The sequence below is a fragment of the Antechinus flavipes genome, chromosome X (assembly GCF_016432865.1).
Source record: "Antechinus flavipes isolate AdamAnt ecotype Samford, QLD, Australia chromosome X, AdamAnt_v2, whole genome shotgun sequence".
Taxonomy (NCBI): domain Eukaryota; kingdom Metazoa; phylum Chordata; class Mammalia; order Dasyuromorphia; family Dasyuridae; genus Antechinus; species Antechinus flavipes.
In genome coordinates this window covers 75,411,834-75,464,120 of record NC_067404.1, presented here as the reverse complement: position 1 = coordinate 75,464,120, position 52,287 = coordinate 75,411,834, and the positions used below count along the sequence as shown (strand labels likewise).

Sequence of the window (52,287 nt, the reverse complement as noted above, 5' to 3'; positions counted from 1 at the left end):
TTTTGTACCGCGAACTCCCGGTCTCTCTGCCTCCCCAGACCCAAGCTGTCTTCCCTGGCTCCCGCTCCCCTCTGTGTGTTACCTATAGGTTAGAATGGCAGCTCCTTGGACGCAGGAGTTTTACTCCTGATGCTTGATACATAGAAAGGCCTGCACAGATGTGCGGGGAGGGTTAATCCATTTATTCGGGGATCCCTTGGACAGAAACGGAGTGGGACGTGCTTGAGAAGAAGGGACACACAGCTGGCTGAGAGCAGCCGCTCGCAGTGAGAAAGGAGCACGGTTGGAAACCCGGTCCTCGCAGCTGGGGCTGGGTTCCGGGCCAGGGGCCCCACTTCCTACACTTTTTCCTCCCAGGTAAGGCGAGGTGCTCCATCTCCAGGACGACCTCTGAGGGTCCTTCCAGTTTAAAGTGTTTGGGGCCACATGGGTCTAGATCCCACGGCTGGGGAGGAGCGGGCTGGGCCGGATGCCGGCATAGCCCCGGGAGGACTTGGGCGCGCGGCGGGGATGCTCCAAAGCCGGCTGGCTGCGGAGGAGAGCGCGATCCGCCCCGCCCCCTCAAGCCTCTGCCTCCTGCTCTGATTGGCCGCTTGGCGGCTCGGGCCCCACCCGCCCCGGGCTGCCGGACACGGACCGGGCGGCGAGTTTGGGAGCCAGTTCTGCCCGGATGTGCCACCTTCCCGCGTGCCCCAGGCCCGGAGCCGAGGGCAGAGATCCCAGGCCACTCGTGGACAGGCCGGTGGCCGGACGCTGGGCCGACGGCCCGCTGCGAAGAGGCCGCCGGCGTGCCCGCCAGCCTCCCCACCTCCCCCGGGACTCCTCCCTCTCCCCCGCCTCCCCGCCGCCTGGGGGCCTTCCCCCCCCCCTCTTCCCCCCGGCTGGGGCTGCGGTGGTGGCTGCAGTGGCTGCTGCGGCGGCGGCTGCGGCAAGTCCGGGGAGCCACGTGGGCCAGTGAGATCCGACAGCTGGATTAGGGGGAGGTGGGGGCGGAGAGCGAGGCTGCTGCGGCAGGTGGCGGGCCTGCCCGGGGTGGGGGGTGGGGGAGGGTGTCAGGGAAGGGAGGGGAAGAGAATGGATGGAGAGGGGAGGAAAAAAAGGGGGATTGAGAGGGAGGGAAGAGAAGGCCGGGAAAAAGAAAGAAAGAAAGGAAGCACTCCTTTGTTATGTGCCGGGTACTGTGCTAAGCCCTGGGGGACTGGGTGGGAGATACATAGAAGGTCCAGAAACAAGATCGAAAGCCCCTGGCCCCCGCCCTCTGGAAGGCTCCAGGCCATATGTGCGTGCTTTTGGTTTGAGGGACATCAGACAAAAACGGGACCCTCGTCCTTCCCTACTATTGGAAAAACAAAAGCCTTTAGCCTCAATGAGTTGTCCTGTCATATTTATGGAGGACAGAGACTCAGTTATTAGCATATGTAAAATCTTAACTTGTCTATAAGATCTGTGGGTTGTTTCTTCTTATTTTTTTTTAAGTTAAACAACTACTTATTCAAGTCCCAGGAGATCAAGCCTAATATACGGAGAGAGTTCCAAATTCCCGAGCCCCAGCCCCTCCCCTAGCCCTTTGAGAAGGCTAGCGATTTAGCTATTATACACACGAAGTCATGCGAGATATTCGATATTAGCCATGTTGCAAAAAAGCAAGAAAAATAAAATGAAAAAATAAACTTCAATGTGCATTCAGACTTTTTTTAAAAAATAAATTTTGTTTCAATAGCAAAAACCTACCATTTCTCTTTCCCCTCTCTAACTGGAAATGAAAGAAAAACAAAACCCTTATTACAGATATGTCATAGTCAAACAGAATGAATTTCCTCAATGACCAAGTGCAAGAGAACAAAATATAAGTGGGGGACAGATTGCTGTCTCATGCCATACTCTGAATTTCCCTTTTATGGGAAAATAGTCCTCTGACCGTGCGCTTGGCCATCCCGTTGATTAGAATTCCCAAATCTGTTACCGTGTACTGTGTTCTCCTGGTTCTTCCCATTTTACTCAGCATCACTTCACATAAATCTTTCCAGGTTTTTCTGAAATCTCCCTACTCATCATTAGCATTCCATGGCATTCACATACCTCAAGTCGTTCAGCCATTCTCCAATCAATGGACATCTCTATTTCCCAGTTCTTTGCCACCAATAAACATTTTTTTACTCGTGAGTCGTTTTCCCTTTGTTATGCTCTCAGGGATAAAGACCTGGTAGTGGTATTGCTGGATCAAAGGGTATTTGCAAAGCATGCCTTATCTCATTTTATCCTCACCATCCCCCCTTGAGGTAAGTGCTATCATTATTCTTCCTTTCCTGGCAAGAGCTTAAGTGACTGGCCTAGGGGTCAAACAGCTAGTAAGGGTCTGAGGTAGAACTTTAACTCCCATCTTCGGGACTCCGAGACTTTTACCCAGGCTCCCAAGCTCAGGGTTACCCCAACCTCCTCACTCTCCATCCAGCCGAATTATCCTGGCTGTCGTCAAGGTCATTGTGATGGTAATTTCAACCTTCTCAACCTTTCTCCTACTCAACCACCGGCTCCCTGCTTCCTGGGCCATCACCCTGGGGCAGACCTTTTATCTTAGCTCCTCACACCCAAACTGCCCAAGGAGCTTGGAGGTGGGCTCCTCACAACCAAACTGCTATCCGATTCTCCTCGTCCTCCCCTCTGCTCCCAAAGTGAAGTTCCTAAAGCTTAGCTAGTCTGAGCTCAACTCGGTCATTTCTAGTAGCTCCCTATTACCTTGGAATGAAATAGAAAAGCCTTTCAGACCTGCTCCCTTCCTAGCTTTCTAGTCTTCCTACCCCTAATTCTCTCCCACTGACTTGATGATTCTGTTGCATTGGCCACCTTGCTGTACATTGAATGTGATCCTCCAGCTCCCATAAGATGCACTTCACCTTTTCCCTGGCCGATCCCAATGAGGGTCTGGACCGCTCACACTCCTCACCTTTGTCTCCTGGCTCTTGGGGCTTCTTAGAAGCCCCAGCTAAACTTCTACCTTTTGCAAGAAAGCTTTCCCAGTTTTCCTTCCTACCTGCGCCTTCCCTGTGATATTCCCTCACTTTAGCCTGTGGCTATCTGACAGTGCCTTGTTACTCGGGTGTTGCCTCCCCCATTAGAACGTGAGCTCCTTCCAGGGAGGGACTGCTTTTGCCTTTCTTTGTATCCTTGGCACTTAGCACAGTGCCTGGCTCCTAGCAAGCACTTTTTAAAAAATGCTTCTGCTGACCCCACTGGGGACAGAAGTCTTCGTGGTTGAATACTCTGACTTCTGGACTTGAGGACAATCCCCGCTCTGCCACCAGACTCTTCCTCTATCCCTAAGATCACGTTGGATGCTTGCGTTCAGGAAATAGACCTTCTTAGCTACGGAAACTTCTTGTTTTTGCCAATAACTTATACTTTGCATGGGAATCCCTAGCACCCACACGTTATCTATTAACTTTGATCTTCCCAACAACCCTACGAGATAGCCACTATTGGTATCATGATCTCCATTTTATAGTTGTGGAAAGTGAGGCTCAGAGAGATGAAGGCTTTGGCCCGGAAACACCGAGCCAGAAAGTGCCAGAGGCAGGACTCAATCAGTCAATCAAACATTTCTTAACCTTTCTATTCTGTGCCAGGCACTCCAGGTGTGACTGCTATGAGGATGGCTATCCCGTGAGCACAGAGCTGGGAAGCCAAGCTTCCTGATTTCTAGTGCAGAAACCTGTCCCCTCTGGCTCCTTGCCAGCCACACAGGCTCAGTTCTCAGTGGGTCTTGTTCTTCAGGATCTGCTTTCTTCACTGCCTCATTTCATGCAAGTCTTCCCATAATATCTTGAATTTTTTTTCTATTCACAGTTCTCAAAGTTCCAGTACCTCCTGGAGAGTATTTATGATGAGGATTAGGAACTTTTTTTTGGCAGTCTGGTGAAAGCAATAGACCCTTTTTCAGAATATTTTTTAAATTGATATTCGAAAATGTTAAATCTCAATCAGAGGCGAGTGAAAATAAAGACGTATTTTTCTCCATCCAAGCTCCCAGATGTTCTGAAATCAATCCACAGACCCATGAGACTCCAGGTCTTAAAGGACTCCTGATTTTAGAGAGGACAGGGATGCAAATTTCTCAGGATTAGCAGACATACATAAATTGCAATCTGCATTGATGATGAGAGGACCCACGATGTGTGTGCCACACAGCAATCCATTACGGCCACATGATACCCTTTGCTTAGGCCTTTTGTTCATTTTTAATGCCCTCTTTTTGTTTTTAAAGGCAATCGGGGTTAAATGACTTGCTTAGAGTCACACAGTAAGTGTTTGAAGCTAATTTGAACTCAGGTCCTCCTGACTTTAGGATCTGTCCACTGCTCACCTCGCTGCCTCTGTTTCCCATTTTGTGCTGTTAGAAATGTTTCTGTTATGACTGTTTTAATCCATTTAGTTCTTTTCCTTCCAAAAGACAAATATTCATAAGAGTTTAAAACCAGTTGTTCACTTATAAACTCCCCACATTGTTTGTTTCCCAGGTCACCACAACCAAGAAGTCTGTCCTCAAATGTAATTAGGCAGCCTGGGTCTTGGAACACAATTACAGCCTGTTCTCAGAATAAAAAAAAATCTTGTATTAAAAACAAAAAACAAAAAAAAATCCTTTAGTGTTTTGCTGATGATGCCACAGGCAGGAAATATTGAGGTACAAGTTGACAAGTACTTTTCCACCCCAAATTTCAGAATCCGAGAAAGAATGAATGTTACATAGGAATCTTTCATTAAGCTATGACGCTTTCTAAATAGATTAGATAAATAATTAGAGTGCTTAAATTTCAGAATAAAAGAGGCAGCCAATGAGCAAGATGTGAGTCATATCATCAGGTACTGATTATGATCTATTTATATTTATTTAAAAACAGCAATTACAGAATTTGAGTTTGATAGTGCTTCCTTTTCACATAGCCGGTGGACCACCTGGACAACAATTATACAACTAATATACGATTCAGCCATACTTTGAGGTATACAGTGATGCCGACCAAATTGAAGTTGAGACAAATTAACAAACATTCTGTGCAGTCCCATACTTTTACTTCAGAGGGAGCTATAGAAAGCTCTTGGTTATGTAAGCACAACACAAGTACACCCACCTGTCGTTTGCATTGGATTTTCAGAGATATCTTTCTGATTTAAGGAGGTATTGGGATAGGATGCAAGCTAGAGGGCCAGGGATGGCCGGAGAACATTAAAGAATCATATATGTCAGCTGAGAGCTTACAACAGGACAGGGACATCCCAGATAGCCCTACAGGTGAATGCTTATACCCAACTTCTGATAGAGAAGTGATGGATACCTGGTGTAGATTGAGAGTGTTTTTTAAAAACTGGACATGGCCAGTAAAAGGATTTGCTTTGTTTGACTAAACTTGTTTATAGTGAGTTTTTTTTTTTTTTAAATTTTGGGCGGGATGTGATGTGGTGGGGGAGAAAGTGGGAGGGAGAGAATGGAGATCTGAAAATAATATCAAATTTAATTTAGAAAAAAAGGAAATGCTCACATAGTGGGGACAAGATGATAAGAAGAAATCATGGAAGACAGTTATAATCCTGTCCCAAAAGAGATGAGTCCCTTTTTTGTGGCTACCCCTTCTATCCCTGTTCTTTGAGGCAACTAGTTACTATAGTGCATAGAGTACATGGCACAGAGTCAGGAAGACCGGAGTTCAAATTCATCCTAGTAAGTAAGTCCAAATTCATCCTAGCTAGTAAGCTGTGTGACCATAGTCAAGTCATATAACCTCTGTTTGCCTCAGTTCCCTCAATTGTAAAATGGGGATTATGACAACTATCTCCCACAGTTGTTGTATCAAATGAGACAATATTTGTAATGTGCCTGACACATGGTAGGTGCTCTATAAAAATGCTTATTCCCTTTCTTTTTGCATTAATTTAAAAAATTCTTTTAATGTCTTTGTTATTTTATAGCTGACAAACATCATCACATGTGATCATTTCCATATATGTGGAAGGAAATAGAAAGAAGAAAACACAAATCTCTTGTAATTTAAATGCATTTTTATTGATACTCTTTCAGTTTTATATCACCTTTATTCCCAAGGAAGAAAGGGTGGAGGGCAGTTACTGACATCTGAATATCACTCTCACCTGAACTGGCTGAAAAAGAAAGAATACACTCACAGAGTTGGGGACATACTAGTATGTCCCCAACTTGACTCTTCCTCAGACTAAACCCCTCTGTTTCCTTTATGGTCCCTACCCAATGGCAGGGACTAAAGGCCCTTCTCCATCCTGATTGCTCTCCTGGGGCCACTCTCCATGGGGCCAGCTTGTCCATGTCCTTCTTAAACTCTGGCTCCGGTATTGAACACAGTACACCTATATGGATAAAGCTTTGCGCAAAGAGTCAGGAAGACCTCAGTTCAGAGTTCAGATCTGGCCTCAGACACTTAATAGCTGTTGATCTTGGGCAAGTCACCTTGTCCTGTTTGCCTCAGGTTCCTCATCTGTCAAATGAGCCGGACAACAAATGGTAAACCACTCTAGTATCTTTTCCAAGAAAACCCCAAATGGAGTCACAAAGAGTCAGACACGATTGAAAAGCGACTGAACAATAGCAGCACTCCCTGTGTGGTCTGAACAGGACAGATAATAGCATCAAGGGATGTTCACATTAAGCAAATCCATTGGAAAGCTATGAGGAAATATGCCCAAAGAGTTCTAAAACCGTGTGTAAGCTTTGAGCTGGTAATACCACTTTAGGTCTGTTTCCTAAAGTTATCAGGAAAAAGGAAAAATAACGTATATGTTCTAAAATGATTTATAGCAGCTCTTTTATGGGGGCGAAGAACTAGAAGTGGAAGGGATACCGGGCAATTGGGGAGTGGCTAAACTCGTTGTGGTATATGATTGTGCTGAACTGCTATTGTGCTGTAAGAAATGAGCAGGTTGATTTTAGAATAAGACTTGCATGAAATAATGTAGAGTAAAACCAAAAGAGCCAAGAGAACATCGTATACTAAGAACAGTCTTGTCCAAAGAGCAATTGTGAATGACTAAGCTATTCTGATCATTCATATCTACTACAAAGGATTTGGGAAAGAAGATGTTATCTACTTCCAGAGAAAGAACTGATCTATAGAAAGATGTATTGTCTGGTCCCACATAAATGCCTGTCTCAGACAGAGGCCTTCTTCAATATGGGGTTGGAAGGGCTGGAGGGAGGGAGATACCTTGCAATTCAGAATGCACCAAATAGTTTTTTAATCCACTGTTCAGGTCAAAGGCATTAAGCTGCCGGATTCCTTCGTACCACTGGAATCTTCTGTCCCAAGCTCTCCCTGGGTTCTGCGTTTCATGCCTGGCTATCTGTCTGTGCCCATTGAAAGAAGGGATTGAAGCTGCTGGGCAAAATTTCTGAAAACATTATTATAGAATAAAACGACTGCAATAAATCCTTGTCTTTCCTTGGGTTTGCAGGCTTGCTGTGCTTACATCAGAAAGAACCCAGAAAAATCCCATTAGGTGGCGCAGGTGAGAAGAGGTAGGGGCAGCCGTGGGTGACAGGCCATTGCAGAGTGTATCAACTGGGTGAGGGGATCTGGAAGAGCATCCCTTTCATTTGAAGGGGGTGTCATCATCTCATGCTAGGGGGTAGGTTTTATTTTTAAAAGATGGGCTGTCCAGCTGTTCAGCTGTTCAGCGGCTGGTAGCTAAAGGTCAGGGATGGATCTCTAGCTGCATCTGGCTCAAATGGCATCTAGCAGGGGAATTCAGAAGGAATGGGGAAATAGGGGAGGAGGGGCCTATTAGTATCAGCAGAGGCTTCATGTCTGAGGAGTCCGTGGGCCTGAAAGCTATTCTAGCAGGTGTTGGGATGGAAGAAAGTGTTGGAAGAAGCCAATCTAATCAATGGTTCTTGGGGAGCTTGAGCTTTCTGACCTTTCTCTCCTTGTCAATCTTATTGAACCTTCAGCCTCTTTCCCCAGTCTCTATTCCACCCCCATAATGATTTGACACTTAGGTATCTGCAATGAATATCCTGACATGAATATTTCTTGTGTGTGAGAGATTATCACTTCAATTTTCTTTTTGTTAATTTCTTTTTTTCTCAATTACATATAAAAACAAATTTTCACATTTGTTTTTTGGAGTTTGAATTCCAAATTCTCTTCCTCCTCTCCCAACTCCTCGAGATGGCAAGCAATTTGCTATCAACGATCCATGCGTCAACAGGACATGGACGTAGCTTTCCCCAAGGCTACCTCTCCTTACTATTGTTTAGTTTCATCTCCCTGGCCTTAGCCCAGTCTTTCCAAATGACATCTGCTGACATGGAAATAATTCCCTGCCCTTCTACCAGATAAATACCTAGCAAAGTAGCTAGTCTTTCTAGCGGGCTGGAATCCTAAAACTGACTTTTTAAATTCAGAAAAAGTATGTGGGGGGAGGCCAGTCTGTTATCTGCTAGGTGAAATGCCCTGCGAGGTGTAGACCATCCATGTTGTGCTATGTAACCGTCCATCAGAAGCAACCAGCCATACTCTTTCAAAGCTTAAAAAGAAGAAAAAAAAATCAAAAGTCAGCGCTGAATTCCTCAGTGTTTTATTTATGGTATTCTTTTTAGAAAATCTTCTGAAAGCTGAAAAAATTAATTCCTTTTTTAACCTTCCCTTTCTGATCATTTAATCAAAGTTGTTTTAAAGAAAAAAAGCAAGGAAAGAGAAAAGGAGCTGCTGAGCCTCTTCCCTATGGAAATTCAGTTTTTACCTGGACATCTAGCAGCTGAGCATGTGTTCTTGCCAACCAGGACACAGGATTGAATGACAGGTTCGGGTCAACCTGAAATGAATCCTACAATTCAGACATAGCTTGCTTGTTCTCAATTACAGGCTATAACTATTCTATCACTAAAGGAGCAATTGGGAAGCTCAGAAAATAATCCAATTATTAGAGATGGGTTTTGTAAAAACATCTCAGGGACTAGAGAATTAGGTAGAAGCGGTCATTATAACTTTGGATCTTTGCCAAAATTTTGAGGACTTTCTCTCCCGCATGGTTTTGTTGTCCACGTATAGATCTGGACACAATTACATATTTATGATAGTAACATAAACTTACATCTGTGTGGGCCATTAGAATTTTCTTCCCTCATCAGATCTTAACAAAATCCCCCTGAGATAGGGAAGATAATGCCATGGCCATTTAACAGATGAGGAAACTGAGGTGCTCCTGGTCACAAGCTAGAAAGTGACAGCAGCTTGGTCCTAAGACTTCAGTACCATGTTCTTTTCACTCTTCCTCATCTCCCACTGATCTTTGGTACCTTCCTTCCCCATATAGCCAATGTCTAATTTCTCTACTGGTCTATTAGCAAATAAAGGCATTCTCATTACCAGAAATACTTGCATTTTAACTGAGCTGCTGGAAGCTCCCAAGTCTTTATGAGCCAAAGAAATGGATCTCTCTTAGAAGCAGCATGTTTTGTTGGGTTTGGATTCCAAACTTGCCTCTACTAATTATGTAATCTTGAACAAGTTACATTGCCTCTCTAAGTCCATTTTCTCCTTTGTCCGATGGGTTAACACTCCTACTCGCTAACCTATAGGGATTGTTACATGATGTAGATGAGGTTTGGTCGCCAACATTATTCCATTCAAAACATCTTGTAAGAAGTGGCCTCTTATGTATTCTGATGGAAGTGGACCTCTTTGATAAAGAGAGCCTTAATTGATCAAAGATGGACAGAAGCAGCTACACCCAGAGAAAGAACACTGGAAATGAATATAAACTGCTTGCATTTATGTTTTTCCTCCCGGGTTATTTATACCTTCTGAATCCAATTCTCCCTGTGCAACAAGAAAACTGTTGGGTTCTGCACACATATATTGTATCTAGGATATACTGTAACCCATTCAACATGTAAAGGACTCTTGCCATCTGGGGGAAGGGGTGGAGGGAGGGAGGGGAAAAATCGGAACAGAAATGAATGCAAGGGATAATGCTGTAAAAAATTACCCTGTCATGCGTTCTATCAATAAAAATTATTTAAAAAAAAAAAAAAGAAGTAGCCTCTTATCCAAACGCCACTTATTATTATCCCTAGTCACAGCAAGATAAGCAGAGAGACCCACTTTATTCATTCAACAATCATTTATTAAGGCTATATGTAAAAAACATCATACTAGATGGACTCTGGGGAAAGAGCAAAAATGATCCTAGCCTCCTTTAGCCTAAAATGTACTCAATTCTTTTCTCCTTGGAGCAGACATCAATCAATAAGTGGTCTCCAAGCACGTGGTCCATCTCTAGGGTCTACCCATAAAATAGGAACAAGACACTTTGCCTCCCAGGGAGATCCATTCCTTTGAGTCATGTATTAGATGGGCCCATATCGTGATCTTCAGTCCTTAATGGGTAGCCTGCGGGCTTCCTGGCACAATGTAGAGATTCTAATTATTGAGCCTTGGCTGGGGTGTATGGGAGAGTGGAGAGTCAATAGTGTGGGGGAACATGTTTGCTGGCCTGGCTTGTCTCAGGACAAAAGCTCCTTCAGGAGGTCCTTTACAGGGTCCAAAGAACAGCAGATGTTTCCAAAGTAGGAGTGTTTCAGTGGCAGTTGCTGAATACAAAAGGATGCTGCTGATATATCATTGGAACTAAGTTCTCCAGTGGTTCTAGAACAGTTTGCCATTGTACCAGGAACATTACAAAATTGTTCCTTCCCTTCAAATCAGCCATCTTCCATATTGAGTGAATACCTTAAAGAGATCCTCCAGGTTCCTCTGTCTCTTAAAGGGAAGAATTCAGATAAACCTGGAAAGACATAGAGGAGATGATGTTGAGTGAAACTACAGAATCAAACAAATAACATATCCAATGGCTGCAACCAAGTAAATGAAGACTGTATAGAATGACACTCAACTCAGCAGAACTCAGCTCAAAATGGCATGTGCCATCGGTACCAACGTATTAAAGTTAAAGCCCACTCTCTTTCCTTACTTTGGACAAGCAAGACAACATGCAAATATAAGGTTGCTTATACTGTTTGGCTCAATCTCTTTTTTTTTATGTCATCTTGCTTAAGTGGGGGGAATAACTTCTGAGTCTCTCTAGGTTTGTATATTGTGTCAAAACCGAATTTAGCAACACCCCCAAAAGATACATTCACGCTTGATCTGTGATAAGGGCACCAACTTGGACCTCCCCTATGCCCAGCTTTCTGTGCCTTTTTATTATGACTCCTCTAAGTATGTCCTCCCATACAACCTGCATAGAGGTTCTCCACAACATGACAGGGAAACAGTCTCTAGGTACCACTGGAGAACTCTGGCTGACTGGCCTGCCTTTGTCCTTGATGAAAAGCTCAGTCCAACTTTTTTCCAATTACATTTTCTGTGAGTGATGTGCTTTGCCTCTCCTTTTAAAAAGGATAGCTTTTGTTTTTCAATTGCTTTCATTTCTCAACAAATTCCTTCCTTTTTCTCTAGTTAGGGAGTTATCACTTTTGTGAGAGACAGAGACAGAGACAGGCAGAGAGAGAGACAAGAGACAGACAGAGACAGAGGGGGGGGTGGAGAGAGAGAGAGAGAGAGAGAGAGAGAGAGAGTGTTAGTTTAGCATCTATCAAGCACCTACTATGTGCCAGTTTTGCAGTCATTCTGTACATTGGTTCCTGCTGACTTCCCTGAGTAGAATTTTATACAAGTCTTCTCAAGTTTCCTTGAATTCTTACTTGAACTGGCATCAGTGAGAAATGCAGCAAGTCTTGGTAGCTTCTGTGTTTTCATCATGTTCATTGTTTCTCACAGGCAGTAATATTGCATCTCAGTAATGTAAAATAATTTGTTTAGCCATTCCCCAATAGATGACCATCTATTTTGTTTCTGTTCTTTGTTGCAAACATAGAAAGGGCTGCTCTGAGTACATTGGTGGATGTAAGACCTTTCTTTCTGCCTTTCATCTCCTTAGGGCAGTGATTCTCAAAGTATGGTCTAGAGAATCTTGGGGATTTCTGAAAATTTTAGAGGGTCTACAAATTCAAAAATAGTTTTTATTTCCAATATGGTAAATATCTATAAATATAATCCAGATAAACAAAAACGCTTTGGAGAGATCCTCAATCATTTTTAATAAGATGAAGTTACTGAAAACAAAAGTTTGAGAACCACTGTTTAGGGTATGTGACCAGCAGTGGGATCTCTGGGTCAAAGCCTGTGAACATTTCAGTTACTTCATTTGTATAATTCTCAGTTGCTTTCCCTAATGGTTGCTTACCTTTTTCCGTAGTTGTTGGTCTTGGAAGTTTATATCAGAAATATGAAGCTTAGCATTTTCACTCTTTTGGTGGTTGTTCTCATTTTTTTTCTTTTTGATCTGATTTTTCTTGTGCAACAAGATAATTATATAAATATGTATGCATATATTGGGTTGAAGATATATTTTAAATATATTGGATTACTTGTTATCTAGGGGAGGAGAGGGAGGGAAGGAGAGGGAAAATTTGGAACACAAGGTTTTGCAAGGGTCAGTGTTGAAAAATTATCCATGCATGTGTTTTGAAAATAAAAAGCTTTAATTAAAAAAAAAAGAAATCTGTAGCAGCATATTTTCTGGGCTTACTTGTGTCCACCTCTGCCCACTTTTCTGTCAATCTGCCACTATCTTTGCAGAAATGGAAGGGAGTGGAATGAACCAAAGAGTATTGATTATTTCTCTTTGTTTCACAGGTGCTACGACAAAAGAATTCAACACTTAATAGCCAGCTTCCCACACATGGTGTTCTCTGAAGGCTTGGACAAAATCTCCGAGCGATGGAGTGCTTCTGGCATTGCTTTGGAGTACCAGAGTTGCCTATGGAGACATCAAGACATGTGAGCAAAAGGCGGCCTTGAGCCAAAACAGCCTTATTTACTTAAACTGTTCTCTGTGTGTCACAGGCTGTAAGGGTGGGTATGTATGTGTGTGTATGGGTATACATGCGTGTATTGTGTAGGTATGGGTATATATGTATTGTGTGTATATGTGTTGTGTGCATTACTGTGTTTATGTGTATATTGTATGTATGTGTTATATGTATTGTGTTTGTGTGTCATGTGTATGTGTGTTTGTGTGTAATTTGTCCACAAGAGTTGCATGACATCCCCCTAATGACACTATGAATTCTTTGAGAGTGGGGACTACCAATGCCTTTTTTTTCATCCCTAGCACTCAGCACAGTGCCTGGCACATAGGAGGAGTTTAACAAATGTGATTAGCATTTATTAAATTTATTATTATTATGTTATTAAATTTATTAAAATGATTGGCTTAGTCTCATTCAAGTCAGTTTTCTATGTGGCATTACAGTATGGCCCACAAAAAACAAAAAGCAGTATCTAGAGTGATAGTTTTGTCAATTTGAATCTCTCCCAGTCACTGAGAGCTAAATGTAGAAATTGTAATTAATAGGATAAAACTCAAAATGAGAAGTTTTTAAAGATGGGTCCTTGCTTCCTCATTGGAGGTAGACATTGAAAGGCTCCAGCTAAATATTCTATTTCAGACTGGCTGGGGTCAGAGGAAACAAAAATATCCCAATAATTGGGATAAAGGGGAGCTATACTCTGGCCAGGGAATGCTGCTGCTGAGAACTCAAATCCTGATGGGGCACAGCCATAAAGAACAAGTCGAGATGGAGGAGGGGGAAATATTCTTCTACAGAGACTCCTTCCATCCTCACACAGTCACACTCTATCCTGGGCCTGTAGGTAAGTCCTCCTGAGCTCTAAGTGGTGGGCCAGTATCCCATGACATTAATAGATGGGTCCCCGACTTCTCCACATCCCCAGAATGGAGTGCCCAATGGGTGATTCCTGGAGAGAATAAAAACCAGAGAACATCCTGCAGCATGGTTAACTAGAGCTTTTCTGGGTGTGGGGTCTAGCCCCCCAGACCCCCGCCCAGGTTACCTAAGGGCTATCATATGAAAGAGGGAGTCAGTTTGTTTTGCTGGGCCCCAAAGGACAGAATCAGGAGCAACGGGCGGGAGTTGCAAGGAGGCCGAGTTAGGACTGATTTTGGACAAACTGCCTAAGAGCTGTTCAAGAGTAGGATAGGCTGGCTCAGGAGGTAGCAGGGGCGCCTCATTGGAGGTCCTCAAGCAGGGACCTGCCACTACTTGTCAGACATGATATAGAAGACATTCTCCCAGGATTTAAGGGGGATTTAGATGGCTTGTTGGTCTCTCCCAAATTTCACATTGAGCAGGTGATTCCTGCTCAAATAATTATGTACGTACCTATCTGTTGGCAGAATGTAGCTGTAAATCATTCCCTCACACTTACACTCCCAGTGTAAAATTTCAACACTTGGAGGGCAGACTATCTTGTCTCTATATCCTTAGCATCTTGCACATTGTGGGTGCTTAATAAATGTAGCTTGGCTTGGCTTGGTTTGGATCACTTCAGGGCAGGGCTCTCCTCAGATACCTTGGACAGGTATGACAAAGGCCACTGTTTTCAGGAGGGTTTCAGAACGAGGCATGTGCTCGTCTTTGGACGAGGAGGCTGTTTAAGGAATTGAAGGCAGAAATAGACCAGGATGCTCCCAGGATGGTAAGTGCTGATCACAGTCAGGATATTCCCATGCCCTCTGACTTTGTTCTATATCGGTCACTCACCAAAGGCCATGAACGTCTCCTGGAGCTTGTCAGTCTGCATCATCTCCAAGAGCTTTAACTTCTGTTCCCCTTCAGATAGTCCAAGCTCCCTAACTATCACTCTTACCACAGCTCTGGCTCTTTACTCTCCTGGCCCTTCTCTTTCCCTATGGGGTCCTTGCTCTGTTATTGCCAGATTCACCTCCCCAGTCTAGGCCTTGATTTCCAAAAGAATCGGATTTATTTCTATAACCTCTGATGAAAGGCTGGTGAAGACAGAAGGAAGGGCTGGGAGAAAGGAACTCAAGTGAAGTTCTCTTAAAAACAATAAAAGAAAGGAGCCGTCACTATTCAGATGTGGCTGGGTGTGGGTAGATCCATTGGATGAGCAGGCCTATGGCCCATTTCCACACAAGGACAGTATCTAGCCTTGGACTCTGGTCTGAGTGTATTAGCCAGGAAGAGAGGGAGGCTTAATGGGTCTAAGATTCTTCGGGCCCCAGTACTAAAGTCCTCAGGGAGTTTGTTAGATACACAAAGAGAAGGCGGGACCTTATAAAAGGGGTTGAAGGATAGAGATGATAGCTTAGTCTGTCTCACTGCTACACAGTGACCCTGATGCTGTCGATGCCAGGCTGGCAAAGACAAGCTTCTTGGCACTGTAACAGTTTTCTGCAATCAGGTTTTACCTGGAGTGAAAAGAAAAAAGAAAAACACGAGTCTCCATCTGGTCAGGTCACTCATCAGCTCAAATCTTTCAGTGCTTGTCTACTGACTATCAAAAGAAAACTTGGCCTTCTTAACCCGTGATTAAAACTTGGCTCCCTTAACTCATGATTCAATGTTGTCTACAATCAGATGCCTTATGTTACCCTATTCCCTTCCACGGGTGCTATGTTCTTCTGGAGGGAATGATTGCCTTTCCATTGTCATGAGCCACCCTCACTCCTCACTGGGACTGTGCTCTCATTACTCCCTATATCTGCTGGAATGGCCTCCTCACCAGCATATTCTTCTTTTAGGGTACCGGGAATCTCTGAACCTCCCCCCAACCCCCGCAGGAGTCTGTTGTTTACTACCGTTGTCACTTTGGGCTAGTCACTTCAGATGTCTGGGCTTCAGTTTCCCCATCTGTAAAATGAGAGGTCAGAATTGATGACCTCTGAGGGACCTTTCTGCTTGAAATCTAGGATCCAAGCGTCCCTGCCTACCCACATCTCCTCTCTCCACTGGATGGCACCCTAGCCTCAGCTGCACAACAAGCTACCCCAGAAGGTGGAACACATTCCTTTTCTGCCAGTTTACTGCCAATCCTTGGTAGCTTTGATCTCGGGCAGTGTGGCTTGCAGTGTGAATAAAATGACAAATTTGGTTTCAGGAAGACTTTTTTTTTCCTCTGAGGCAATTGGGGTTAAGTGACTTGCCCTGAGTCACATAGCTAGGAAGTAAGTGTCTGAAACCCGATTTGAACTTAGGTCCTCTTGACTTCAGGGCTGGTGTTCTACCTACTGCGCCTTCTAGCTGCCCTTAGCCTTGGTTTTTAGAAAGGGATATTTACTGAGGTGGTAGGATGAAAACAATTAGTATAAACCGTGCGCCCAAAAGTCTGTGCCACAGTCTCCCGGTAGTATACAGATTGTCCAGAGGAAAGTGAGCTCAGGCTTAAAGAATCCATGTAGCACACAGGTAACACACAGCACCCGGTTGCCAGAAGTCCTTTCTTTTCTTTGTGGGATATTCATGATGTTCCCCTTAGGTATAGTGCCTCAAAGTCCTAAAGCTATCTTTTCTTGATATGTTTAGTTTATCCTTGGCTCCCATTGAAAATGCTGTTGCCAGCCACTGCTGTAAGTGAATAGGAATGACTCATGGGAAGGAACAACAGAGGAAACTGAGAAAGAGCAGTCAGACAAGTAGGGAAACCTGGAGAGAAAAATGGTACCAAAGCCTAGTGAGAAGAGAGTCTCTGAGAAGAGTGGGATCAAAATGTCAGAGAGAAGCCAAGAAGGACAAAGACTAAGAAAAGGTCATTCATTTTGGCAATCGAGAATCACCAGTAACTTTGGAGAGAGTCACTTGGGGCAGAAGACATTGATGGAAGCCAGATTGTTGAGGGCTTAAAAGGAAAAGAAGAGGAAGCACCAAGTGTAGTGTAGATGACTTTTTAAGGTAGTTTAGCAAAAAAGGGCAGGAGAAGTATAGGATGATAACTAGCGGAGATGGTCAGAGCAAGTAAGGTTCTTTTAAGGACCAGGAAGACGTAGTGTGTGTAAGCAGCATGGAGGAGCCAGATAAGGAAAGACTGAAAATGAGGGAGAGGAGAGGAGAGGAGGAAGGGGTGAGGGGGGAGAGAGAGAGAGAGAAAGGGAAAGAGAGAAAGAGAGAGAGAGAAAGAGAGAGAGAGAGAAAGAAAGAGAAGAAGGAGGGAAGGAGAGGAGAGGGAGATGGGGAAGACAGACATACACACACACACACGCACACACACACACACACACACACACACACACTCACACACAATGATAACAAGGGCAATTTGCTGGCAGAAATAGTTCTAAGTTTTTATAGGAAGTAGAGGGGTTGTGTCCAGGTGGGTAGAATTCATTTCCCACCCTTGAGACTACAGGCAGTAGGCAATGCATACTGGGATTTTCCAGGCACAGAACAGGGAAATGTGATGGGTGGAGAGAAGATAAAAGGAAGAGGGCAGGAGTAAAGGCCTGGGAGAGTATCTGGTAGGAGGAGGAGGTATAGCTAGGGAGTACGGAATCTGTTGGCCAGGTACCAAGTAGGCCAGAAAGAAGCAAAGGTTCTCTCGGAGAACAACATTTTGAAGGTGCTCCTGGCTCCTAGCTCCTAGCTGCTCTGCTTGCATACTCAAAAGAAGAAGAATCTGCTGCAAGTTCTTTGGAAGTAGGTTAAGTGTAGGCTGGGGGCTCGGGAACAAGCCAGGCTGCAAAGGCAGAGTTGCACATTAGACTTGAAGATTGCATCAGCTGATACAGATGCCACTCCTCTCTTCCTAAAAGATCCCAGGCATATTACTTCACTGGAGCCTCTGAGCTCTGCCCTGTGCTACCCAGACTCAGGGGCCTTCTCTCAGCTGGACAGAGAGAGAAGGCGCAGAGGTGGGCTAGCCAGAAGGGCTGGGAATTGGGGCAGCTGACTGCTTAACTCAAGTCTTTCCCTACCCTAAGCCAGCTTCTCTTTAGCCACCAAAGTGATTTTCCTAAAGATGAGATCCAACCATGGCACTCTCCTAGCTCAGTAAACTCCAATGATTCCCTGTCACCTTCAAGACCAAACTCACGATGCTCTGACCTTCAAAGCCCTTCAGAGCCTAGCCACATTTCTCACCTTCTAATCTTCTACCACACTCCCAGCCACATACTTTTCCATGCAGGCCTCCTGGATCTTCTGATCATTCTGTACTCCATCTCTTGGCTCTGGCCGTTTTCTCCGACTCTCCCTCATGCCCTTAATGCTCTCTTTCCTCATCTCCTCTTGTTGGCTCCCTTCAAGTGCCATCTAAAAATCTATTTGTTACAGGAAGCCTTCCCCACCCCCCTTAATTCTAGCGTCTTCCCTTTATTAATCACTTCCTACCTATCCCACCTACAGTTTGTTTCTCTGTATTTGTCGTTTCTCCATTAAACCAGAAGTTCTTTGAGGGCAGTGTCTGTCTTTTGCCTCTGTATCTTCAGCTCTTAGCACAACGCATAGCCTGTTACATAGTAGGTGCTTAATAAATGTTTATTAACTGACTCACTGGGAGGGAACTAAAGACTAAGAGGAGGCGCAGGAAAGAAAGGAATGACCTACAGAGAATGGGGTGATCTGTGGTTCTCGATTGCAAAATCAAGAACCCTGCTTTAAACACACAACAACAATAGCTCACATTATATTGTATTTAAGGTTTCCAAAACATTTTCCATATGTGACACCTGTGGGAACTCCATGTGTTACTTGGGGCATTGGAGTAACAGTAACAGTCCACACTAGCGTATATTCTACGGAAAGGGAATGCGTCACTGCATTAATTATCCATCAAGGGAATGGAATTTCTTAGTCTCCCACCAGCTGCAGGTCTCTTCAAGTCTCCAACTAAGTGGTCTCCTCCCACAAGCATGGAGGCACCTCCTAAAAGCCTGCAGTATCTACACTAGCTATCGAAGGGTGTTTAAGTTGCAAATGCACTTAGAATCCTTCCAGTCTCCACAGAGCTGGGAAGCTTCTGGGAGATGTGGCCACAGAGCAGACAGGTCAGCCTGATTCCAGCAAGCGGGCACCCTGAGGGAAAGATAGAAAGCAGTATGTACCAGGCAAGTCAGACCACTGCCACCACCACTATTACCTTGACCACTATCTCTTCCCATACTCTGATGGGATAAGCCCAGGATCCTGAATCCGGGGACTTTGGCAATAGCCAGGCTTCCAGTCCTGGGCCTGCTGCCATGCTCCTGGGAAGCAGCCCCTGTGGAGATGCAGCCTGGCTATTGGTCTTGCAGGTGTCATGGCCATATCTGTTGGATACACGGAAAAAGAAAGCATTTAAAACCCAAGTCCTTTGCCTAGCCAAATGATTCAACATCGGAAACTGATATGATTTTTATCAGGGGAAATGATATTATTGTCTGCTTTATTGCTGCTTCCTAAGGACGATGGGACCTTTCCATCCGCCTTGCAACCGAAACCTTTCTCGTGAGGGGTTTCCCCCATTAGAATGGGAGCTTTTTGAGAGTCAGAATTATCTAACTTTTCTCTTGGTATCCTTAGGGTAACTTAGCACAGTGTTTTGTACATAGTCAGTACTGAATAAGTGCTTCATTTCTTCATTCATCTGTTCACAATTGATCTAGGATAGGGATTCTCAACCTGGGAGGACATATTTCTAAGGATCTGCAAACTTGAATGGGAAAAAAGGCATCTTTATTTTCACAGACCTCTAACTGAAACAGCATTTGTTACTATTTTAAATGTAGCTAAACAAAAGTTATTCTGAGCAGGGGGTCTCTTGGCTTGACGTCATTCCCAAAAGGGCTCATGAGCCAAAAATAATTAAAAAATTATGATCTAGAAGAGAACATGGAATATTGATCAAACATATGTTAAAAGTGTAGACTCTCTAAGGTTCTTCTCCCCTTTCACATTTTCAGAATTAAGGGAATTGACATGTGGAAGCCACAGAATTTGGAAAACATCATGAAAAAATGAAAGTTGTTAAGATGCTTATTGAAGGTTCTCTGCTTTTAGCATTTCCAAACTCCCCCCGCTTACCTTCCCAGATATTTGGGGTACCTTCAGAAAGGTTGCTAAACACATTGACCCACAAGTCATAGAAGGGGAAGTAGTAAATGTGTTGAGAACTCATACTGTATCAAGAAAAAGAGGCCATCTTCCCTTCATCCCATCAGCCCAGTGCAAATCACAGGAGCTGCCAGTCTTTCCCTGCTCATCCTTGTCTGCTCCAGTCTCTAGCTTCCTGAGCAAACAGGATTACCTCTGCAGCACAGGTTTTGGGCAATCTCAGTTGCAAGAGATAGACTCTTGGGCCATGGCTACTTGTGGCTCCTCACCAGTCTAACAAATGTTGAACTCCCAAAGTCCACTCTTATGGCCTAGTATAGGGAATAGGGAAAGGTATATAGTTTTCAACATTCGTTTTTGTAACATTTTGTGTTCCAAATTTTTCTCCTTCCCTCACTTACCTCCCCCCTTCCCAAGACAGCAGGCAATCTGATATAGGTTAAATATGTGCAATTCTTCTAAACGTGTTTCCATATCTGTCATGTTATACAAGAAAAATCAGGTGAAAAGGGAAAAAAATCACGAGAAAGGAAAAAACCAAGCAAACAGCAACATTGACAACAACAAAAAGGTGAAAATACTATGCTTTGATTCACATTCAATCTCCGTAGTTCTCACTCTGGATGTGGATGGCTCTCTCCATCTCCACTCTATTGGAATTGTCTTGAATTACTGCATTGTTGAAAAGAACCAGGTCCATCACAGTTGGTCATCACACAATCTTGCTGTTACTGTATATAGTGTTCTCTTGGTTCTGTTCATTGCTCTTAGTGTCACTTTGTGCAAGTCTCTCCAGGCCTCTCTGAAATCATCCTGCTGGTCATTTCTTATAGAGCAATAGTATTTCATAACATTCATATATTATAACTTATTCAGCAATTCCTCAACTGATGGGCATCCACTCAATTTCCAGTTCCTTGCCACTACAAAAAATGCTGACAAACACACCCTTGTACATGTGACTCCTTTTCCTTCTTTTATGATCTCTTTGACATACAGACCTAGTAAAGACACTGCTGAATCAAAGGATACACAGAGTTTTATAGCCCTTTGGGCATAGTTCCAAGCTGCTCTCCAGAATGGCTGGATCATTTCAAAACTCCTCCAACAGTGCATTAGCGTCCCAGTTTTCCCACATCCCCTCCAACATTCATCATTATCTTTTCCTGTCATCTTAGCCAATCTGAGAGGTGGGAGGTAGTACCCCAGAGTTGTCTTAATTTGCATTCTCAAATTAGGTGATTTAGAACATTATTTCATATGACTAGAAATGGCTTCAATATCTTTGTCTGAAAATTGTTCATATCTTTTGACCATTTATCAGTTGGGGCCCATGGCTTACATTCTTACAAATTTGAATCGGTTCTCTGTATATTTTAGAAATGAGGCCTTTGTCAGAAATGCTGGCAGTAAAAAAGTTTTCCCAGCTTTCTGCTTCCCTTCTCATCTTGGTGTAATCAAAATTATCCATTTTGCATTTCATAATATTCTCTAGTTCTTCGTTGGCCATAAATTCCTCCCTTCTTCAGATCTAAGTGGTAGACTATCCCTTGTTCTCTTACTTTGCTTATAGTATCACCCTTATGTCTAAATCATAAATCCATTTCTTTTTTTAATGTGCTTCAATTTCTTCATTTTTATTTTGAAATTTTTTTTATTTTTCCAAATATGTACAAAGATAGTTTTTTCATCTTTGCAAAGCCTTGTGTTCCAAATTTTTCTTCCTCTCTTCTTTACCCCTCCCCAAGACAGCGAACAATCCGAAATAGGTTAAATATGTACAGCTTTTCTAAATATATTTCCATATTCATCATGATCCCACTTTGACCTCATCTTGGTATAGGATGTTAGATGTTAGTGCATAGTTTTTGCCATATTATTAGGAAAAGGTATATGAGGAAAAAGGAAAGGGGAAAAAGGTATTCACTTATATAACTTCAAAAAGTGTCTATTTTTCTGACTTCTTCAAGATTTTTGTCCCCTTTCAGTTGAAACTCCGAAATAGAAAGGATAGGGTGAGTCTCAGAAAATTTCTCTTAGTCTTTGTTCTGTCCTTATAGTATCATCAACCCAGGCCATAAATAAATAATAATTCAAAAAAGCAAAAAGAAACAGCACAGTCACAAGTTTTAAATATTTTCGCCTCTAAACTTTACAGTGGCACTGTAAGGTCAGTGCTATTATTGTTCCCATTTGACAAATAAGGAAATTGAGACAGAAATGAAGTGACTTGACACACAGCTAGGAAATGTCTGAGGAAGGATTTGAATCCAGAACTTCCTAACTCCAAGTCCAGGACACTCTATTCACTACAACACGGTCACATACTTGTTAAAAACATATGCCAGCAATGTGATTAATATGGAAACATGTTTAATATGATTGTACATATATAATCCATAGCAGATTACTTGTTGTCTTGGAGAAGGAAGGGACGGAGGGAGAAAAATTTGGAACTCAAAATCTTATGAAAATGAATGTTGAAATACTATATGATGCTCAATTCTGATAGATGTGGCCCTCTTCAACAGTGAGATGAGCCAAATCAGTTCCAATAGAGCAGTAATGAAATGAACCAGCTACACCCAGGGAAAGAACTCTGGGAGATGACTATAAACCACTACATAGAATTCCCAATCCCTCTGTTTTTGTCCGCCTGCATTTTTGATTTCCTTCACAGGCTAATTGTACACTATTTCAGAGTCCAACTCTTTTTATAAAGCAAAATAACGATTTGGACATGTATACATATATTGTATTTAACTTATACTTCAACATATTTAACATGTATTGGTCAACCTGCCATCTGGGGAAAGGGGTGGGGGGAAAGAGGGGAAAAGTTGGAACAAAAGGTCTTGCAATTGTTAATGCTGAAAAATTACCCATGCATATATCTTATAAGAAGCTATAATAAAAAATTATTTTCTTCAGTTACATGTAAAAAACAACATTTTTTTTGTTATACATGTGTGTTCTTTTATTTTTTTTCATATTTCCTTATGTAGAAAAAAAAAAATCAGAACAACAGGGAAAAACCGTAAGAGAAGAAACCCCAGAAGAGACAGAGGGAAAAAAGTGAACATAACATGTGTTGATTTACATTCAGTCTCCTTAGTTCTTTTTCTGGCTGCAGATGGCATTTTCTGTCCAAAGCCTATTGGGATTGCCTTGGATCACTGAACCATGGGGAAGAACCGAGTCTTTCATAATTGATCATTGCACATTCTTGCTGTTATTGTGTACAATGTATTCCTGATTCTCCTTGTTTTGCTCAGCATCAGTTTGTGTAAATCTTTCCAGGCCTTTCCAAAATCAGCTTGTTCATCATTTTTAGAGCACAATAATTTTCCATTACTCTCATATACCATAACATATTTGGCCATTCCCCAATTGATGAGCATCTACTCGTTTTCCAATTTTTTGCCACCACAAAAAGAGCTGCTACAAACATTTTTTGCACATGTGGCTCCTTTTCCCTCTTGTTTCTCTTCTGTAAAGTGAGCCAGAGAAGGAAACGGCAAACCACTTTGCCAAGAAAATCCCAAATGGGGTCAGACTTGACTGAACAACAGCAAGAGAAATAAATATGGCCAAAGTTCCAGGTTATCTGGGATGGAGGGGGAGAACTCATTTCTGGAAAATCAGGAAGAGCCTTTCATAGGAGGTAGCATGCAAACTGAAACTTGAATGGAAGTAGGGATTCTAAGAGGCAGGGAATAGAACAAGGGACAGTAAAAAAAAAAAAAAAGCAGTTGAACAAGAATTTAGAACTTGTGCATGAGGGAGGGTGATAATCTTAAGAGAGATTGTAGCCTAACTGTGTCAAACTTTCAGTGTCAAACAGGAGTCTGTATCTTTGTCTAGTCTGTAGAGAGCCATTGAACTTTCTTGAGCAGAGGAGTGACATGAGTAGACCAAATCCCGCCGCTAACTTCACAGGAGTGGAGTTTGGGGATCACTATTGTTTTCAGTCACATCTTTAAAGGAGGAGGGACTTTTAGTGTAGTCCAACCACTATATAGAAGGGGACATTTGGTCCAAGGTCACCTAAATAGTATCGTAGTACCATAAATTTGAGTACAAAGGGACCATAGAGGCTATCTGGACCAACTTCCACATTTTACATATATATGAGCTGGGATTTGAACCTTTGTTCTCTAGTGCAAAATTCAATTCTCTATTAGCAAAGGGAGCTTTCACACGTTGAATTCTCCACAGCCTACTCGATTTCCTCCACCTTGAGTTTCCAATTACCCAGAATATGGATGAGCTTCTCTTAAGTCTCTACTATAGAACATCTCTGAGGGCTCATGTATTGGACAAGAAGGAAAGTGGCTACATGCCCATGGAGCCCACACCACCTTAATCCAGCCCTGCTTGGGAAGTGAAGTCTCTCCTCATTAACTCTCCATTATCTATCGTCTGCTTTCCATGATTGAAACAATGTTCCTCCATGCAGGCCCAATGGTAGCAGTTCCATGGAAATCTGGGGCCTGCCCATACTCGACTGTGTACAACGGGTCTCATCAGCCATCAGTCTGGCTTCCTTAAGAGATGGCATTGGCTCACTAAGAATGAGGAGGCCCTCATGAGCTTTTCTGCTGGCCACCTGTGTGCTTCTCCTTGCTTCCAAATATTGCTTCATCTTCCACACAGTTACTGGGTCCCTCTGAGGTCACTCTTTTGCTCAGTAGACCCCAGTGGCTTCCTATTGGCTCTTGAATCAATATAAACATCTCTGTTTGGTATTAAAATTCTTTACAATCTAATCCCAACCTCCCTTTCTTGGCTTATTATACTTTCCTTCCTTTCATTCACTCTACTACAATCCAACCAAACTGATCTACTGTGAGGTGGGTCATACTTGACACTTTGTCCTACATCTGTACCCCTGCCCAGGCTGTCTCTCATGTCTGGAATTCACTCTCTCCTCATATTGACCTCTTAGGATCTCAACTTTCTTTCAAAGCTTAGCCTAAGTACTGTGGTGTATGTGAAAACTTTTTTGATTCCTCCCCCACCACCTCCTACTGCTTCTCCTACAAAATTACCTTGTATATCTCTTTATATATACTTATATATGTACATATTGATTCTGCTAATAGAAAGTAAGCTCCTTGAAGGCAAGGACTATTTAATTTTCATCTTTGTATCTCCAGTGACTGGTACCTGACAAATAATATTCCAGATATAGAAATGGACAGAATGTCAAAAATCATCTAATTCAAGTTCTGGTTTTTAAAGAGATGACAAATGGAGGTATGGAGAAGTGAGCAGACTCAGAATTAGAATCCACATTCTCTGACTTAAAATCCAATGCTTTTCCCATGATACCATGGCCTCCCTTAAATTCTCTTCTCCCAACAGCTTCATTTTTACTCTCAAAGCCCCCTTTTCCTTCCAAATGTTGGCTTTTGATTTTTTAAAAATCCAAGGACATTTTGTTCCTTGTGTCAGAAAATCTAGTTGGGAAAGTCAGGGGTTAGGGGAATTACTGGAACTGCCATTTGTCCTTCCTTATTCCTCCTCCAGCTAACTTATTTAAAACCTCAGTTACCTTATTTGTAAAGTGGGCCTGATGACAGTGTTCTGCCTGCTTCTCAGAGTTTTGGACACAAATGCTTTGCTTTCCTTGGAGAAAAGAAATATAGACGGGCTAATCATGAGTGACCTCCTTCCTCCCCGTGGAGTCCTCCTCCCTCTGGCTCTGTGCTGGATGAAGGAAGTCTATGGAGCATCCCTAGGGATCTGGTTTGATGGAGAGCCCCATAATAAGTCATTATACCAGAAGAATCAATGGATATGAAGGCTTCAGAGAGCCTTGGGAACTAGAGGAACTGATATAGAGCAAATTAATCCAAACCCGTAGAATCATTTACATGATGACTATAATCACATGAAGGAAATTATCAATATAGAGCTCCATCATGATTCTTTGGGGCTTTTGGTAAAGCAGGCCAGTCTCCTTTCAGCAGAGAAGAGGTGAGGGTAAGTTCCAAGTGCAGTGTCCATGGTCAGACAGGGCCACTGAGCTGTTGTTTTTTGAATAACTGTTTTTATTACAAAGATGGAGTTGTAATAATAGTGATAGTCATTGGAAAGTGATATCATATTTTAAAAAAGCAAAGACATCTTTAAACACGATACAATCCACGTTTATGTCAAAGGCAGGATGGACATGGATGAAGGTAAAATGTCAGGCAAAAGGACCTTCACCAGCTAATTTTTCTAAGTATCCCTGGTAACCAGTATCTAGGAGATACCTAGACTTAGAACACTATGCCCTCCCCCTCAACAAGGATAATTGTTACCAAACAGGATTCTGAACAGTCAAAAATCTATTTAATCACTTGGCTCTGTGGTTCTCCAAGTAGTTCCCAGATGGCTCTCCAGGCCAGTGCATAAATGGACAGGGCAGGAATATTGAATGTAGCCCTGGATCTGACTAGGGAATCAATCCACCTGATTCCTAAAGACCCTAACTTATTTCACGACGCTGAGATGTAAAACAAGATATTCATTTCACTCCAGATCCCACTAATAGTAAGTATAGAAAAACTTTAATCTGGACCTCTATTGTTCAAGGGCCTCCCTCCTGAGGCTCTGGCCAAACTGATCTAGTCTCATTCTTCATGAAGCCGGTGTTCTCTAGGAGCCTAGTCCAAGACTCATTCTTGGGACGGGCTATGGACAGCCAGTGTGGCTAAAATCTTTTCTGTAATTGAGAGGCAGCAGAAGGCATTCCTAGGTGAACTCCCGAGTGGAGCTCTTTGGCTTAAGGCTCTCAAGGTTACCTCTTCTCCCCAAACCCACTAACTGAAGGAAATCAGTTTAAGCTAACACCCTGAGCACTGCCTGGGAGGAAGTAGTTACTGGCCTGTCAACACTCGGCCAGGCAAGATTTCTGCCCACTTCTCCATGGGGGTTTCATTCTGTCAAACATGGCGTGTGTGCCTCTGAAATGAGCCTTCTTGTGGGTTCTCAGCTTGTTCTGAGACGAGGGGAGGAACAGGTTTGATTGGAAAAGACAAAGAGGGATCTGGAATTAGGTCAGGATGGACAGCAGTGGAGATGAGGGGTTAGGCAAAAGGCATGGCAGGTCACAACATGCTAGTATGAATTAAGCTTGCTATCAGTTAGGATAAAATTGGGGAGCATCAAACTGGTGAAGAGTGGGGTTTATCTGAGACAAATGGGAAAGGTTTCTCAGAAGGGTTAGCATGGTGAGTTTGATGGAGAGCTAGCAGAGACAGAATTGGTGAAGAAGCCACCAGGGCAGTGGGATATAATGGCTAGGAGTCTGGATTCCACCCTGGTTTTTACTACCTATGTGACCTTGGGCACATCACTTAATTTCCCTCAGCCTCAGTTTCCTACCTGTAAAATGAGGATATTAATGGCAGCTACCTCACATGTTTTTGTAAGGAACAAATGGGATGAAGAATGTATACTAAGGGCCTTCTAACCCTTAAAGTGCCATTGAAATTTCAGTTGTGATACTAGCATAAGCTGTCAGACTTTGCACAGTGGAGCTGTGAAGGTGGTATGGCAACTGTCCAAAAGGGGCTAGGACAAGATTGAAATAGTTAATAGCTGGTGGGACAGTATGCAAGAAAACTTACTTAGAACAATTGTTCTAGTCCAAGGGTTCTATGTGGAAAACTAACTTAATAATTCATTAGAATTATAGAATGCTTTCAGGTTGACAAAGTCTTTGAGATATGTGATCACATTTGATCCTCTGAACAAACCCGGGAGTTCTATTATTTATTCCAATTTGTGCAGACCGAGAGAAGGTAGAAGTCTTGCCCAGGGTTACAGCTAGTTAGACATCCGAGACAAGGTTTGAAGTAAGGTCTTCCCGACTTTAAGCTCAAAGCCCTGTCTATTGAGCCACCAAGCTACACTTTTTGAAGCAGTTGAAAATTGTGACGCTTTCAAATCTACCAGAGAAGTCAGAGGTGATAGAACCATAGCCTATCAAGACTAAAAAGCACACTAGAAAGCATTGAGTCCAATTCTCTCCTTTTCCAGATGGAGAAACTGAAGTCTCAAGTAGGGAAATGCCTTCCTCAAAGTCATTCATACATACGTTAAAGGGCAGAGCAGAGATTTGAACCCAGTCCCCTGACTCAAAATCAAAGACTTTCTATACTGTTAGTTTTAGAAAGAAGTAATTCATTGAGTATTGGAATGAGCGACCAAGGAGGGCTCTGGTAGGAGCTATCTAGTACTGAAGTTAAAGGGATACACAAGAGATCATCTCATGGTTCCTTCCTGAACTGTGATCCTATAATAACAAATAACAACATCCAGTACGCCACCACTTCGAAATTACTGTCACAAGTAGGATTGCGGATTCAATGCTGGAAGGGACCTTAGAGGCCAATGCTCTTGCTTTCCAGAAAAGAAAATGGAGGCCCATACAGGGGAAATGACTTGTCCAAGAATAAGTAGCAGATTCATATTCAAGTCCCCTGATTTCAAAGCTATAATTTTTCTCATTAAAAAAATTTTTAAAGTATTATTAGCTTTTGTTTTTACTACCCTTACAGATCTGTGTTTCTGCCCTTTAGAGTGATCACGCCCATCTTTATTATAAAGAAGAAAAAAGAAGAAAAAAATCCAAGGTCAGCAAAGCAAACCAATCTGATGCTATATTTGGTGACCACACCCATGATCCCCCACCTCTGCAAAGAAGTGAGAGAGAAAGGCCATCTCCACTGTGATCTTTGAGGTCAAAAGTCATCATAATTACACAGTCTGTATAGTATTGTTGGGCAGCTAGGTGGTCTAGTGAATAGAGTACTGGGCTTGGATTCAGGAGGACCTGAGTTCAAATCCGGCCTCAGATGCTTACTAATTGGGTCACCCTGAGCAAGTCACCTAACCCTGCTTGCCTCAGTTTCTTCCTTTATAAAATGATCTGGAGAAGGAAATGGCAAAGCAGTCCTGTATTTCTGCCAAGAAAACCCCAAATGGGGTCATGGAGAGCGGGACACGACTGAACAACAACATAGTTTTGTTGTTGTTCTTTCCATTTACATTCTTGTAGGTATTGCATGTGTCTGTTTCCTGGTTCTGCCTCCTTCATTCTGTATTCATTGCATTCTATTCATTGTTTCTTCCAGCACAATCATATTTCATTCCGATTGTTTACTACAGCTTGCTTAGCCAGTCCTCAATCAATGGGCACCTACTTTGTTTCTAGTTCTCTACTATTTTAGAAAGTGCTGCTATAAATGTGTTGGTTTATATGTGTAGCATCTCTTAACGCTAACTCTAACCTTGTAGCTCCCCTTTGAGCTACTCTTAATGCCCGTCCGTCTATGGCATGGTTAGGGCGCACTTATCCATCTTCGGGCACCAAACCAGATCCCACAGAGACAGACCACCAGGAGTTAGGAGTGAAGCGAATGAGAACTTTAGCCTTAGATAGCATATATTTATATCCCCCTGAGGATCTCGGGAAAGGGGTAGGGCCTCTAGGAACCAGGCATAATGGGATTGGCCCGAGAAGAGATACCTCTCATCCCTCAGGTCCTCCCACATGCCTTGAGTCGCATTCCTTGCTTGTAGAAGCTTTTTAACCCTTACAATATGGAACCTTTCTTTTTTTGTCATTGACCTCTTTGGAGTGTAGTGCCTACTAGAGGGCTCTCTGGACCAAAGGGATTGAACGTCATAGTTAATTTCTTAGAGTAATTCCAAATTGCCTTCTAGAATGGTTGGACCCATTCCCAACTCCACCCATACTGTATTACTCTTGTGTTTAGTGGGAACGCTTATGGTATACCTCCCTTGTATGTGATGTTGGCATTTGGTTTTATATGGAAACTTGTATCATATTGAAAAAAAATATGCCATTATGCTTATGCTTTGGATGCTTTCTTAAAGCAAGAATGTCATACTTTGTCAAAGGTCTTTTTGCATCAGCTGAGAGAATTGTGTGATTTGGGATTGCTTTTGTTGTTAATACATTTGATGATGTTTACTCTTTTTTTAACTTCATCATAGTGAATGATTGGGGGGATTAAATTTGCCAGGATTTGCTTTAGATGTCAAATTGATTTTCATTAATGGTATTGGTGTATAATCCTATGTTTTTGCTTTCTCCTTCCTTGGTTTAAGCATCTACGCTCTGGTTGGTTGATTGTTGTCCTTGGTACTCAGAGAGAACCAAAATGACATCACTCTGTTAGAGTTCAATTACAAACTGTCTGACTGTGGCTGATCAGACCAATATGAGCTTGGAATGCTTTGCCACAGGTCAGACACAAATAGTCCCTATGAGCATTTGGGGTAGTTATGAAAGAAGTTAGGCAGACTGGGTTTTTTTTTTCCTTTTTCAACTTTTGAGAATGATTTGATTATAGGTATAAATTATGTACAAGTTTGACAGAATTATACTGAAAATCCATTTTTGTTTGTTTGGTAGTTCTTTTGTAGCTCGTTCAGTTTTCTTTTCTAAAATTGGGTTAAGATCACTATTTGGTATTCTGCTCATTGGGGATTTTGAGGGGGCAGATAATTTATTATTTTTCAATTCTCAGTTTTGTTGGCATATAATTGTAGAATAAATTTGGATAATTCTTTTTATTTCTTAATTTTGTTAATTTGAGGTTCCTTCTTTCTTTTAGTCATGATTTCTTAATGATTATTTAATCATTATTTCTCAATTTTGTTAATTTGAGGTTCCTTCTTTCTTTTAATCGATTTGGCAAAAAGCTTATATATTTTGGTAGGGTTTTTTTTTTTCAGAGCCAGCTTTTAGTTTTGTTTAATCCATCCTATAGTATTTTGGGTTTCCACTTTATCTCTCTCTCCTCTGATTTTTACTTCTTTTTGGGGATCTGGGTCTGTGATTTCATCAGCAAAGAGAATTTGAGGTGTGGAAACTTGCTCTTATTAAAGCAGTTTAGTCACTGTTTGGCAACATACTGTTTTATAGGGCTTGAGTTTAAACCAGTTTGAGTCAGTGGTCATCTTGTCATCTCAAATCATCCTGGCTCTGAGATTATCCGCTACTCTTCTATACCCCTCTACCCCTCATCTCCATATTATTGAGGGAGAAAGTAAGGCACAAAGAGGAGAAATTACTTGTCCAAGGTCCCATAGTTAGCCTCTGGCAGAAATGGGAATAAAACTTACATGTTTGGGCTCCCATCCTCATATTCTTTCTATTAAGCCACATTGCTTTTCATTTTAAATGAAATGCACATTCATGCAAGATGAAATTTGTGTTTTTGAATTTGAATTTAATTCCATGGCTGGGTTTCAAATTTAGCTGCGGTTCGGGGTTTGTGGTAGAGGGAAACAAAAGATGGAAGTAATATTGTTTTACATTTTTCCTCTCCCTGGCTTCCTGCATCCCCATGCTACTACCATCATCTCACCTTACATAGCCACCAGCAGCTCAGCTCCTCCTCGCCATCCCCCAGCCATCTAGAAGAAGTAACAGGTACATGAACAGCTTGATGTTGACCTCAGACCCAGGCCCAGTCTGTCCGATGTGCTCTGAAATGCCCCTCTGGAGATTGAGCTGTCTTAGTCATCTGCCACCCACTATTACTCCTTGAGCTTTTCCTGATTCTCTCCCTTTCCCTGAAGTATTAATAAATCACTGGCCACATAGATGAAAATAATTTTCAATTCCCACCTTCCATTCTTTTATCCTCATCCTTTTCAGTACTTGTCCCATTGTAGCCACAGTCACCCTTTCCGCAGTGCCCTCTGAAATTCATGTTTCGCAGTGAACAAGCTTCCCTTTACTCCTTTTTTTACCTCTTTTTCCCCATACTCTATCTCTTAGACCTCACTGGTGACATGGCATCCCAGGAAGCCCCTCCAGAATTCTCCCACATTCCTGTCATACTGATTCCTTGAGAAGAATACAGACTTTCCCCCAATCCCCTCTGCATTCTTCCTTTAGGTCTCTTACTCTGCAACCTTTCATCCTTTGAGGTTCACACAGTCAAAGTTATCTGTCCGGTCCAAATCATGATGGCTAGTGCATGTGGCCCCCCAGGTCTTTCTCGCTCTCTTCTCAAGGAATTCAGCTACCAACTCATTCTCCTCCTTTCCTCCCCAGCTCCTACTCTTATGCTATTCATGTTTCTATTCCTTCTAACTCTTTAACCACTCCCCCCAGTGCCTCCAATGCTACGACCTCATTCGACTGCAGCCACCCAAAGGGATGGACGGTCACACGCTGGATCTCGACGTTATCCACAAGTGTTCCATGACCTTAATTTGAAACTCGGACATTCTTCTATCTGACTATGATCTTCTGTCATTCTATCTCTCTCTCCCTTTGCCTCACAGCACCTAAAGCAATTTCTTTGAGCCCCCTAATCCCTCCACCTTTCAATACTTTCTCAGGCCATTTACTCTTATTTTGACTTTATTTTCCTCCTCCAATTTCATCCCAGCAGTTAGTCATTTTAACTACACAGTCCTCTGCTTCAGAGTCTCCCTCCTCCTTGTTCTATCGTTCCTCATTTCTCGCCTCTCCCCAGCTGCATATCGCTCCTACCATCCATTTTCCTGCCGTCAGTTTGTGACGAGTCTCTCCATACTCAGCCAGCTTGACCCTCACTTAGCTGGACAGTCCGTCCCTGTGTCTAAGATCAATGGCTTTCTTCTCGGAAAGGCTCTGCTTCCATGGAATAGCCACTTTAAACCATAAGGATCTCCTGGAGGCATATCTTAGAGGAGGCGATGAGACTGTAGATACTTGGTTGTAGAGAGCTGAACACTTTTCAGAAACTGGGAGAGGATGCTGAGACTTCCCTATGGTAAAGAAATAAAGGGCTATTCCCTCCCCGATGGGAATTTTGGGTAATAGTAATTCCACCACACAAGGTTAGGTGACCCAGTCAGACACTATCTCTCAGGGAAAGTAAGAGGGGGTGGACTGCCCAATGGTCTGTCACTATTTTCCTTTCCTCCTCACTCTCCAGTCTCAGTATTTCTCTGCCTGAAAGGGAGAGAAGGCTCACTTATCTACCATGAAAAATTAAACCTGGGAATCTAAGATAGCTTTGTTTAAAGATCAAGGAGATTGGGATGTTGAGTGGGGAGAGGGGGGAGAAGATAAAAGTGAAAATGAGGGAGAGGCCATCAAAGAGCATGATGCATCTTTGGGACTTCCTTTGGAAGTTTCTGGTGTCCGGGTTTGTTTTGGGTTTTTGGAGATGGGAATTTTTGAATAGTCTATTATTTAAAAGTTTTGGAAATGCTTCCATAATTACCAGGAGGTGGTAGAGAGCCACAGGAAGGGATCTTCTCCTGTTCGTGCTCCAAGAAAGCTTGGGACCAGGCGAAGATCCTCAGGGAATATCTGATCTGGGCCCCAGCATTGAGGGGGGAAAAAGGACAAGTAGAATCAAGAATGGGGCTTAACCATGCTTGGGATAATTACTCAGGATGCCTACGTTCCACCTGGTCCATTGGCTGGTTTCTGCCCACCTTCAGATTATGTGTAGTCAAGGCTAGAGTCAGCATTTGAACTCAGAGCCTTTTAAACCTATGTTTTCATGACTTGGTTTCCTAATGTCACCTACCCAGTTCTCTTACCTCAATTTCCCATTAGCACTTTGGAATATTGGAAAAGATCTCAGGAATTATGTGGCCCAATGAATTCCCTCATTGTACAGGGGAGGAAACGGAGGTCCAGCCAAGGAAAGGGGCTTGCCTGAGGGCAGGCAGCCAGTTTATTAAAGAGGGAAATGGAAGGTCTTCTGAATCTTCTCTGAGCCATCTAAAAAGCAGTGGCGTAAGAATGCTGGGAACTGTTCAGATCCTTGTCTCAGCTCTCTCCCTCTAGGAAAGGGCTTTGCCATATGCCACATGATGGGAATGAGGCTAACTTCCCTGAGGAACCGGGTTAACCGGCTCATTTACATTATGGCAGCACAAGGCAGTGGGGTTTTTTCCACGTCCTCGCCTTCTGTCTACTGGCCAGGAACACTTATGTTGGGGCCGAAGTCTGATGGGGGATCAGAAAACAGGTTACGGTGCAACCTGAGTAGGCTTCTGTCTGTGTCAACTTGTACTAACAGAAGTAGCCACGTCCTAGCACACAGTAGGCATTTAAGACACATATGCTGACTCATAGAATGGTGTACGATGGAATCGGGGCTTCGTTGCTTCTCTGTCTCATTTGGGCCATTTTGGGACTCCAAGTGCGGCCAGAGAGCAATCAAATACAAACGGTGTCGTCTAAGGGAACCCCGGGGAAATCACTCAATCATGAAACTTTCCAGTTAGAATAGTGATTTTCTAGGACCTCCTCATTTAAAATCCATGATGTTGTGAAAGTAGACCCTGAGCAGAAAAGAGGATGCCAGGAAGGCTGCTTTTGCCTAAGTTACCTCAATAAGGCGGTGGCTGTAATAGGTACCTTGGTGCACCCTCTGCCAGGAGTACCTGTAGGACCCTCAGCAAGCCACCTGATCTACCTGAGCCTCAGTTTCCTCATCTGTGAAAAGGGGCATGATAAGACGACTCTGAGACCAGGACAGTTATGAGATGATGGAAAGTACTTTGTAAACTTGGAATCATTATATGAATTATCTCTCATTTTTGTGATAGGAAGATGTCAGTCAGCCTACAGGTGCAAATACTAAGCACATACTGTTTTGATGAGTCAAAAGTTAGAATTAAGGTTGCCAGGAAAAATATCAACCATCTCAGATAGGCAGAGAGACCACTCTGATGGCAGAAAGTAAGGAAGAATTAAGAAGCCTCTTGATGAGGGTGGAAGAAGAATGTATAAAAGCTGGTTTGAAGCTTAACATAAAAAAAACCTCAAGATTTTGGCAACTGGCCCTATTACTTCCTGGCAAGTAGAGGGAAAAGAAATGGAAGCAAGGTCAGATCTCATATTCTTGAGCTCAAAGATCACTGCAGACAGTGACTATAACCACAAAATTAAAAGGTGCTTGCTCCTTGGAAGGAAAGCTGTGGCAAGTTCAGGCTGTTTACTGGAAGGTGAAATGCTAAAGCTGAAGCTCAAATACTTTGGCCATATGGGACTCTTTGGAAAAGCCCCTGATATTGGGAAAGATTATAGGTAAAAGGAGAAGGGGATGGGAAAGGGGAGATGGAGAGAGAATGTCATGGAAGGACCAAATATGAGCCTGGACAGATCCTATACACTGAGATTAAACCTTTTGGTGTCTTGATGTATAAATGGGATTGGGCTCTAGTCATTCCAGCCTTGTCCTGGGAGATCTTTGCCGAGGTCTTCCCAGAAACCCTCCGAAGAAGGTACGCCCGAGGGACTGGGGACCTATTTCATGGTTTCCGAGATAAGACCCACTAAACTTAACTCCCTCCTTAGTCCATTACAGTGGATACTGGCTAGAGATCTGGTCTTGAAGTCAGGAAAACTTCTTGCCACTGACATCAGCTGTGGTAATTGCCATGTTAGCCAGTGCCTCTTCAGGAATCTCTAAAGGTGGAAGTTTCAGATGAGTCCCCACATTAAAACTGTCCAACTGATGGCATGTGACTGGACCAAACAGACAAGATAGGAGAAGCGACCAGAGAACGGTATGCCCTGTGTGTGCTGTAAGAGTTTAGAGGATGCAGAGGTCATTGTGAGCTGGGGTGATGGGAGAAAATGGAAACAGTCAGTTGAACAGAGTTTTGAAGACTGAAGAAGATTTACAGGGGGCAAGGGAGAGGGAGGCATTCCAGGGGGAGGGAACAGCAAAGGCCTGATGGTAGGAATGTACCTGACCTCTGAAGGACACGGTGAGGAGATTGCCGTGATTGGAGCAGGAGGCTCACGTGGAAATGTAATGGAAAATATGTTGCTTAAAGGCTAGGATGCAGAGAGAACATAACAGTAGAACCCTAACGGTGTACATAGACACACAAACCCACTTAGACTTCTGAACTAAACATTTGCTAAGCCTGTTTCCTTAGGCTATTCCTACTGTATGTAAGTCACACTCCCAATGCAACTCAGGCTAGATTCTGGACTGGAGATATAGAGATATAGATAGGTGTACATAAGCATATATATGTGTATAAACATATATGCATATATGGATATATGCATGCACACCATAAATTATATGACACGTCTATTAATATCCACATGTACATAAACACACGTGTCTACATATCTACACATATATGTATTGTGTACACCCCCATATATATGGATAGGGTAAACCAGAAGTATAAATATTCTTAGTAATCTTAGATAGATTTTAGGATCTATGAACTCTGATAGAAAAAAAATTACAACTTTCTTATCACTAATTTCTAATTGAAATCTAGCATTGCCTTATTCTGAGCAAAGCTCATTAGGCTTCCCTGCCTGCCCAAGGAGTCCATATTACCCAAATGAAGTGAAGAAACTTTTGGGGGAATCAGGGAAAGTTTTCTGCGGAAGTTAGTAGCTGAGCAACATCTTCCAGGAGGAGGTCAGGAGAAAGAGAGAGTAACATCCCACACACGTAGCAGATGGTAGCTGAGTGGGGCTTGGAGATGTGTGTGCTAAGAAGTGGCATCGAGGAGCCAGAGCTTCCCAGGTGTGGGGACCAGCCTGCCTGCAAGGCTTCCCAAGCCGGAGTGAGTCTGCCCTAGAACAAGAACGCCATGAGGCTGAGTAATAGGAAATAAGAGGAGAAAAGTAGATGGGAGGCAGATTGTAGTGAACCTGAAATCACAGCATCATCGAGTTTTTGAAAAAATTGGAGAGCATTTCATGGACTCTTTGGTTAATCTTGTAACAACAATAGGGAGCAACAGTAGATTTTTCAGGAAGGAGTTGCTAGTCAGGTCAGAATCGGTTTCTCAGCACCTGCGACGTGTTAGGCAGTGGGATGAAATGGCCTTTGCCCATTTCAGGGTGCTTGGAGTCTCCTGGCACATTTGGCTACCTGTTGTAGGCATTGAGTTACTCCCCCACAGTCTCAGGCTGGTGACTGGCTGGGATTCTTGCCCAATTTCCACCTGACCCCGGGGCATTCCGGGACTGCTGATCACTCTGCCTCTTTGTGGTCAGCTGGCTTCTTTCCCAGGACCCCCTCACCCTTTACCTGTACTGGAATACTTATCGATCCTGACCCGGAAGGGACCTTACAGGCTTCGGATTCAGACATCTCCTTTGACAGATACAAACTGAAGTCTGGCGAGAAGAAGGGGCTTGCTGTAGGTTGTACAGTTTTTAAGTGGCAGAGGATGGATCGGAGTGGACAGGTCCTCTGGAATGTTCCTTCCACTCCACCACAGTCTCCTTGGCTGCCTACCTCCACCCTTCTCCCTTCTTAGCCCACTACAGAGCAAAACTGGCCATTCAAGTGCCCGCGTGCCCTCGGATGTGCTCTGGCCATCTGTGGGTTTCCAGGAGCAAAGGCTAAGGGGCTTCTGGGAGAGAGAGAAAAAAACAACTCAGGAAAAGGTCTCCTGACGCTGCCTTCTATTCCTAGCTCTCCCACTGAGTGAGCTGGCAATCCGTGGGTGTGCCTCTTCCTTCTCTTGGCATGTCTAGGACACGGGGCGTCAAGGATTTGTAACCTCCCTCCCACGGGTGACGAGGCTGAGCCAGCAAGGGCTGGTGACTTGAAGTGACATTCATTTCTACCTTGGGGCTTCTGGGTCAGCTGCCAATAGCAGTAGCAAATATTTACTTTGGGCTTTCTGTGCTGGTGGATGGTACCGGTCTAGGCACCAGGAGCAGGCGGAGCTTGTCCTAGGTGGCGGTTCCCAGGCCCAACGAGAATACCGACCACTAGCCATAACTTGATGCTGTACCGTGGCTCCAGCCTCAGCTGTCCTGCTGGGGGCAGGGGCCCCGGAGGGTAGTGTTGGTGGAGTAATTCTCATTCAGGTGGGTATGGGATAGATGAGGCGGCTCGAGATGCCGTGGGCCTCTGGCCTGGCACCGGGGAAAATGGGGGAGTTTGGGGCCAGAGAAACGGGATTCAGGTAGAAGGCATGGAGCATGGAAGGGTTTCAGGGATTGGCTATGAAGGCGCTGTGGACTAGTGTAGGGACTGGCAATGGGAACTACGTAAAGGGGCTTGTGGCAATTTTGCCTCCTCTCCTCCCCCAGGCTCCTTTGTTGCTGAGGGGATCTGGGAAGAACAGAGAGGCTTAGAGCCCACTTGAAGGACCCAGGTTGGATCTGGGGATCTGGTTGAAGGTGCAAGTTGTCTAAGGGCCACCCAGCTCAGCCATTTTTTGTTTCCCCAAGTTGGTACCGACTGGCTCCAGGGAGAGAAACTTGCCCAGTCAGAAGCCAACAGCCTGCTACTAGGGGCTGGGGAGGGCCTGGCAGCTGACACGTTCAGAGCAGATCCTAATGACCTTTCCAAGGCCCCAGCAGCTCAACATTTCCAGCCCTACTGGCCCGTTCCATCTGAAGAAAGAAAGAGTGCCAAGCAGAAGCCAGGGCAACCTCCCGCCAACTCTGTCAAGGCCTGAGAACCGGGAAATGAGACCCAAAGGACTAGGGAACGGAAGTGTTGGGGAATCCTAAGGCTAGACAGAAGTAGACAATGGGAAAGGGGAAACTAGGACTGTTTCCTCATGGGTAAAGCAGGTGCAATTGAAAGGACTTGAAGCTTCTCTCTACTTCTAAATCTGTGGTTTTATCATCACTTCTCCAGCCAAGTCTCCTTTTGGAGAAAAGGCAAACTTGCAATCTGCTTCCAGCACTTTCCCACATAGCATTTTCTTTAAAGCACCTACTGTGTACCAGCCACTGTGCTAAGTGCCAGGGATGCTCCTCAAGGAGCCCACATTTGTAAAGAACTAGGTATGTGCAAGAAATATATAATGGAAGGAGAAGGCAAAGTCCAAGAGGAAGAAACTAGGAAAGGGTTCCTTGAGAAGGTGGGATTAGGCAAGTGCTGACCCTTCTCAGTGATCAGGAAGCCGGGAGCTTTTTGGCTGTGAGAAAGAGTGTTCTGAGCACGGCAGCCCAGCGGTGAGAAAAGAATACTTGGGAGAGGAACAACATGAGGCCTCAGACATAAGTTGTAGAGTGTGGAGAGGGAATTACGGTGAAAGACAGGAAAGCTAGGAATGAGAACTTTGTATTTGATCCAGATGGAAATAGGGAGCCACTGGAGTTTGCTGAGCAGGGGAGTGATATGGACAGAACTTTAGAGGCTTTAGGAAAATCACTTTGGCAGCCAGGTGGAAGCTGTAGAGCTGAAAATCTGATGGGCAGTAGGACCTAGGGAGCTTCTACCCCAGCTAAGGCGGAGCCACCTGCTTAAGCCCCATAGGGTGAGTAAGTGAGTCCCTAGGGTGTAAGCCCATGCGTGGGAAGCCAGGGAGGCTGGAGGACGCTCTGCCTTCAGCAGCGAGTCAGCCCGTCTAGAGCGATGCCTCCTCTGAGGCTGGGGTGCCAGGGCCACTGTGGGCACAGACGCTTCGGGGGAGTGGCAGAAGCCACCCACTGGCCTCTCCTTCCTCTTTTGCTTTGGAGCATCCCCCTGTCTCCGTGCCTTCCTCCCCTGTAACCGGCAGGCAGGCCACTTTGATTTGTCCCTGACTTATCCCACCTATTTCTCTCCTGTCCTCCTTCCCCAGCACCCCCACCGCCAGTGGCACCTTCCTGCCACTGCTGGGGCCAGCCACCCAACACCTGTGCCAGAGGACAGGCTCCCTTGAGCCTACAGGAGCAACAGGCAGGGCACAACTGAGACACGGCCGAGGAGGTGGTGATTTGCTTCTACCCACACTTTGTCTCTTGGAAGCAAAGTTTCTCTCCAGTACAGGCTAGAGGCACTCTGGTCTTTTTATTGCTCCTTCCCCATGGCGTGTGTGTGTGTGTGTGTGTGTGTGTGTGTGTGTGTGTGTGTGTTCATGTGTGTGTCCGTCTTCCTCTTTTCCTCCCTTCTTCCCTTCTGTTTCTGTCTCTCTGTGTCTCTTTCTCCCTTTGTCCTTCCCTTCCTCCCTCTCTCCCTTCCTCCCTTATATTCTGCTCCTATCCATGTCTGTCTTCTCTGTTTTTCCTTGCCCTACCCAAACCCACCTCCACCTCTCTGTCTATCTCTCTGTCTCTGTCCTCTATCTCACTCAGATCTTTCTATCTCTCTGTCCGCAGAAAGCTGCTCCTGGGACCATCATTCCTGTTTACCTGCCGCACCCCAGGGCTCAAGATCTGGAAGCTCCTCTCTTCAGCATCCCTGGAATTCTAAGGTTTGTCGCGGGACAGGGGAAGCCAGAGAGGCAGCAAGCGGTCCCGATTTCCCGTGGAGCAAGCCAGCAGCACAGGTGATGAGTAGAGTCTAGCAAGGCCCAGGACACTCGGGCATCTGTCTGTCCCTCTCGGGTCAAAGCCCCATCGGCCCGGTCATCCGCTCCTGCCCCTAGTGCCTGCTCAAACTCTTCTGGAGGGCCACGACTGGTGAAGGCAAAGGCCTTGAACTTGAATCACCCTGGGGCCCTCGTGGCTCTCCGTGGACCACCTGTAAGAGAAAGCTGGTAATTCTACACAGGCCAAGAAGAAGAGAGCTCCCTAGTAGCAGTAGCAGATTTTTCTCCAGCCCTCTGGGGATCCAGACTCGGATCACCATTGGTTCTCTGGACAGCCCACACAGCAGTGGTCACTGCGGTGACCGCCACCATGGCAGACCCACGTCAAGACAATATCCCCACTCCCTTCTTCCCCAAAGTCATCAGGGCCAACTCACTTCAGAGGGACAGGAGGTCCCTCTTCCAGCTCATTAGTGTTCTAGATTCCCCCTCAAGGTCCAGGGACTTCTACCACTCTTGTCAATCATGGCAAACACTTGGAAATACGAAGTTCTCAAGGAATCACATGAAGACAATGAGTAGAGGTGGGATCACCAGGGTCCAGGAGAGCCACATTGAAGTGCCTGCCCGCCCCCAGCCCGTACAAGAAGCCATTTGCCGAGGGCCCAAATCTCCCTGCAGATTTCCATTTAGCATCCTCTTCTCCACATTCCTATACTGCGGCGAGGCGGCATCCGCCCTGTACATGGCCAGAGTCTATCAAAAGAACAATGATTTTTACTGGATGACTTACACCATTATCTTCTTCCTGGTCGCCTCCATCATGGACCAGTTGACCCTCATTTTCGTCCACAGGGATCTGGCCAAAGATAAACCTCTCTTGCTGTTTATGCATCTCATCCTCATGGGACCGCTCATCAGGTGAGTACCTGTAGGCCCAACTGACCCATCCTGGTGACCTTTCGATAGACTGGAAACTCCTGGAGGGCGGGGAGGGCCCCTTTTGTTTTCATCTTGGCATCTTCCTCAAATAGCGCAGCGCCTGTCTTGTGTGCATCTCAGTAGGTACCAGACTACTCTGACACACCGGTGCTGAGAAGAAATATTGTTTGTTATAGACTGGCACCATTTTCCCTCTCCCTCCCCCCATAATAATAATAGCTGGCATCTGCAGAATGCTTTATATAGTGATCCAGTGGGGTGGTGCTGTGAGGATTCCTGTTTTCAGAATGAGGAAATGGAAGCTGCAGGAAGGGAAATTATTGTACCAGAGTCGCACATCTAGGAAATATCTGAGGCCAGCCTCAAACCAAGGCCTTCCTGGCACCAGGCACCATGCTGTAGAAATTCAGTGGGGACCTTCACTTCAATGGCTCTGGCTTTTCTAAAGTCTGGGCATCCTGTGCTCAGGGCCTGAGCCAGTGGCTACCCTCCCAGATCTTCTATGCCACTGAAATGTCACCAGGATGAGCTGTAAAAAACAAGTGCTACCGTGCCACCCCTTTACCCTGCTGGGTTTGGGATTATTTTATCATCACTGGATGGTGGCTGCCATATGGCCGTGTGAATGCAAAAGCCAATACAGAGACTATTGTCCCTTCCTCAAACACATACGTGCACCCGCTTCCGCATGTTGTCTTTGGCTCCGGGCCTCCAAGGCCTGATAGCTTTTCTGCTTCGATATCTAGAATTCCCATTCAATTGATGATCATTCCCTCGGCTCCCGCCCTACCTGCTTCCACTCTCAGCTCCCAGCTGGGCCACTTTGTATAAAGCCAGATGGCCATCAGTGAGCACCACGGTGCTCTTTTGTGGCGGGTTTGTCCCCACCCCGGCCCTCGGATTTTGGCTCAGCAGTCCCCTAAGGACCCCTTCCTACCGGTTAGAACTGACAGACCAGTAGCTATCTCCCCCGCCTCCCAGTGCACATCATAGCAGAATGATTTCGTGATATTAAGAAAGCACTTATTCAGACAGACACGTAGCTGCAAGATTTAAAGCCGGGAGGAGGCTCCGAACCCTAGTCCAGCTGTGGAGAAAGGAAGGAGGGTGTGACTTTGCCCAGCTCACATAAGCAATAAGAAGCAGTCGAGATCTGATTTGAACTCTGCCCCTGTACCTCAGTACCCTTGCCCTTACCAGGCCAGAATACCCCCCCCCAAGCTCATTGTTGAAGGCATCAAGATGAGAGAGACAAAGTAAATGCCCGGGATTGAGAGGAATGAATGGACTTTGGACTCCTGCCAACAGGCGTGGCCCAAATGCCCGACACAGAGCTGAAAAGAGATAAGGAATATGGGTCAGAAGGAGACGTGGTGCTGTCATGCAGGAAAGATGGCTCGGTCTCAGAGAAACCTCTTTGTGACAGCTGGCAAATCCCTAGAGTCCCCAGGGAAGTATTTTTGAAGACAACTCCATTGGAGAGCCAACTGTGGGCTAGGCACTGTGGGGGTACAAAGAATAAGCTGCTGCCCTCACAGAGCTTAGCTCCAGGCTGGGAAACAGATAGTTTCTAATGCAAGACTAAAGGATGCTAAGGAAGGAAGCAGAGAAGCAGAAGCTCCATAAGAGGCTCCACCATCATCCCCTCAAAGCCCCTTTTGGGAGGATACCCTTAAAACAAGGCAGCCCAGCTTCTTCACCTATGCCGGCTTAGGCCCCTGGGGTAGAGCAGGCTGTCAGGCAAAGTCTAGGGATTCCTTGGTAGCATCCTGAAGTCATGGGAAGTCTCAGTTAGATGTTAGTAGAAATTAAGATGTCGTATTTCCCATCCAAATTCACAGAGCTCTCAACATCTCTCCAAGGAACCTCGAGGCCCGTGGACCCCAAATTACAAAATTGAGGTGGGGGAGGGGATGAGAAAAGGTGTGCCAGGGGAAAGAAGCAGGATGAGTGAGTAAAGATTCAGAAGTGGGAGGGTTATTTGGGCCATAACATAGAGCATTTGTGGGAGATGACAGCGAAATGTTGGCTGAGGCCAAATTGTGGAGAGCCCCGAGGGCCAACGTAAAGGTAATGAATTAAGAGTCATTGAACATTGGTTTCTGTGGGGGGGAAGCGGGGGTCAGAGGGGCTTTATAGAAGCAAGGACATTCTGTAGGATTTTCTCTGACATCAGGAAAAACTTCCTGACAATGAGAGCGGTCTCAAAGCAGAAGGGATCACCTGGGCTTCCAAGCAGAGGCTAAGAGATCACTGGGCAGGGAGAGAGTTAAGGGCACAGTTGGGGTAAATTTCCTTCTGGCTCCAAAAATCTGTGGTTACTGCAGAAGCTCTGCTAGCCCTATAAGTCTGAAGAGAAGCGAGCTAAATGGAGAAAGGAAGGGGCAAGCAACAACATGGCATTGGGAACGGGCCTCCCCAACTTTCAGTCCCCATACTCAAAGACAGCTTTGGTTCTGTTCCCATCATACTTTGTTCCTGCAGATGTCTGGAGGCTTTGATTAAGTATTTTGAAGTATGGCAGAAGGCCGAGGAGGAGGAGCCCTATGTCAGCCTTACTCGAAAAAAGATGTTTCAAAATGGCCAGGAAGTGCTGCTTGAATGGGAGGTGGGCCACTCCGTCCGAGCCCTGACGATGCACCGGAACGCCTATAAACGCATGACCCAGATCCAGGCTTTCTTGGGCTCGGTGCCCCAGCTGACCTACCAGCTCTACGTTTCCTTGATCTCCCCTGAGATACCCTTAGGGAGAGGTGAGTGGGAACGGGGGAACTCACTCATGGGCTCAGCAAGCTGGATCTCCAATGGAGTGGGGGAGAGAGGAAGGAGGGGGTGGCCTAGGATAAGAAGCCAAGAAAACAGTATCCTAACCAGTCACTGACTCTTTTTCCCACCTGGAAAATGGGGACCGTAAGATGACTAGTAACCTCTAGTAACAGGCATGACAGTATGAACGTCTGTCAAGTCCAGTGCGAGGTTAGGCTAGCCCTCAGGACAACTACAGGCTATAGCTTGGGGAAAAAGCAATGATCTGGAATCAAAGGAGTGGAATTTGAATCTAGGCTCTGCTCTTCGTTCTTGGTTTGGGGTTCTTGGTCTGGCCTTGTTAGCCGCTAGGTTAACATGTTCCTATTGTGAAATGAAGGGGGTGGATGTGATGACCGCATATTTAAAATCAGCCGGAGTCAGGAATTCAGGTTAAGGGAAAAATCGTCAATCTTTATTCTCAGTAGAGGTGAGGGGGGATTGCAATAGCAATATGGGCAAGAAGGATTGCGATAGCAATATGGGCAGCTGCGACAGGAAGCCAGCTAGCAGAGAGAGATCTGAGCTGAAGGGCCGTCGCAATAGCAATGCGGGCAGCTGTGTCAAGATGCCAGCCAGCAGTCTCTCTTTCCCCTTCCCTCTCCACTCCCTTGCCTCCACCCACCAAAAACGTCATTTCCTATACAACACATCAGGACTTGCACAAAGAGTGGGCGGGGCCATTCTTTCTCCAAGCATATATATTAATAGAGTATGGTCCAATTACTATTTAGCCTCACGTGCTTGGGACCTCAGTGCATCAACTCCAGCCTCAGCCCATTACAGGTGGACTATATAACCTTGGAGGTCCTGGTGGAGGCCACCTAAACCAAGCCCTTCAGGGACTTTCTGGAAGAAAATCTGACTCCTTGAATTGGTATAGAGCCCGTGAGTTGGCCTCTGTGCATCCTGCATCCCAAAGAGCATCTTCCTAGACTTTCTCACAAACTTCCTCCTATACTTAATGACCCAGGGGAGAGGGTGGGTTCCTCTCCTTGAAGTAGGCAGAGAGTTTCCATTTTCTTGTAAGGCCTTGATTCTTCAGGAAGCTAAAATATCTGAAAATCTATGTGCAAAGGAGAGGAGGGGAGTTCCAAAGAATGCTAAGGGCCCAATGCCTCCGGCCTACAGAAAATGCTTGGTCAAGGCAGTGGATTAAATTAGAACCACAAGGAAAGACACATTTCCCTCTTACCTAAAGCTCTTTAAAGCTGCTTAGAGTGAAAAAAGAGGCAAGAACCAGTTCTCACTTCCAGTGTCAGCCACTAATATTGCAACAGAGGCATCCATTGTCTTCCCTGAGCCTCCCAACACTGTGACAAGTGGCTGCTGTTAGGATCATTGTCTTTTTACAGATGAGGAAACTGAGGCTCAGAGAGACAAAGGGATTCGCTCAGACCCTTTGTCACCCAGCTAGTAAGTTTTTGAGGCAGGATTCCAAGCCAGGGCTTCCTGATGACAAGTCCACACCTTCACATCACTGGGTGCTCCTGACATTGATATGGATCACAGCCTGTCTACACCTTGGAGCAAGTGGCAGCCTTCTTCAGGTAACCAGACCCTACTTAATTTGTGTTGCCAATTAGTGCTGCCTTTGCTTCTTCCTGCCCACCAATCCAGCCCAAACAAGCGTGATGCCCATCGTGCAGGGAAAAGGCAGCTTCTTCCCATGGATCCCTGCAGGGACCAACAGGTGGTCTCAAGTCTCAGATTTTCCCCAGTGCTTGCTGCCATCTTGGATCTGACTCTTACTGCACCAATCCAAGGTGCCCTTGGCCCTGAGCAATGGGCTCCCCTCAGGCCATCTGTGGGACTTGCAGAGAAGTACTTCTGCAGCTCATCTCTGCCCCCCCCTCATTTTCTCTTGGATATTCACTTCCTTAGCTTTCTCTCTCTAAGCTTAGAAACAAGTCACAAAATGTTGAAAATGGAATACTCTCTCAGATCTCAATCTACCCTCCTCCCCACAGAAGCCCCAAGCAGGGAAGTAACTTGCTCAGAGTCACATATCTCATTTGTGACAGAGCTGGGACTGGAATAGCCATCTCAAATTTCTGGCTTTAGTTGCTTGCCACTAGAACACAAAAGGATGAGAGAATCACAACATGGAGAATTGGAAAGGAGCTGAAAAAGAATCAGCACAGTAACATACCCAACAAGTGGTTTTCTAAAATCCTTGAGGAAGGGGGAGCTTATCACCTCTTGAGGCAGCCCACTCCCCTTCAAGACAGCTCTGTGATCTTTAGGAAGTGTTTTCCTAGTTCCAAGCCCATATTTGTCTCTTTTCAACTTGCTTCCTTTGCTCCTGGGACCAAATAGAGCACTGGACTTGGATTCAGGGAGACCTGAGTTCATCTTCACTTCCTAGCTGGATGATCTGAGGCAAGTCACTTTCCTCCTATTTGCTGTAAAATAGTGATAACAGCACCTACCTCTTAGGGTTGTTTTGAAGATCAATTGAGATATTCCTAAAGCACTTTGAAAAACATTAAAGTGCTATATAAATGCTAGTTATTATTTATTATTATTGTAACACACACATACACACACACACGCACACACACGCACACACGCACACACACACACCCCAACTGGTTTGAGGGTGTTTTTAGATTTTCCTCACTTGTCACAGTTCAACTTGGGCTTCAAGTTTCCTAATGTCACTTTTACAAAATTGGGCAATGCTCATATTCATCATGTGTTACTTGGCCATCCATTTTCTATACTTTGCTATATTGAAGTTGCTTGGCCGATGAGCTCTCTGTACATCTACCTTGGTCTCTTCAGATAGATCCCATTTTTCTGCTTCATTAGAAATATTTCCATTCATGTCCATTCCATTCAATAGACAACTACAGCAGTAGCAGCAAAGTCTTCAAGTAGGAATGGAGCCTGGAGCTCCATCGGTTAGTCCAACCTATACCACAAGCAAGAGTCCTTGAGAAACGGGCATCCAGCCCCTGCATGAATCCCAGGAGTGCTGCTGTGCATCTTCACCACCTCACAGAACAGTCCATTCTACTTTGGTTAGCTGTCCTTGTTAGACAGTTCTCCCCTTTGAACAGAGATAATCGGCTTGGTCAGCCGGGTGAACTGAGCCCAGGTACCCCGACTCCAAGCTTCACATTGCTTCTACTGTTCCATTCAAAACCCTGAGCTCTTCTACACATTTTAGAATAAGAGACCTTTTGAGATCAGTTACCCAGGCACCAGAAGGGGAAAATATCTTGCTTCAGGTGACCCAGGTAGCAAGCAACAACATCGGGATTCGAATCTAAGTTCTCTTACTTCTCTTACTGCTACCCCACTGTATTCTCTTTGTGATATGTCTCCCTAAGGTTAAATAAGAATCTTATATAAGTGTAAGCAAGTGTGATGGAATCACAAATTTCAAGCTCGGGAGGATTGGCTTTGAGGATTTGACTTAGAAAACCATACATGCTTATATATATTTTTATTAATATATCAATGTGTTAAAATATCAATACATTAAAATCAAATAGAAACTTCATTTTCAATGGGCTGGGGCCACAATCAGCCACCGTGTGTTTGATACTTCTGGTCTAGACTGACCCCCTGATTTTTCAAATGACAAAATTAGGGCTCAGAGGTTAAAGTCACTCGTCCAGGGTCATACTCAGTGACAGAGCTTAGAACACAGATTCTCTGACTTGAGACACAAGACTCAGGTTTTGCTTGTGTACAAATCACAAAGGTATCATCTTAACTTCTCCTCCCGATATGGCTTGGTTTTCCATTTTTCCCCCAGCTGAGCTATAAATGTCTCTTCCATATCTGCTCAGAGTCCCATTTCACTGTGCATTTCACCTTCCTCCTGCCCCCTAATTTACTCTTGTCTTATATAAATTGCCTTCTTTGTGTTAGTTTTAGGACACCATCTTTTTAAAAAACTATTTAAAACTATTTGTATTGATGTATTTTTGTTTTTATGTTGCCTTTATTTCCAAATATCAGATTTGGAAATATCACCCTGCCCTTCCCTACCCTTCTAGCTAACTCTTATTAATGAAGAAAAAAAATAAGAAAGAGGGGAAAAGGGGCAGTTCAAGAGAACTATCTTGTCAGATACTATATGCGATATAACAGCTGATGATATATGCGAGATCCCACACTTCCAGCTTCCCACTTTTATAAAAAGAAATCAAAATGAATTTTCTCAATTCTTCAGTGTGATTTTCTTGGCTCTACTCACTTTATCAGTTCATATGAGTCTTCTCATGTTTCTCTTAATTTTTCAGATTCATCATTTAATATGACTTAATAATATCCAATTACATGCGTGTACCACAATTTGTTCGGCCATTCGCCAACTCTTGGACAACTTCTCTGTTCCCATGTCTTTGCTATCACAAAAAGTGTTTTCATTTATTGTTTGATATGTAGGGGATCTTTCTTTTATTGACTTCCTTGGGACTTGTAATAATAGTTTGCATTTACGTAGTGCCTTAAGGTTTATGAAACACTTTGAATATGTTAAGTCATTTGATCCTCACAATTGATCCTTCTGTTATATAGGAGACATAATTAGTTATATTTTACAAATGAGAAAACTGAGGCACTGAGAGAACAGGTTCATTCATCTACTAGATGAGTGCATGAGGCAGGATTAGAACCCTGAGACTTTAGACTCATAGTCCTGTGCTCTCTCCACTGCCCCACCAAGCTGCTCTAATACACCTAACACTGTGATCTCTTGGTCAAAATGTTTGGATATTTTGAATCCATGTGCTTTTTTAAACATCTTTTCTTTTTTTTTTTTTTTTTTTTTTAGCACAATTCCAAATTGCTTTCCAACTCGATTGGATCAATTCACTACTCCATAAACAGTGTATCAGGGTGCCTGTTTGTTTTTTTATTTTTGTTTTTGTCTTTCCAGCCCTTCCCACGTTGACCATTTCTGTTCTTTAGCATCTTTATGAATCGGTTGGGTGTGATATAAAGCCTGAGAAGTAGTTTTGATTTACTATTTCTGTCCATTATTAACAATTTGGAGAGACCTTTTGGATTACTGTTAATAGTCTACAATTCTTTTGAGAATTATTTGGTTAGATAAATTTGAAAATTTATGGGAACTGGCTGTTGGTCTTATAGATTTGTGTTAATTCTCTCTATCTTTGATACCAGAGATAGCTTTGGTATGCAAACATTGTTTTTCCCAGTTGATAGGAAAACCCTAACTAACTTTAAAAAAATAAAAAAATAACTGCATTGATTTTTCTCGAGACCATTTTATTTAACTGAAATAATTTTATTTTTGTGATCATCTCTATCTCTTGTCAGCTTCAGAATTTTTTCTACTCTCTGAACTTATTCATTTCCATTGTTTTTAATGATGTGCCCTTATCTATTCAAATTGCCTCTCCATTTTGAGCTTTCTGTGAGGCAAGCTGTAGGACATTGGTCTAAAACATCTGCTTTCTGGCTTTCCCAACAGTTTTTGTGAAATATAGATTTTTTCCCAAGTAATTTATACTCACATGTTTATACAACACTAAATTATTGAGTTTGAATATTGATCATCTAAATTGCTTGATAACCTAGTCTATTCTCCTCATCCCTTTTTCTATTTTTATTTATTGGCAAATCATTTGGACAATTACTGCTTAGAGAAGAGCTCTTTGATTTGTGAAGGGCTAGTTTCCTCGTATCTCTGGCTGGACTTCACCAGGGAAATGTTATTTTTCAGATGCCAAGGAGGGAAAACATATAGTTCTCCCTATGCTGTCCCTAGGCCCAGGTCATAGTGACCCCTAGTTGAATCCACAAGCTGCAGGCAGCTGGTAACAAGTGGAACACAGCACTTGGACTGGGGAGCTTCAAGGGCAAAATGTTCTACAGTCACTTTTTTTTTTTTTTTGCTGAGGCAATTGGGGTTAAGTAACTTGCCCAGGGTCACACAGCCAGGAAATGTTAAGTGTCTGAGATCAGATTGGAACTCAGGTCCTCCTGACTTCAGGGTGGTACTCTATCCACCGCTAGCTACCCCTTTACAGTCACTCTTAACTGGAATATTTGAGCCTCACTCAAGTTTTTGGGCCACTGAGTCTTAGGAATTGAATATAAGTTCTCCTCATCCCTTTTTTTCTATTTTTATTTATTGGCAAATCAATTGGACAATTAATTCTTCAAAAAGAGCTCTTTGAGGTCCAGAAAAATACTAGTTTCCTTGTATCCCTGTCTGGACTTCACCAGGGAAATGTTATGGCAAGAAGGGAGAACAAATAGCTCTTCCTATCCTGTCCCTGGACCCAGGTCATAGTGACCCCAAGTTGAATCCACAAACAAGTTTTTGGACCACTGAGTCCTAAGAATTGAGTATAAGATCGTGAGATCTAGGATGAAGTCTCTTGGAAAAGACTTCAGAGGTTATCTTATCCAATCCCTTCATTTTACAGAGAAGAAAACTGGGGCCCAGAGAGGGGAACTGATTTACCTAAAATTATACAGCTATTAAGTAGCACATGTGAGGTTCCTTAAGTCCACATCTATAATCATCCCCATGTTCCCTGTTACACATGGTCTAACCCACCTCTCCCCATCTCATATTTCTTCCTTGCAGTGTTGTTGATAGCTTTTGCCCTGATCTCTGTCACCTATGGAGCTACCCTCTGCAACATGCTGGCCATCCAGATCAAGTATGATGACTACAAGGTCCCTTTTCATGCCCCGGAGATCATTTGTGTCACCATCTGGCGCAGCCTGGAGATCACCTCCCGCCTGATAATTCTGGTACTTTTCGCGGCCACTTTGAGACTGAAAGCATTGCCTTTCTTTCTGATTAATTTTGTGATCATTCTCTTGGAGCCATGGGTCAGATTCTGGAAGAGCGGTGCTCAGATGCCCAACAATATCGAGAAGAACTTTAGCCGTGTGGGCACCTTGGTGGTGCTCGTCTCCATCACCGTGCTCTACTCAGCCATCAACTTCTCCTGCTGGCCAGCCATGCAGTTAAGGTTGGCAGACCGGGATCTGGTAGAAAAGACTCAGAACTGGAGCCACATGGCTTTGCACTACACACTGAGGCTGCTGGAGAACATCGCCATGGTGCTAGTATTCCGCTTTCTGGGGGCCAAGGTCTTGATGAATTACTGCCACACCTTCATCTGCGTTCAGCTCATTGTGACCTACTTGATCTCTATTACCTTCATGCTCCTCTTCTATCAGTACCTGCACCCCCTGCGCTCACTTTTTTCCCACAACATAGCCGATTACCTGCACTGTGTCTGCTGCCCCTGGTCTTCTCGGGTCAGCTCAGAGAATGTAGAGTCCGCCCCTGAAACACAGTTGAATCGAGGTGTTGTCTAAGGTTTCCCCCATTGGGTCTTTTTCTGAGGGGGCGGGAGGTGGGGGGGAATATAGCTGACAGGAGATGCATCACTGAAAGTATGAGGATGATGGCTGAGCACATAGAAAAGCAGTCACGTGACTTTGAGATGGCTGGCAAGACTGAGATAATTGGGGAGGAGTCAAGCTGGGAGGAGCTCCCAATTCACAGGGTCCAGACCACAGAAGAAGGACCATACTGGGCTCTCATTCACACACATGCCCCTACATATCCCCACACCCACATACATGCTACTGGGAGCCATCTGGAAGCTCCCAGCACAGATGGGATAGCTACACTTCCAGAGCTGAGCTTCTAGGCTGTGTTTTGGTGACCAGTGAGGGCCCATCATTAGCAAAAACCTATAAGGAATCTAGAGCTCACAAGCTTCAGGAGAAGGGATCCAGACCATCAGATTTTTTTCTTAGTAGTCCAGGGGAGTCATGTGTCCCCGTCCCCTAGTTTGACCTGTGGCCCTTCAGACTTAAGCTTCACCATACCCTTCATCGGGCTTTCATATATGGGCCATCAGGGGCATAGGAGTGGAGAAAATGATTTTCTCAGGTTTCCTTATTCCCCCCCACACACTCTACCATTTGGGCACCTCATCATCATTAATCCCTCTCTCACGACCCAGCTGTTCTCTTAGTGTTTGATTACAAATTATTTCAAAAATGCCAACTTGTGACTAAAAGTGTTTTTATTACACCCCCCCCACCTTTACCTTATTTTAGATACTGTCCCTTAACTATTTGATTTCCAGGATAGGGGCTTATGTTTGGGACAGCCTCTTTCTGGTGGTTGGGGAGGGGAAAGAATTGCCACTCTAAGGAGGGTAGATATTAATCAAGTCCATCTCAGTTGTCAAATCTCATCCAAATGTCCAGAAAAGAAGGTGAACCTCATCCCAGAAGTACAGAATTCCAAGTTTGAAGGAGCTTAGGATCATTCAGTCCACCCCATGCTTTCAAAGAACCTATCGCTACAGCACACTTATCTAGTCTTGGTTTAAAGGCCTCCGAGG

At 44.2% G+C, this 52,287-nt stretch overlaps 1 protein-coding gene across 1 annotated transcript; it reads left to right on the top strand.

The window, feature by feature from the left end:
* Window positions 1–26,309: 26,309 nt before the first annotated feature.
* XKRX (XK related X-linked) lies at window positions 26,310–51,944 on the top strand. Its single transcript, XM_051968360.1, has 5 exons — window positions 26,310–26,482; window positions 28,516–28,569; window positions 40,020–41,092; window positions 43,598–43,866; window positions 50,499–51,944. The coding sequence occupies exons 3-5, from the start codon at window positions 40,542–40,544 to the stop codon at window positions 51,242–51,244; spliced, it is 1,566 nt and encodes a 521-aa protein (XP_051824320.1). The 5' UTR covers window positions 26,310–26,482; window positions 28,516–28,569; window positions 40,020–40,541; the 3' UTR covers window positions 51,245–51,944.
* Window positions 51,945–52,287: the final 343 nt, after the last annotated feature.

Bases quoted from the DNA above. Each gene is read 5' to 3' on its own strand.
- XKRX (XM_051968360.1), top strand. From the start codon at position 40,542: ATGGCAGACCCACGTCAAGACAATATCCCCACTCCCTTCTTCCCCAAA. The intron at 41,093-43,597 runs GTGAGTACCTGT...TTGTTCCTGCAG, and splicing joins CTCATGGGACCGCTCATCAG to ATGTCTGGAGGCTTTGATTA. The intron at 43,867-50,498 runs GTGAGTGGGAAC...TCTTCCTTGCAG, and splicing joins TGAGATACCCTTAGGGAGAG to TGTTGTTGATAGCTTTTGCC.